This window comes from Coffea arabica, chromosome 6c (genome assembly GCF_036785885.1).
Source record: "Coffea arabica cultivar ET-39 chromosome 6c, Coffea Arabica ET-39 HiFi, whole genome shotgun sequence".
Taxonomy (NCBI): Eukaryota; Viridiplantae; Streptophyta; class Magnoliopsida; order Gentianales; family Rubiaceae; genus Coffea; species Coffea arabica.
In genome coordinates, this window is record NC_092320.1 from 12987958 (window position 1) to 13059240 (window position 71283).

General features: G+C 34.8%; 5 protein-coding genes, 3 long non-coding RNA genes and 3 other non-coding genes across 13 annotated transcripts in view; 3 read left to right on the top strand and 8 right to left on the bottom strand.

Moving 5' to 3' along the window:
* Window positions 1–473: 473 nt before the first annotated feature.
* On the bottom strand, window positions 474–7238 carry LOC140008486 (uncharacterized). 2 transcript variants are annotated; one of them, XR_011815853.1, is made up of 3 exons: window positions 5688–6069; window positions 4181–5478; window positions 474–678 (listed from the first exon to the last, which is right to left on the bottom strand). It is a non-coding gene; the product is annotated as an uncharacterized lncRNA (long non-coding RNA). The 2 variants fall into 2 exon arrangements; XR_011815852.1 differs by lacking the exon at window positions 474–678 and having other exon boundaries at window positions 4056–5478; window positions 5688–7238.
* On the bottom strand, window positions 979–1111 carry LOC113694390 (small nucleolar RNA snoR74). The gene has a single exon (XR_003449346.1). It is a non-coding gene; the product is annotated as a small nucleolar RNA snoR74 (small nucleolar RNA).
* Window positions 4561–4693, bottom strand: LOC113694391 (small nucleolar RNA snoR74). The gene has a single exon (XR_003449347.1). It is a non-coding gene; the product is annotated as a small nucleolar RNA snoR74 (small nucleolar RNA).
* A 1019-nt stretch (window positions 7239–8257) lies between the features above and the next one.
* On the top strand, window positions 8258–12203 carry LOC113691990 (GCN5-related N-acetyltransferase 7, chloroplastic-like). The gene is made up of 5 exons (XM_027210323.2): window positions 8258–8696; window positions 9153–9308; window positions 10822–10917; window positions 11038–11158; window positions 11768–12203. Exons 1-5 carry the CDS (start codon window positions 8358–8360, stop codon window positions 11938–11940), a joined length of 885 nt encoding a protein of 294 aa, XP_027066124.2. The 5' UTR covers window positions 8258–8357; the 3' UTR covers window positions 11941–12203.
* A 1620-nt stretch (window positions 12204–13823) lies between these two features.
* On the top strand, window positions 13824–19700 carry LOC113691662 (mannosyltransferase APTG1). 2 transcript variants are annotated; one of them, XM_027209910.2, is made up of 9 exons: window positions 13824–14241; window positions 14370–14487; window positions 16202–16306; window positions 16506–16792; window positions 18056–18337; window positions 18421–18622; window positions 18800–18951; window positions 19064–19226; window positions 19334–19700. In XM_027209910.2, exons 1-9 carry the CDS (start codon window positions 13994–13996, stop codon window positions 19415–19417), a joined length of 1641 nt encoding a protein of 546 aa, XP_027065711.2. In that variant the 5' UTR covers window positions 13824–13993; the 3' UTR covers window positions 19418–19700. The 2 variants fall into 2 exon arrangements, with proteins under 2 accessions (XP_027065711.2, XP_027065712.2); XM_027209911.2 differs by having other exon boundaries at window positions 14050–14241; window positions 14342–14487.
* Window positions 19701–20764: 1064 nt separating this feature from the next.
* LOC113692214 (VAN3-binding protein-like) lies at window positions 20765–24316 on the bottom strand. Its single transcript, XM_027210583.2, has 8 exons — window positions 24054–24316; window positions 23869–23940; window positions 23687–23755; window positions 23219–23588; window positions 22321–22491; window positions 22034–22083; window positions 21388–21445; window positions 20765–21228 (listed from the first exon to the last, which is right to left on the bottom strand). The coding sequence occupies exons 1-8, from the start codon at window positions 24234–24236 to the stop codon at window positions 21008–21010; spliced, it is 1194 nt and encodes a 397-aa protein (XP_027066384.2). The 5' UTR covers window positions 24237–24316; the 3' UTR covers window positions 20765–21007.
* Window positions 24317–44559: 20243 nt separating this feature from the next.
* Window positions 44560–44666, bottom strand: LOC113694364 (small nucleolar RNA R71). The gene has a single exon (XR_003449321.1). It is a non-coding gene; the product is annotated as a small nucleolar RNA R71 (small nucleolar RNA).
* Window positions 44667–48813: 4147 nt separating this feature from the next.
* On the bottom strand, window positions 48814–52717 carry LOC140007984 (uncharacterized). The gene is made up of 4 exons (XR_011815404.1): window positions 52413–52717; window positions 49312–49538; window positions 49001–49207; window positions 48814–48896 (listed from the first exon to the last, which is right to left on the bottom strand). It is a non-coding gene; the product is annotated as an uncharacterized lncRNA (long non-coding RNA).
* Window positions 52718–54389: 1672 nt separating this feature from the next.
* On the top strand, window positions 54390–63354 carry LOC113691902 (amino acid permease 6-like). Its single transcript, XM_072051629.1, has 9 exons — window positions 54390–54586; window positions 56701–56784; window positions 59511–59608; window positions 59703–59936; window positions 60644–60737; window positions 60852–61066; window positions 61745–61887; window positions 62008–62235; window positions 62788–63354. Exons 3-9 carry the CDS (start codon window positions 59536–59538, stop codon window positions 63211–63213), a joined length of 1413 nt encoding a protein of 470 aa, XP_071907730.1. The 5' UTR covers window positions 54390–54586; window positions 56701–56784; window positions 59511–59535; the 3' UTR covers window positions 63214–63354.
* Window positions 63355–64195: 841 nt separating this feature from the next.
* LOC140007985 (uncharacterized) lies at window positions 64196–65928 on the bottom strand. The gene is made up of 2 exons (XR_011815405.1): window positions 65852–65928; window positions 64196–64741 (listed from the first exon to the last, which is right to left on the bottom strand). It is a non-coding gene; the product is annotated as an uncharacterized lncRNA (long non-coding RNA).
* Window positions 65929–70194: 4266 nt separating this feature from the next.
* The window catches only part of LOC113691306 (amino acid permease 6-like), a 10742-nt gene continuing 9653 nt past the window's right edge, over window positions 70195–71283 (bottom strand). Inside the window, exon 7 of the mRNA XM_072051630.1 lies at window positions 70195–70740. Within this exon, the coding sequence (XP_071907731.1) occupies window positions 70315–70740 (426 nt within the window). The 3' untranslated portion in view covers window positions 70195–70314. The remainder of the gene's footprint in view (window positions 70741–71283) is intronic.

A 71283-nucleotide genomic window follows, 5' to 3' on the forward strand; every position in this document is an offset into this window, starting at 1 on the left:
CAAAGGGGTTTTACGGGCGTTCGAGATAGGGCTGCAAACGAGGCGAGTCGAGTCGAGTTTTGGACTTATCGAGCCAAGCTCGACTTAAAAATAGGTGGGCTCGAGTTCGACCCAGAGAAATTGAGGCTCGAGTTCGACCCAGAGAAACATAGGCTCGACTGAAAAAAGCTAGGATCGAACTCGACTCGATAAGGCTCGCGAGTTGAAGCTCGATTTTTGGCTCGCGAGCAGCTCGAATCGTGAACTGGAAATTTTGACTCGTGAGCAGCTTGCTAGCTCGTATTTTTTGGAAATTTATCTAACAAAAACATCATTTTATCAACTTATTCCTAACCAAATTATGAGCATAATAATAGCCTACAATTCATGGCTACAATTGACCATAATTTTTCACATGATCATAATCGAAAAAGACCTACAAAATTTTCACTAAATACAATCATAAATTTAGAAATACGTGTCACATAAAAATCTAGAATTTAAATGCCCAGCACTTCATACAAGTTCAACATTCTCGGTCACATTGTTCAACATCAGAAATAAGTAAATAGCAACCAAAAGCAGGCCAAGAACTTCTTACTACAGAAACATATTGAACTACAAAGTACAAACTAAGCACAATCATTGAAGTCACGAACTTCTTCTCTTCCTCTGATCAGCAACAGAAACATATTGAACCTGGACAAGCCATGATTAGACAGCCATCTCTTACTCTCAAAAATTCAATAAGTGCAAAATATCAACCCAAACATTCAATTCAAAACATTCTATCAAATTTTCCATATTAAATCATCCCAAGCAGCCAAAAATCAGCCAAGAAAAAAAAGTGCAAAAACAGCCCCAAAAAAATAGCACTTAACTGCAAAAATACAACACTTAACTACAGCACTTAACATTGATCGACAATGCTCTCTTGGAAATAGATACTAGTACAATTTTTTTGGAAACCAATTGCCATTTGCCTTGACTTTATAATGAAAATGCACTTAACTACAGAAACCAATAGAGAAATCCATATGAATTAGGTTGCAATAATGAAAAAGCACTTTTATTTCCCTGAAGTTTACAAGAGACCCATTCACAGTAAATAGCAATAGGCCCCTGCTTTTTCATCAGGTTATACTACCAACAAGTCCAATCAAAAACCCCAGAAGAACCTGCAGGACCAATAAATAACCCAAAAAAATACATATACAGCAAGAAAAGAACTAAATGGCCTTCAAATAAGTAGATTAAGTTTGCAAATATATATTCACGGACATATGTTAGTTCTCGAGTTTGCAAACAGATTTTGAACAAATGCAACTGGAAATGACTGTGATTCTTTTTAAGCAGTTTACACAAAATTGACTAGAAAACAAACTGAAAAAAAATGATTAAAAGAATTCACAGGAAAAAAAAAACTATGCTAGCAGAATATATAAACTGATTAAGCAAAACCGAGGGAAATAAGCAGCAACCAGGGGTAATACTGCTCCAGAATATATAAACTATGCTAGCAGAATACATAATCCTGCTCCAGAACCCCCACAAAAACTAAAACCCATGCAACCGGAAAATCGTTTCCTGAGCAGGTAATCCAATCGAATTCAGTTATAATGCAATTTCTTAACTCAACCGGAGCATCCATTAGTTCAAATGATTCCAGAGAGAGAGAGAGAGAGCAATAAAGTGAGGAATTTTAAAAAAAAAAGACTTCAATAAAGCGAGGCTCGAAGTCGAATTGCAGAAAATTAACTTTACAATGTAAAAGCTAAGACAAAGAAAGTGATTAACCTTGTCTGAGAATAAGTCGCATTGCAGGCGGGAAAGATGGAAGAGAAACGACTAGCTAGCTTCAGAGGAATTTGGTGGTAAACATTCTGGTGAGTTCCCCGAATATTTTAAGGAGTCATTCCTGCAAAAGCCAAAATAGCCAGAATTAGCATTCTGTCCCCAGTCCCCCACCCAATTTAAAAGGGAAAAAACAAAGAAAAAAAATCAAAGAATGAAAACGATCAACCAATGACACCATACCCGGCATTTAGGTATTCTTTACATCAAGAATAATAAAGGAACTACGCCACCCTACTTACAAAACCTAGATATATAGTAGTAGTACTTACAAGTTGATAAGGGAGGCGTGGATCGATTGATGACTGCGAATATTAATTGAGAAAGGCAGTTTTAGTCAGCGAGAGATGGGCCAGAGACCAGAGTAAGACCTGAGAAGTATCTTTGTTCTTGTGGCCTCTTCATACCAACACGTGCTCTTCTGATCTGAAGTGTTAGTAATTGATTGAGGCCTGAAGGGTGGCGGTGGCGGTGGCGGTGGCAACTGTGGTGCACTCGTGGCGGCGGTGGCTAGGGTTTGTGTGAGAAATTGTGAAGGGAAGACTGAGAGAGAGATGCGGGAGAAGCAATTAGAAATGGAATTCAATTTGTGGAAAATAACTTTTGCTCTAAGCCTCTGATTTTTGAATTGGAAAAATGGTCAATTCTGTCCCTATACTTTCATACTTGTGTCGATTTAGTCCATTTATTTTATTTTTGACTAATTAGATACCTTAACTTAAAATGCAAGTTCAATTGAGGCCCTTTACAGTGGCGCCAGTAGAAAATATCGAGTGGGCGTGAAATTGACCACATAATAAGGGCTATTTTCGAACATTACTTATGGGGCTCTAAAAAAGCCAACTAAAATCATACGATAACAGAATTAAAATCATCCCTTTTTTTTTTCTTCTTATACTTCGTAATTATCGTTAGGCACAAATCATAGCGTCATCAACCATGTTTTTTCTAAATCCAATTTTACTCTTGTTGATAATCGTATTCCCTTTTTTAATCTTTAGATTCTTGCCCAAAACATCCACTCTGCATATCACGAACAATTGGTGGCAGACTTTAGCTGACAAATTTTACAGATACCAGTTGTACACAGTTCCCCAATTCAACGACCACATGCAGGAAAATCAACTCCACCGAAAAGTTCACACCTACCTCAGTTCCCTACTGCCCGTCGAGGACTCCGACTTCACCAAGCTCTTCTTCGGTGCCAAACCCAACGAGATCAACCTCGTCCTCGACCCCAACCAGATCGTCCTCGACAATTTCCTCGACGCTCGATTGTTCTAGATTAGCCAGAAATGTGACAGATCTGGGTTGAAATTGCTGGTTCTCAAGATCAGGAAGTCTGACAAGCGCAGAATTCTATGCCCCTACCTCTAGCATATCCATATGGTCTTCGAGGAACTCGAACAGCGAAAGGATGTCAAACTTTACATCAATATCGAGGACGAGCCGCAGAGAAACGGACGGTGGAGGTCGGTTCCCTTCACGCATCCGGCGATGATTGACTCTGTCGTGATGGACTTGGACTCAAAGAACAAAGCCAAGTCGGATTTAGAATCCTTCCTCAAGTGCAAACAGTATTATCACCGATTAGGCCGGGTTTGGAAGTAGATTTATCTCCTCTACTGGCCCTCCGGTACCGAGAAGTCCACATTCATTGCTGCGATGGCCAATTGCCCAAATATCTCTTGGATTATAACCCTAATTATTTTCTACATAAGTCACTTTCAGTTTGGTATGATTTTAGAGTTTAATTCTGTTACCGTATGATTTTAGTTGGCTTTTTTAGAACCCCATAAGCGATGTTCCAAAATAGTCCTTATTATGTGGTTAATTTCCCGGCCACTTGATATTTTTTGGTGGCGCCGCCGCAAAGGGCTTGAATTGGACTTGTATTTTAAGTTAAGGTATCTAATTGGCCAAGAATAAAATAAAAGGATTAAATTGGCACAAGTATAAAAGTATAGGGATGAAATTGGTCATTTTTCCTTTTGAATTCCAACTTAGTAATTAGTTATACAAATAGAGGTATTTTTTGGAAATTTATCTAACAAAAACATCATTTTATCAACTTATTCCTAACCAAATTATGAGCATAATAATAGCCTACAATTCATGGCTACAATTGACCATAATTTTTCACATGATCATAATCGAAAAAGACCTACAAAATTTTCACTAAATACAATCATAAATTTAGAAATACGTGTCACATAAAAATCTAGAATTTAAATGCCCAGCACTTCATACAAGTTCAACATTCTCGGTCACATTGTTCAACATCAGAAATAAGTAAATAGCAACCAAAAGCAGGCCAAGAACTTCTTACTACAGAAACATATTGAACTACAAAGTACAAACTAAGCACAATCATTGAAGTCACGAACTTCTTCTCTTCCTCTGATCAGCAACAGAAACATATTGAACCTGGACAAGCCATGATTAGACAGCCATCTCTTACTCTCAAAAATTCAATAAGTGCAAAATATCAACCCAAACATTCAATTCAAAACATTCTATCAAATTTTCCATATTAAATCATCCCAAGCAGCCAAAAATCAGCCAAGAAAAAAAAGTGCAAAAACAGCCCCAAAAAAATAGCACTTAACTGCAAAAATACAACACTTAACTACAGCACTTAACATTGATCGACAATGCTCTCTTGGAAATAGATACTAGTACAATTTTTTTGGAAACCAATTGCCATTTGCCTTGACTTTATAATGAAAATGCACTTAACTACAGAAACCAATAGGGAAATCCATATGAATTAGGTTGCAATAATGAAAAGACACTTTTATTTCCCTGAAGTTTACAAGAGACCCATTCACAGTAAATGGCAACATGCCCCTGCTTTTTCATCAGGTTATACTACCGACAAGTCCAATCAAAAACCCTAGAAGAACCTATAGGACCAATAAATAATCCAAAAAAATACATATACAGCAGGAAAAGAACTAAATGACCTTCAAATAAGTAGATTAAGTTTGCAAATATATGTTCATGGACATATGTTAGTTCTCGAGTTTGCAAACAGATTTTGAACAAATGCAACTGGAAATAACTGTGATTCTTTTTAAGCAGTTTACACAAAATTGACTAGAAAACAAACTGAAAAAAATGATTAAAAGAATTCACAGGAAAAAAAAACTATGCTAGCAGAATATATAAACTGATTAAGCAAAACCGAGGGAAATAAGTAGCAACCGGGGGTAATCCTGCTCTAGAAAATATAAACTATGCTAGCAGAATACACAATCCTGCTCCAGAACCCCCACAAAAACTAAAACCCATGCAACTGGAAAATCGTTTCCTGAGCAGGTAATCCAACCGAATTCAGTCATAATGCAATTTCTTAACTCAACCGAAGCATCCATTAGTTCAAATGATTCCAGAGAGAGAGAGAGAGAGAATAATAAAGTGAGGAATTAAAAAAAAAAAGACTTCAATAAAGCGAGGCTCAAAGTCGAATTGCAGAAAATTAACTTTACAACGTAAAAGCTAAGACAAAGAAAGTGATTAGCCTTGTCTGAGAATAAGTCGCATTGCAGGGGGGAAAGATGGAAGAGAAACGACTAGCTAGCTTCAGAGGAATTTGGTGGTAAACATTCTGGTGAGTTCCCCGAATATTTTAAGGAGTCATTCCTGCAAAAGCCAAAATAGCTAGAATTAGCATTCTGTCCCCAGTCCCCCACCCAATTTAAAAGGGAAAAAACAAAGAAAAAAAAATCAAAGAATGAAAACGATCAGCCAATGACACCACACCCGACATTTGGGTATTCTTTACATCAAGAATAATAAAGGAACTACGCCACCCCACTTACAAAACCTAGATATATAGTAGTAGTACTTACAAGTTGATAAGGGAGGCGTGGATCAATTGATGACTGCGAATATTAATTGAGAAAGGCAGTTTTAGTCAGCGAGAGATGGGCCAGAGACCAGAGTAAGACTTGAGAAGTATCTTTGTTCTTGTGGCCTCTTCATACCAACACGTGCTCTTCTGATCTGAAGTGTTAGTAATTGATTGAGGCCTTAAGGGTGGCGGTGGTGGTGGCAACTGTGGTGCACTCGTGGCGGCGGTGGCTAGGGTTTGTGTGAGAAATTGTGAAGGGAAGACCGAGAGAGAAATGCGGGAGAAGCAATTAGAAATGGAATTCAATTTGTGAAAAATAACTTTTGCTCTAAGCCTCTGATTTTTGAATTGGGAAAATGGTTAATTCCGTCCCTATACTTTCATACTTGTGTCGATTTAGTCCATTTATTTTATTCTTGACTAATTAGATACCTTAACTTAAAATGCAAGTTCAATTGAGGTCCTTTACAGCGGCGCCAGTAGAAAATATCGAGCGGGCGTGAAATTGACCACATAATAAGGGCAATTTTCGAACATCACTTATGAGGCTCTAAAAAAGCCAACTAAAATCATACGATAACAGAATTAAAATCATCCCTTTTTTTTTCTTCTTATACTTCGTAATTATCGTTAGGCACAAATCATAGCGTCATCAACCATGTTTTTTCTAAATCCAATTTTACTCTTGTTGATAATCGTATTCCCTTTTTTAATCTTTAGATTCTTGCCCAAAACATCCACTCTGCATATCACGAACAATTGGTGGCAGACTTTAGCTGACAAATTTTACAGATACCAGTTGTACAGAGTTCCCTAATTCAACGACCACATGCAGGAAAATCAACTCCACCGAAAAGTTCACACCTACCTCAGTTCCCTACTGCCCGTCGAGGACTCCGACTTCACCAAGCTCTTTTCCGGTGCCAAACCCAACGAGATCAACCTCGTCCTCGACAATTTCCTCGACGCTCGATTGTTCTAGATTAGCCAGAAATGTGATAGATCTGGGTTGAAATTGCTGGTTCTCAAGATCAGGTAGTCCGACAAGCGCAGAATTATGCGCCCCTATCTCTAGCATATCCATACGGTCTTCGAGGAACTCGAACAGCAAAAGGATGTCAAACTTTACATCAATATCGAGGAAGAGCCGCAGAGAAACGGACAGTGGAGGTCGGTTCCCTTCACGCATCCGGCGATGATTGACTCTGTCGTGATGGACTCGGACTCAAAGAACAAAGCCAAGTCGGATTTAGAATCCTTCCTCAAGTGCAAACAGTATTATCACCGATTAGGACGGGTTTGGAAGTAGAGTTATCTCCTCTACTGGCCCTCCGGTACCGGGAAGTCCACATTCATTGCTGCAATGGCCAATTGCCCAAATATCTCTTGAATTATAACCCTAATTATTTTCTACATAAGTCACTTTCAGTTTGGTATGATTTTAGAGTTTAATTCTGTTACCGTATGATTTTAGTTGGTTTTTTTAGAACCCCATAAGCGATGTTCCAAAATAGCCCTTATTATGTGGTTAATTTCCCGGCCACTTGATATTTTTTGGTGGCGCCGCCGCAAAGGGCTTGAATTGGACTTGTATTTTAAGTTAAGGTATCTAATTGGTCAAGAATAAAATAAAAGGATTAAATTGGCACAAGTATAAAAGTATAGGGATGAAATTGGTCATTTTTCCTTTTGAATTCCAACCTAGTAATTAGTTATACAAATAGAGGTATTTTTATAATTTCATAAATCTTGTCGAGTTAACGAGCCTAAGCTGCTTCATAAACGAGTCGCTCGAGTTCGGGTTTGACCGAACTCGAATCGAACTTTGACTCAAGCGGCTCGTGAGCGGCTCGATTCGTTTGCAGTCCTAATTCGAGGAATGGGTGAAGGGAATTGCTAAAATAGTCCTTTAAGTATTTACTAAGTCTCAATTTAGTTCTCAATATTTTATAGTACTTTTTAATCTTTTTTTTTTTTTTTGTAGTTTGGACTCGAGAATTTGTACAACATTCAACTTTAAAATTTTATTGAGGTTTAATTATATTTATATAGTTGAAAATGGAGGTTAAGCTATGTTTTAGGCTTCATTCTTTGTTTGGATACCTTTTCTCTTTTCTTTTCTATATTTTTTGTCTCTTACGTACTTCTTATTTTTATACTTTCGTTTGAAAAAATTATTTGCAAATGCATTCTTTGGAAAAAAAATATTGCACTTAATTATCATATTTCTAACGATCTCAAGTACATTGCGTTAGAAAAATTCTACACTAATATATTAAACAAATGATTAAAATAAATTTTAATCCAAACAAGATATTCTATAAAAACTATCATAGCACAATTTAGTAATCTATGTTTTTCTTTCTACTTTTTTAAAATATTTTCTCTGTAAAATTTGACAACTTAATTAATTATTTTATTTTTCTTTGGTAATTAACTAGATCGAAAATTTCATGAAAAAAAATTCTAGATTGAAATATATCACTTTTGAAACATCTAGGTTCCTTTGTTCGATGTACTAAGAATCAAGAAAAGATATCAAATGAGGCTGAAAAGCACCAATATTTTGAGTTTGATACTAAATTTGCAAATTTTCTTTTTCCATCGTGGATCCTTTGCTTTTGCCTCCAACCAAAAGAATGGTATTTTAAGAAATTCCGGAAGTTGGATGAAAGACGGAGGAAAACTGGAAATGGCTATCCTAAGATCACCTTGTCCGCTCAACTCAAAAGTCCACCCTGTCGTCACCACCACCACCGCCCTGATCGCCACCCATTGCCACCGCCAACTACCTCCACCATTTTTGTCACTGTCCATCTCTTCTAAACTTTATAACCACCAGCAAACACCACAACCAACCACAAAGGAATCAGCACCACAAAAAATAAGAATTGACAAGTCATTCCTAGATGTCTCTGAAGCCACTTCGGACACTGAGCTCTGGGCTGCAGCCTGTCTCCGCGTCCGAACTTTCTATGACTTCCAAGACCAGGACTTTGGCATTCAAGTGAGTCTGAGGATTCCAAACTCAAATCCCTTCATGTTGCCTTGATAAAAAAAAAAAAAGTTTTTTTTTTTAACTCTCTTGTTCTTTGTTTATCTTAGTTTTTAGTGTGTGATTTAGTTGTTCTTGCTTAATTTCTTGTTAAGAGTGATAAGAAACTTATGGGATTTTTTTAAAAATAGAAACTTGGCAACAGGGGAAGCGTATTGGTAATCAAGATGATTTATTGGCTGTATATGAACCTCATTCTGATAGAGTAAGTTGGATTTGATTCAGATGAAAAGAAGCCATAGTTGAACTGTTTGATTCCAGTGCTTTGCCATGTATGTAATGCTTCTATTAAAATACATAATCTACAACTGATGTGAAATGATTTTGATGACATTCAGGCAGTACTATGTATGTGCAAAATGATCAATGTAATGCTGATAGTATGTTCTACTTGTCAAGTATTATTAGGATCATAAAAGGTACTTGGCCGAACATGAATACAAGGCGCTTAAGGAACGCATAGCAGGGACACGGTTGGGCTTTAAAAAGGTCTCTTGTATTAATGCTACATTACCATGGTCACAAGTAGCAACCATCTCAGATGATTTATGCAAGTCTTGCAAGGTAATTCTTGTTCTGTCTTGTTCCTAATACTCAATTTAAATACTGTCATCTCTAAATGGTATATTAGCAGGGCCAGTTTTATCCATGTGTATAAACATTTAATGGATTTGGAATGTTTTGTAATTGCCAATTTTTTGCTTGTACCTTTTTTTCTTTCTCCCATTCTCTTCTTTGTTTCATTAGTGGGGCTTTGTCCCTCAGTTGTGATTAACTTGTAAACTTATGAGCTTTCGTTATTGTTGATTTCGTGGTTTGAATCTTGGAAGATCAGGGTTCAGTAGATATTACTTGCAAAATGAGTCGGCATCCTACTCTGTTAGTTTTAGACTGCAGGCTTATCTTGTATGGTCTGCTTTGTCTGTTAGAGTTCAGTAGATAGTTTCAAGTTCTGGTTCAAATGGTCTGTCACCATTGCTGTGTCACAATCTACTGGTTGTGTGAAGATTGGTATGACTGGTTTGCTGGCTGTGCACAAGATATTTTGAGTATGAGTTGATGCTTTTGATTGACGATGATAATTCTAAATTGTGGTCATAGTCCTTGCTAACACTAGACTGTTCCCAAGTAGAAGAACATTGGGGAAGGCAGTATATGGTTGACCAAGTGTTTATTCTTCAATTTGTTATTTCATTTTTTCTGTTCCCTTCTATTGCACTGAAAGATTGACAGTGTCTCACTCAATCTGCACATTCAAGTGCTGAGACATTATTGAGCACAGGATACCCCATCTAGTTTTAAATTTTAGCTCATACATTTTAAGAGAAGGAAGAAAAGGAAAGAAAAAAGGCAACAAGGCTTTCCTGTATATTATCTGATGATCATAAGTTCAGAAGGCTGTGCAAAATCTGCTCAAAAAGTTGTTATACATAATGTCATATGGTCATGTAAGCATTCAGAATGGGGTAAAGGTGTCAGAATGTGAGCTGGACTTGGCTTACCAACAGTCCAATGGGCTAGTGTGCCTATGAATTTTTTATACATCCTTCAACTGGATTTGTGAGAAATTTGTTTGTAATTTGAGTTTTCAAGCAACTATCTTTGCTAAACAGATTTCATAACGTCAAATCTTAAATTAGTTATCATTGAAGGCGGAATCATGTTTTGTTACATTCTGGATTCCATGTTTATAGCTAAATTTGTGGTTAAGATCTTCTTTAATTTTGTATATTTTGCCACCTTTACGCTATAACTTAACGTGGTAGATGGAAGGGCAGTATTTTAATAAGAGAAATGTCAATGATCTGTTCTGTATTAAAGGGCACAAGTACTTTTACCTGTTTATAAAATTATGTTGCTGCTGTTTTCTGTTTTGGGATGAATGAATGGATTAGTGAGGAACCTTCAGATTCATGATGTTTGCTGCTCATTTTGGAATTAACTTGAATCTTTTTGAGAACATGCTGATGATGTTTAGTTCATTGCTTCATCACAAGGTTATGACCTATTTTTGTCTCCCTTTGTTTGCATAATTTTGCAGCGCATTTAGATGTTTTATGCTGTTGTGGTTTCGCAGTTTTCAAAAGGTCAAGAGGAACGAGTGGTTGTTGGTACCTTAGACCTTAACCAGTGTATCAGGCTTCCAGATGAAATAACAGGGATGAAGCCAAAGGTAATTATTACACTAGTTTCGTGTTTGGGCAATGGTAAAGTCCACCAGCCAAGTCTCTTTGGAGATATGGCTGAAATGTAAAGGCAAAGCAGTTAAGAATTTGACTCTATATCTTGACAGGGAATTGGAGCTGATTTTGCTAGGGCATACCTGACCAATGTATGTGTTGCCAAGGAACTCCAAAGAAATGGCTTGGGTTATGATGTCATTGCAAAAGCAAAGATAGTTGCTAGAAATTGGGGTAACCTCTGTTTGTCTCCTATTGATTTATATTCCCTTGTCCTCAATTTTGCATATAATGATTTGTTTCTTTCCCTGGTCACCTTATCATTAAAGAGCTGAATACATACATACATACATACATACATATGTGAGATTGACTTACAGTTGTAATTTAAACCAGTAGATACAACCTATTCCAATATGTACATAAACTTCTATTCAAATGCAAGGAAGTAATTGATTATCAGAAAGCACTCTTGATTACAAGTGAGGATTTGACTGCGAAAAATATTGTTTACATCTGAATGAGTGCATCTTTCTCTTTTCTGGTACTTCTCGTATTAACATGATAAAGTAGTGCCCAAATGTAAGTATTGCTGTTTGTAAAGCTGTGCTCTGTGTGAATCTGCATGTGCATGGTTATTTCTATTAAAACAATAAAGTAACAAGTGTAAGTATTGCTGTTGGTAAAGCTGTTCTGTGTTTGAATATACGTGCATGGATGTTTGTATTTTGTCCACATTAGGTTCTTAAGAAACCACTTCCTGTCTAATTTCGTGATGTTACGTTTTATAGATTTAAGCTGATGTACTTCATTTGACTTCAAATAAACTGTCATACTTTTCAGGTATAAGTGATTTGTATGTCCATGTTGCCGTTGATAATGAGCCAGCAAGGAATCTATACCTCAAAAGCGGTTTTGTTCGGGAGAATGAGGAACCTGCATGGCAAGCAAGATTTCTTGATCGACCTAGAAGGCTTCTTCTGTGGATAGGTCTTCCAATCACGTATGAGTTGTAATGCTATCATTGTTCCTATACCTTTCCCTCTTCTTCTCCAACTCCGTGTACCATAATAGTCGGTATACTAGCGGAGCTCTGTGACCCATAATTTGCTACGTAGCGATTCTTTCCCCCTTATTTCGGGGTACAACAGGAGGGCAACGGAATGTGATTGGTTTAATTTGTACATGTACTATGCTCAATTTGAATGTAACTCAAGACGTCAATTCTTTCTGTCGCTTGTTGAATGGTCAAAAAGAAAAGAAGATAACAGTTCCTGCACTGATTCTCAACTTGCCTTCTCACATTACATTCCTAGCTGGAAATGCCTGCAGGTTATTCAATCGCTAGGCATCAGTCTGTGAAAGTATGCCGTTGACATTACTGGAACCTTGTCTATGCATTTGGAAGGCAAGAAAACCACAATAGCAAACTGATCCAGTTCTTTACTGAAGAAAAAGACGAGATTGTGATTGCATTCCGGGACTATGAGATGATGCATTTTGGATTGCATATCACTTCGCTAGTATTGAATATCCAGCGTGCAAAGCCAACTTCTCAATGGTAGTTGGGACCATAACTGTGAATGTTCATGAAAATACTTCTTTCTGCAATGCGCCACAATGCAACATGTAACCCAACACAAGTAATCCCTAGTCATTTTCGTCTAGTCGACTCCCACTTCAAAAGCTGCCGTTTCCCGATGACATGAACATTGGCGATAAAACAGAACAGAACAGAAAAGCTCTTATTAAATGACCCCATTTCTAAAGGATTTTTTGAACAAACTAGCCTGTTCAACTCGTATGCCTTTTAATCTGATAATATGTAAAAGTTCATATATGTCTTTCTAGTGACGGAGTCAGGATTTTTTTTCTTAGGGGGTCAAAATTTTTTCTAACCAAATTATCTTAATATGTTATATTCAAAATAATTTCCATCCATTTAAATATATGACATCTTAAAATATCAAATATTAACTTTTATTATAAAGGAATGTCTATTTCCTAAATATGCAGAATAGTCATAACGAAAATTAAGACAAGAAATAACCTCTGATTAAATATCTTATAACATTACAAATCAATTGCACATTATGAGAAGATACTCCAATATGTCACTTGTGCAAAAACAAAATATAACTGTTTTCATTTTAAAAAAGGATAAAAGTTATGTTAACATACCTTGAAATTCCAATCTCTTTTCTTAAAAATAAATTGAGCTTTATGCTTTTTTATAAAATTATCTATGATTGAATTAGTGCTAAATTTTCGAGCAACTTTCTTTTTTATGTACACATTTAGGCAATCAATCAAAAAATTATCTTCTATCTTGTTTTAGAGTTTCGTTTTGATTATCTTCATAATTGAAAAAATAATATATCATATTGGGTCAATTTACTATGGATCATCAAATTATATGATTAATTTTTTGAAAGTTAAATAATTAGCACAATAAAAATAAATAACTTGGTTTGAAGAAAAAATTAATTCAAAGGTTGCTAATTCACATATATATATATATATATATATATATAAACTCTCATAATATAAACTAAAATTGTCAAAAATTAGGGAGGCCAACTTTATCTTATTCATATATTTACACACTATGAATTAAAATTTTTCAAACTTAGGGCACCATGGCCCCCTTGGCCCTTCAATTACTTTTTTGCCACATATATTATTTCCCACAAGGTGTTGGAAAATTTTTCTAAACTCTCTCCAAAGTGATTTGACGAAACAACGCAATCATGCAAATTCATGACAGGTAAAATTTTGAGCCCAATAGGCTTTGGTTTATATATTAGGACCCATATGAGATTTTACGAAAATCTGACGGTCAATTTTATCAATTTGCCATTGTGGAATATTGAATTAACTCCAGACCCCAAAGTTTAGCATATTCCAACTCTTCATCCACCCTGCCCATGGTACTAACTGAAACAACAAACCCCTCAAAATCTCACATTCAATTCCCCCTTTTCGAATTCTCCTGCTAAAACCATCGCATGTCCACCATTGGGTAATATCAACATATTTTAGAAGTCCAAATTCAACAAATTATTAGTGATGAAACTAAGAAAGAACACGCCTATTACTACTAATTCACCAACAAACAACAGTACCCAAAATCTGAGTCTTTCTCAAGATGGCAATGAGAAGAAGAAAACCCACATCCCAAAATCGAGATTTTTACTCAATAAGGTATTTTTAGCATGTCTGGTTACAAGAGTAGTCAATGCTTTATTGATACAGACATATTTCAACCCGGATGAACATTGGCAAGCTCTTGAAGTTGCTCATAAGCTCACTTTTGGGTAATGCTTCAAGTTTTAGCTTTTGACCATCGAAATTGTATTCGTTTTTGTTTTTCTTACTTATGTTACTTTTTATTTTGTTTCATATCATTGTGTGAAGGTTTTCTCATTGATTTGAATGACTCCAGATATGGGCATTTGACATGGGAGTGGAATAGGGGTATCAGAAGTTATCTGCATCCTTCAATATTTGCTCTTCTTTATAAAGTTCTCGCTTTTTTGCATCTTGACACCCCCTGGTTCATGGTAACTACTTTTTTTTTTTTCTTTTCTATGATTTATAATGCATGATTTATTATAGCTTTTTTTTCGTGCTTTAGCTTTTTTTTAAATCATTTTTTTTATAATTGGAAAATGGAATCTAATACGTACCTTGGAGGATTAAAGTGTGTACACCATTTAGGTCGATTAATGACGTTATTCTTCCCACTTTTGGTTGAAATGTGAGCTAGTCCATTTCAATTTTGTGGTTAAATTGCTTGATGAGGGGAGTTCCTAGATATGCCGTTTCCTTGTTGAAAATCCCTTTTCCGATGAACTAGTGGGATTCAGCCTCAAGAAGGGCTGATAATAATTGATCAACTATTCTAGAATGCAACCTACTTCTCTGAAGAGTTAGATAAATTCATTTACGAGTTATCGAATACACAGTAGAAACTTTCAGATTTTGAATTGGAAATTTAGGTTGCTTTTCAGCTGTGCAAATGATTGGGGTGCATTTTAAGTGCAATCCCTATGGGATATGAAGGTTAGGCATGCACATACTTGATTGTCAAAATTGTAATGTGCATTTCCAGTGTGTGAAGTTTAGAATTTAGACCTATGATTTTCCAGAAAACAATGGAACTTACAACATATTAAGTTGCTTTTTGTGTATATTTCTGTTTCTGAGTATTTCTAAAACAGCATGACAAGTTTGAATAAAGTTTGCTGTCCCTGAAAGGCTGAAACTATCTTCCTTTCTCTGTTCCAATTACTTGGGATAAGTTTGACTGTTAATGGAGGTTATGCTTCATATAGAGTTAGATTACATTAGAATGTATAAAATTTCTAGTAAAGAAGTTATATTGCACGTTATATGAAGATATTGCATTATTTCATAATTTGCTTTGCTGTCAGTTTGTGACTTATATATGATCATCATGCTCAATAGGAATCTCTCTGAGGTGGAACATTAAGATTAGCTTTGGACATGAAGTGGATTTCCTGTTGTTATACGTATCTGTTTTCTCAACCCGAGGCTATCCATGCTTTTGTGTTGAGACAATATGGATCAAGTAACTTTTTGTAAGAGTAGAAAGCATGCCTATTTATGCCAAGGCCAAAAATAGTGGAATACTTGGACACAGGACTATATATCTTGTTTACATGTAGTTTCTGTTATAAACTTAGAGTTGTTAGAAGTTTTATGACATGAGCTCTTTGACATTAAGTTCACTTTGCATGGTTTCTTGAAAGTAATTAATTTAATTAGAATAGCAATGAATTTGGGTTGTAAATATTCCCATAGTCGCGATACTCTTGGCATCGAAGTTCAAGATCAGTCTCAAAATGACCTTGCCTGTCCAATAATGTTTGATTCTCTCTTGGTGGATTTGGTTTCTGCAATGATCAACCTGTTAGTGATTGCTTGCAGTTTGGCTGTTAGGCTTTTTGGTTGATTGATTCCTGTCTCACATCCTACCTCTAGTCGCCTTAACTATCCTCATATCTTCAGCCATCCCTTGCCCCTCTCAAAAGAAATGTTGTACTTATAGAAACCGTTTTGCTGCTATGGTCCCAAACTTGTGTTGGCTCATGTTAATTTGGCTACAGAATCAATAATTGAGCTGACTCTGATAAAAATCTTGGCACTTGATGTCAACTGTATGTGCTTATAATTTGTTGATGACTGAAAAATTAGAAGAATAGTTGTGTTCCTTCCCTTTCTGTTGTCACTAATGAAGTCCACATTCAACAGATGAAAGCTCCTCGATTATTACAGTCTATATTTTCTGCTGTTGGTGACCTTTACTTGTACAAGCTCTCCAAGATTTTGTTTGGTGAACATGTTGCAAGATGGGCTGTATCCTTCTGTATGGACTTCAGAATTCTTTCTGTATTTGTTTTTTGTTCTCTGCTTTGTGAGCATTTTAAAAAGAAAAAAATTGATTTCTTAAGCTGCTATGCACTGTTGCCCACCTACCGACCCCTAATTGTAGAGAGCACCCAAAGGATCATAATCAGTTCAAATGTTGGCTATGTGGTACTTAATTCTACAGCAGCTCTTTGCACAGTTGGCAAATTGGTTCATATTTTTCTGCATCACACGCACGCTATCTAATACTTTGGAGACCGTTCTTACACTGGTGAGCCTTTATTACTGGCCCTGCATACGCGCTTCTTCCGGCGAAGATCCCTTGGCACCAAGAAGATGGGGGCTGGCTCTAGCAGCATTAGCATGTGCTATTCGCCCTACAAGTGCTATTATATGGATTTATGTTGGCCTTCTAGAGCTGTTCTCGACACTCCATAGAGTAAAATTCATTTTTATGGAGGTGATTCCTATTGGGTACGTATTTTGCAACCTTTCTTTGATGGAATTTTTCCAATACTATCCATGCTGCTTGTTTTGGTAATCGTTATTAAATCTATAGACAAATTAAATTAAGTAGACAGGATAATGTGTACATGGAATTTTTTTTCCTTTTCGTGCTAGGTGTAGAACCTATTGTGTCCTAAAGTTGCCAACCTAGTGATTAGGTAGAAAGTCTCCTGGGAAGATCACTTCTATTGTCGCTGGTCAGATGGACTAATTGTTGCTTAAGAGTAGAACCAAGCTGGTTAGAGCATAGCTAAATCCTGGACCAAATTCTACCAGAGCTTGCCAAACTATGAGGGTTGGTTTAGAAATTGCAAAAGTGCTTTATCTTTGACAGAAAATACTGCAAGTAGATTTTTCTTTTGATCCTTGCAAATTATGACATGTTTTGTAATGTTCCACCAACGTATGGTTATTTCATAAATATGTTGTTATAGTCAGGAATTTTAGAGGCTGTGTGCGATCTTGCATGTTAATATTTCTTCTCATTGGCATTCTTTGGGAAATATTGCCTTGGCATCACTGAGACACTTGAAGAAAATTTTCCTCTGTTTATTTGTAAAAGACCTATGTGCCATTACTTGGAAGGCATTACACATGTTAACAAATGCATTGATAATTTCTATAATAGGTTTTGGCTGTAAAATTTCTACACAAGCTCGTGTAGCTCTGTGTGTATGTATACTCTCTGTGACTGGTTGGAGTCTGTGCATAGTTCATCTCTTCCGAATGGTAACCAGGAGTTCAACTATTAGAGATACGGTTGATATTTCAACTCACTATTTTCCACATTCAGGAGCAAATTGAGGCCCCGTAATTGACTAATTGTGAGCTGGTGACTATGTTCACTTGATGAATACATTTTGAGGGAAAGAGAGTCTAATAAATGGTATAGTTGTGGTTCATATCAAAGTGTGCACCGTTTGCTCTAGTGTTAGAAGTAGAAAGCGTATAAAATGACATTATATAAGCATGCATGATGATGACTACGAGGGACATGCTTGACATCCTACTGTATTAGCTGACATCCTACTGTATTAGCTGGACTTTTCAGAGTTCTACATATTTCTGTAGCTAAATGAGGAAAGTCCATGCAGCTGCCTTTTGGAAATATCCAGTATATGTTGTTTGTTCATTTCTATTATTTTAGTTTCTAACATATATGTTTCCCAAAAGTATGCAAGAATACTTCTTTTGTTTCATCTGTGCTTACTTAATAATACCTGGGATCAGGGGGTTGGTGCTTGGACTCACCTTTCTGTTGGATCGTATGATGTACGGCTCGTGGGTTTTTGTGCCTCTTAATTTTCTTAAGTTCAATATTCTTTCTTCCGGTGGAGACTATTATGGAACTCATCCATGGCACTGGTACTTCACTCAGGGTTTCACAGTCATGGTTTTCACGTTCCTACCATTTGTGGTAGCTGGCATTGTCATCTCTAAGGAATGGAAGCTGTCTGGGCTTATTGCCTGGGTAGTAGGGATTTACAGTATACTAGGTCACAAAGAATTCAGGTAAACGAATTCATATTTTGGTTACTATGTTTTTGTTGCTCAGTCAAAAAGCATTTTCATTTTTTAACCTGTTTGAATCATAGGTTTGTACTCCCTGTGCTTCCAATAGCTTTGATGTTCTCTGCTGTGGCATTGGCCAAATTGGGCAAGACTAATGTGTCATATGGCCAAAATAAAGCTTCCCAAAGTGCTGCTACAAGATCTTCTATAAAGACAAAACTAGCTGTACTTTTCCTTCTTGGTACCAATCTTCCAATGGCACTTTATATGAGCATGGTTCATCAGGTACATTCATTACTTACTCAGTACTTGCTCAGTTCAGCACTTATTATATGAGGAAAGAAAAAGGGTTATACTCCTTTTTTTGACTGTTGCTATTTTTCAAATAAGAATATATTCATAGTATATTGTGCAGGAAGAGTACTTTCTTGCTATTATCTTACTTTCAATCATGTATCATAGCGAGGATCTGAGGATGTGATGTACTATCTTTCGAGAGAGGCTGTCAATGGAGAAATCACAAGTGTCCTTTTCCTGACACCCTGCCATGCGACACCATACTACTCAACCCTACACCATGACATTCCCATGCGTTTCTTGGATTGCACGCCAAGGTACTATGTGATGCATGGCTAATACTACTGAAAACTCCTTGATTTTCTTTGTATAGGCTTAATTTACTCTGAACATAAGTCCATTATCTTACTTCTGAATTCTTTTTAACAGTGAGGAAAAAGGATATCTTGACGAGTCTGACAAATTCATGATGGATCCAGTTGGTTTCACTTCAGAATTTGCAAAGAATTGGTCCATACCAAGTCACATCATCCTATTCGATTCACAGGAAAAGCTATTAAAGGAGTTTCTAGCTTCACATCAATTTCATGAGGTCAGGATTTTTGCCTTTTCATATCCTCGTGCGACGAGTTTAAGCTTGTGATTTTTCTTTTATGATGCATTTAGCTTTCTTGGCTCACCTTAATATTTTGTTTGCAGATAAAAAGGTTCTTCCACGCTCACTTCAAGGTCGATAGGGATCTTCAGGCATCCGTTGTTTTATATGCTTTTAGAGGCCACTGATTTTGTAGATTTTGTACCCCACTAAATTTGTAGGATGTTGCACCTCAACCTTATTGCGTGACGCCAACATTGTATTTACTTTTATTTTGTGCTTGTATTCTTCTTTTTGGGACGAAGAACTCCTAGTGTTCAGCTGTTGGAGAATTTAGGAGATTTTTTTTTAACAATTTTCATTTCTTCAAGTAGGGTATCAGAGGAAAAACATGATATTTATGTCTTTTGTTTTGATTATGTACTACAGATCTTCATGCATTTAGATATCAGCTTATTGTGTTCTGAACCCTGAGTTTTGCCTCTTACCAAGTTCCAAACTGAAAACTCTGGGAGAGTCGGATACCGCCCGTGAAAATTTGGTCTGGACCACTGGTTATGGTCTTTCCAGCCTATTTTTAGTACTGATCTGTTTCTAGAAAGATAAAAGAAGTAAAACAGGGTACAGTAAGAGTGAAGCATAACCTAGAAAATTTGATTACACATATTTGTGTAGTTTCCGGTTGCTCATTCATAACTGTTTAACTGACCAAAGTTGTATTCTTTAGCAGTTTTGCAAGTTCAGGATGATGGGATTGGGTTTTCATCCCTCAAGTAGCATGTAATGTTATTGGGATGGGCTTCGGGTTAATCATGGTTTTCTTTACATGGTATAGCTTCTAGGATGCTTAAACTAATAATGATACAAGCTGGAGCTTTTGGCTGTAAGTTTCTTTGTTGCAGGTTTTTCCTTAACTTAATAATAGAAACTTGAATTCTTGACAAGATATATTATAGGAGTAGTTAAGTTGCTTAGCAAAACTTTGCCGTCCAACTACTATGTGAGGTGTGACATCTTTTACCAACCTTCTTGATGTGCAAAGTTGGCTGACTGCAGAAGAAAATCCTTTTGTTGGGGGTATATGGAGTTAAGAAAGGCGAAGATGATTAGAAGAGGCGAAGACATGTAGCTAAATCTCATGATGGCAGTTTAAAGATGAAGTGAGTTTAGCACTTCGTGTAGCTGTTTTTTAGATAATAATCCTTCAGGGATGTTCCTATAGAAGTCTTATAGTAATTGTTAAGCAGAGACATTGCAGCAGTTCAATTTGGATGTCATCTTGTTTCATGAATACATAGATGCAGAGACGTAAATATGTGCTGGCTTATCTTTCCTATACTCAATTTTCTTTTGGTTAATGCATTAATGTATGCTACCAGGTGCTTCATCTGAGCGAGGCTGGCTCACTGGTCTGCGTCTTTTTCTGAAGCATGCTCTGAAGTAGTTAATACTTGCTGCTACCAGCATCCTCTCTTATTAGCTTAAGAAGATTAGAGAATGATTGGAAAAAAGGATTTTGCCAAAGTTGATCAGGATTCAAGAAGAAAAAGAGCATTGGCATACTTACCAGAAGGTAAGGAATACAGTTCAATGGATCACAAATAGTACATTATTCAAAGACAAGAATAAAAACTTTGGATGATCCAAATCACTCCCAAGTTTCCTATTGCCAGTAATTACAAAACATGACAAGGTACGATATATATTGTCTGAGGTAATTACATAACATGTTTCAGGTAGATATATGCTGATATAAGAAACCAAAACTTATGCCAACTTCAGTGTTTGTAAAATTGCAGCTCATATTTTGTGAATGAGGTGGATAGCATCAGCATCTGATTAATAGTAATTGACCATGTCTTGAATCCCTTATAGTCATCCATCATGTCTAGCTTGATCATTCCTTTGTTTGTCGTTAATACGAGGAGATAGCAAGTATTATCATTTTCTCCAGCTTCTGAATCCTTGTACAATTCGACATGCAGATCTAGCACAACACCTAGGAGGACCATGTAAAAGCAGATATTGAGTTGTGAGTCCTTGACAGTGATCTTATTCACAACTGTTGATCATGTTTATGTAAACATTAATTTCTGCAAAAACTTATGCCATATAGGTCGTTAAGATGATTGGTTTTTTTTGATGTTCAGGAACTTACTTTCATGTGTTCTTGCAAAGGCATTCAGTAGATTAAGCTTCCTTATTCTGAGAATAACCTATATATTGAAGACAAGAAAACAACAGGAGTCGAGTTTCAGTTGTAAAGTAGCTATATATTATCCAAAGAAGATGAAAGACAAGCTAAAATATAGACAAATCCACCTATAATTCTTCTAATTTATAGTGAACAAGTGCATGCTTAAGTGTAAAGTGAAAAAAAAAGGCTAAAAGCAAAAAGTTGCACTTTCGTACTTATCCCAATCCCCTTTTTTCCCATTTTATAACCAAACAAAATGATGCACTGTTAGAATTGCCTTTCTTTCTTATTTCATACTAGCAATTTGTACTTTATATTGATAACGTTTGAGAATAAGTATGAGAACATGAATGTATGATTAGGGCCACTAGGATGGACTACGGTTGCTAATCTTTGATGGCTTTGTTTAACTATAACACTTCTATTATCTCTTATCATATTGTCCTTCTAGATCCACTTTTCACAGAAATGCTTTATGTTAACCAAAACTTGATGGTCTAGAGATATTTATTCTAAGAAACAAATACTATCTATTTTTAAATGAATGAAAATTCTGACAGTTTGATAAGATAAGAGTTTCTGAGTAACCCAAATTTTCTTTCCCTACCTTGGATTCACCGTTGAGGATGACTGAGACTGACCTCAAGACATTCCTTCCTGCTCCAATTAGATGCACTTCGAAGATTAATATAAATTGGCAATAACTTGAAAATTAAGAAAACGAGTGTAACTCCAGTTCAACAAGCAATAAGGCCAAAAAAAATAAAATAAAATAAAGTAACCGTGTAATATTTCTTTGTTGTTCTTTTATGAATCCCATATAATCCCATATTGTTTAGTTCAAAATCAAGGAAAAGAATAATTGTTAGAAATAGAGGACTTTTTTTTTTTTACCATCTGGGGTCTCGACATTAAGCTCGGCACCTTTGGCTATAATTGATCTGCAATTTTCAAAGTCAAAATTGAGATCATTGTGATCCTCAATTGGTAGCACTGGTGCACCTCCGTTAATCAGCTTGTTCTTGTACCCTGCCCTGACTTTAAGCGTTGCAGCTCCTCTAAGTGCTACAACAAACATCCAAGAAAATAGCAATAATAACAATAAAAGATGAATAGTGAATAACATAGCACTTCTCACTTACTAAAAAAAAAGGTATGAGATAAAATTTTCACTGATAAATGTGAAGTATGCATCCTTTGATTACATGCCCAAAATGATACAATCTCGTGGGATTGTTCTATATTAGATACAAGAACTGATATGTCTGCAAAGGATCTTCGACATGATCAGTTGGTAATCAATGTAATCTTTACATAATTAATCTAGAGCTGAATCTGGGTAAATTACATCGACTTCTCCTAAGGTTAATCCCAATTATAAAGAACTCAAGTTTAGTTTTCATGGTAACACCAACTTTCAATGTGGTGTTTTTTATGCATGTCTTTCTTATTTATTTTCCCTTATATTTGATTTACAAAATTTTTCCTCTTAGTATCTATTATATTGAGTAATACTAGATGCTCAACTAAACTTTTCACTAGCATGATTAGGCGGGGACTATTTGTCTATCATGGTTATTAGTTCCAAAAGATTGGAGTTTCTTGTACTTGTAAAAAACCTCAAAGGGAGTTCAATTTGATTTAACCCACATTTTTTTTGGGGGGGGGGGGATGTGGGGTTGTGGTGGGTGTACTACAATTTAAGAATTCTTGAAAATGTTTCAACTCAAAAGAAAAAAGGAAGAACAGAATTTTCAAATGCTACTATTAAATAGAGAGGATAGGTGTTTACAAGTTGTAGCAGCAGCGGTAAGCGTTAGGATGTCACTGGTACTTGTGCCAGTCATGGCGGAGCCTATCACACTTCTGAGTTGCTCTTTCTTTGCTCCCATTGCTTCTGCCATTTTGGCACACTGAGCAGCAACCAGCGCAGCCGCCGATGCCACGGCGGTGTCCTTGGTGGCGTTGATTGGATTATCATCAAGTTTTGATGAATTTTCAGCAGCTATGGCAGCTAAAGCTGCAGCTAGACCTGCCACTGATACTGCTGCATGTACTTCAGCTCTCTGCAGCCTCTTATCATCTTTGCTCCGCTGCTTAATTTCTTTGAGCCATTTCTTTATAGACACATTCTTAAATTGTTGCCCAATTTTCCATGGCATCTGCATGGAAAATGTCACGTTTTGATTGATCCAAAGTTAACAAAATCAACACGCTCATGAATGCAAAAAAATTAAAAAACAAATTGAGATGTGCATACCCATTTCTTCTTGAAATAGCTGTTATAGTTCAATTCTGGATGCATTGCTTGTTGCATCCATATCCATGACTATGCAACCATTAAAAAAAAAAAGACCATGAAAAAATGCACTCCAATCATGGTAAGCATGATGAATAATAGTACTTGCTTCTTTCAGGATAAAGGGTAAAAGTATGTCGTACTTTTACATCATTGGATTTCCATGGGGGTACAAAATTGTCGGTATCATCCATCTTCATGCCCTTGTCCAATTTCTGCTAAAACAAAGTGCCTTGATCAAATATGCCTCTCTAATTCTCTCTCTATCAAATGAAATTAGGCTGGAGAAAAGCACGAGAAATAGTAATGGTAGACCAAAATAACTTACCAGAAAAGGTGGTTTTGTATCATTATCGAGTTTCTTGATCGAGCTATCGTGGAGAATGAGTGATTGGTCTTGTAGCTCAGGCTGGAAAGCTTGAACAGCAAAGTTGCACCAAGCACTAGAAAGGAAGTCCATAGTCTCGGGATGTGCTTGAGATATTGTTGGCTTAAGCTCACAAGGATCCATTGGTTTAAGAGATAATTCACACAGTCTTGTCCTCAGCTTTGTTGCTTAACAGTATGAAAAGGCTAGCCCTCAAAATGCGGGTATATATACATACATTCAGACAAGCAATGAATTTATAGCAAATTGGAGAAATGCATCTTTGGTCTAGTTTCAGTTTAGTCCTTGAAGTTTTAGCTTTGAAACATTTGTCCCTTTATTTCCTATACATTGTTCCCATTTAGTTTATAATATTTAGCTTGGACACATTTTCTTCCTTTTGTCTGAATAATTTATAATAATAGCATGCCATTAGCTGTTTCAATAATCTTTTTTAGATAATTAGTGAACTTTTATTAAAATGCATCAAGTAAACGTATACTACCACCTAGCAAAACCAGATCCAATGAAGATCGGAAATGCACAACTGAAAAAATATTGGAACGTAAGGTAAAACATAGGATGAAATCCAAAGATCAAGGATCAAATGTGCTGTGATTGAAACACAAGGGACTAACTTAGCTAGAAGTAAACACAGTAATTATCTACAGAAATATGTTTATATACAACCGAAAAACACACATTCCTAGCAAATTCTGGATTTGTGAAGAGTTACCAATGTGTGGTCCATGAACACTGTAGAAAGTGGCTAGTATGGTGCTTTTATGCTGTTGAATCAATATGAAATTAGGGGATAATTAAACTGGTGCATCATTATGGTAGGTTGTATCACCCCCCACTAAACAATTTCTTGAATTTTATTTGTGCCTGATGTAAACCCCTAGCAAACGAGTGTAGCTTCTTTATGTCCTCTCATCCAGAGGTCCACCAAATTTGCAAAAGTTGTAATGCACAAAAGTGACGAGATATTACAGTTGGATAGGCTCATAGAAACTCCTAGTCTTTTTGGTCTATTATGCTGTCTTTTATATACTTGGAGATGGAAGCAAGAGGACCCATTGGGAGTTATAACTGCTTATGTTGGCAGATATTGTCATTTTGATTGGAAAGAGCCCCCAAGATTGTTGAAAAATGGCCAAAACATGCTAACCACTACGGAGGCATCAAAACTCAGAGGATAAAATGTAGAAGAGAAGCATGAGGACCCTTCTTTTTGTTCCTTTAATTTGAAACCAGAAATTCGCGTTTTGTAGGATAATAAAATGGATAATTGTTGGGATCAACTGCCAGCTAGAGTTGTCTAGTGCCTTCAAAACTTCCCAATTTCAAACCATAAGTTAACCAAACCAAACACTCAGAGACATACATTTATCAAACAAAAACTCACGCAGTGTGGGGGTAATCACCAAGCATGCGCTTACGGGCCAACAATGGGACACAAGAAAAAAGTAGGAATTTATCATGGAAGCTGAGCTCTTCATATTATATTGGGATTTGCATGATTAACAAGTAAAAGTAGACTAGACTTTTTAATGTATGAAAGATGACATACAACCGAATGAATAGCTTTATGATTAATAAAGTAATGAAGTCCCAGAAGTTTTGCAATAATTTTGTCTTTCAACTTTTAATCTTCTCTTCTATTTAATGTTTAAGAGTTGTGAATTGAGCTTTAATTGGCTTTTGGATAAACGTTTTGAAGAAAGTTTATGTTGTTGCATAAACAAGCACATTATACACGTTAGGTGCACTAAAAGCTGTGTAAACGAACTCAAAAAAAGTTTAGGGACTCAAAGCAATGTAACTGAACTAATCCTGATTAAGTGCACAAGCATTTCGCAACCAAATAAATCAAGTATGATTGAATCCTGTAATAGGTCCCAATCAGGTACCCAAGGTCCCAAAGACTAGATTGATCAACGGAAAAACCCCGGGATCAAATTGTGCTTTTTGAAAAAATTTTAGAGACTTCTGGTGAAATTAACCATCAATGCTGGATTAGCTACTAATAATCTCATAATAATAATAATATATATAAGCTAAAGCTTCACATTAGTTATGCCTTTCTGAACAACGATTTGGTGGCCTTGCACTTGATTAATGGTTGGCGTTCATTAGGCTCATGTGACAAGAGGCTTTTAAGTTAATTTAGATAGATTCTTACTATAATTTTTATGATCTTCTTTGATAATCTTTATAAAGAAGAGGACCACAACACTCATTAAAGCAGAGAATTTAATCAGCAACATAAAGCAACATGTATCTAGTTGAATGCATATATTCCTTTGTCCCCAATCAGTTGATTGAGTCATTGAGCCTTGAAACACATTCAAGATATATTCGGAGATGAAAAAAAAGGGATTGTTTTATTATGTACTAATACAAGTCCAATGAACTAAGACGAATAAACCAAAACTAATGAGGTTCTAATCTCTCGATATTTGTTTAATTAGAAATTGATCATCAAAACCACTGATTGAGGAACAAGTGGTTTAACCAGCAAAGGAGGAATAAAGCATGGGATTAAGAATATTAATATGGTCACTAATATGGTGGGAGATTGTAGCTGGCCTGCTTTTCTTGCAGGTTGGGATTTGGGACAAGTTTTGCCAAATTAATTTCAAGATTGAAGTCCAAACTCCAAAAGGATGATGGGTGGTTTATACTTGAAAGGCTATGGGGCTTAGTTATCTATCTGGTGATCCTTATGCCAGAAATGCTCCCCTGAACCTCAGGCCAGCTTACAAGCTCCTAGACAAAGAATGAATGAATTGGGACAAGATATGTTTAGGCGACAACTTTAGAAGTTGTCTTTACATTGTCACCCGGGCATCTTTCTTTGTCGGGACAAGCAGCCTATTCAATTTCACTTAAACAGTGGTATTACTTGAATAGGTTCTTCTTTTTTTTTTTTTTTTTTTTTTTTTTATCACAAGTTTATCCTTTAGGTTGTTTGGCTGATGTAACTAAATAAATTTGACTTCCTTTTCATCTCGAATTATATAGGATCATACCACTTCAGAATATCGTGTAGTTTTACGTAACTCGCTAGCTTTTGTATTCTGCCGGCAGAAATTTTAATGTATTTCTAGAAAATCAAGAATTGAAAATTTTGATGATTTTCTAGAAAAGCAAGAATTGATACATAGTTCTGTAACTTATTTTTCATCATACAATTATGCATGCCACATTTCTACAATTTAGTAAGGACATAAACAATTATGCCACATACCACATAAAGAAAAATGCATGTCACATAATATTTGCAATTTAATAAGGACATGATTCACAGTATAAAGATGTTTACTAGGGAAAGAAAAATATTGATAAGTCGGTGACGTATTAAGGTTTTCCTAAGTTCATTCATAGCAAGTTCTCTAACCTATATTTATGATGCACTGAAATAGATACTGCACTGAGAAAGTGGAGAGTACAAAACTTGCCAAAAACCCAACCAAAAAATAAATAAATAAAGGAACTATTGCTTGTAAAGGTTTTTTTTTTTTTTTTTGCTTTGAGTAAGCAATACCAGGCAAGAATTTTATTTATTTATTTATTTTGTCAATAAGAATACGAGGTAAGAACTATATCACAGATATTGCTGTTAATGTTATGTTTCATGAGATATCTATGGCTTTTGAGAGGTAGTTTGTATTATGTAGTTCGCGGGATAACTTCTAGACTTGACTTTGCTTTGCTGTTTTTTCAATACCCAATTTTTGACGCATTTATTTCATTTGAGACCTTATTACTCCTTTTTCTCCCTCTCTACTCTAATTTGGGAATATTTCTTCATTTTCTACTCAATTTATTGACCTACATATTTCTGAAAAAAAAAATGGATGAAAAAAATAAGAACAGCTTTTATTGAACAAACCACCATCACAAATGTTTGGTGTAGTTATAAGAGAAACAGGAACTTAGTCGAGTTACAACTATATGATCTTTGCTGATTTACTTCCAAATTGACGATTATAGAGGAGTTTATTCATGTCCCTCATTGAGTTACTTTTTTTGTGTGGAAGACTTTTACACCACAACGGAACTCATGTTCCACTCCCTCTCACTCCCTAAATTTAAAAAAAATAAAAAAAAACTAAAATATGATATTTATGAAAGAGAAATAATAATATAATAAAAAAAAGGATAGAGAGTAGTACAGAAAATGAAATAAAAAATTCGTTGCGTTTTTTTACAATTCTAGTTCTTATGATTGATATACGACAACCTAGGGTTTCGAGCACATCCCAAAGGAAAAAAAAAAAGAAAAAGATAGGAGCATCTGGGCCGAGCTAAGCTGAGCTCAACCTCTTGTACCTAAGAATGTTGTGGTGAGCCTCATTTTAAAGTGAGCCACGGCTTGGGCCTAAATTGTAGGCCAATATCAATGTGAGTTGAGCTTTAAATTATCGGCCTGATTTGAATATCAACTGAGCTTGAATTGGGCTAAGCTTAGCTATACATATTCATACACAATTGCACCCACACGTTCAGCATGGACGACATGAATCAGAGGTTAATAATGTATACATTATTGGGTCTGTTTGGATTCTTGTTTTTGGGTTTGATTTTGAAAAACTATTTTTCACAATCCAAATGCTACAGTAAATGTGTATTTCAAAAACAACTCCAAAAACACCATATCCAAACAATATATCAAAAACAACTCCAAATACATATTTAATATGTTTATTTCAATTATGTATAGGATATATATATTATATTAATTTAAATATATTTATTTATACATATTATAAATATTTTATTTTATATAAAATATATTTTTTATATATTTATATAAATATTATATATTATAAATGTGTTATTATACATTTATGTAAATGTTATATATTATATATATTTAATATATACATAATATATATTATATATATTGAACATTTATAAAAATGTACATTTAAACATAATATATATATTTATGTATATTTATAATATACACTTATATTATGTATTATATATAATATAATACATTTATACATTTATATTAATATACATAATATTAATTATAAATTTATACATAATATTAATAAATTAATAAATTTATATTTATTACATTAATACATTTATGCATAGTATTAATAAATATTTATAATATATTAATTTCTACATTTATATAATATTCATTTATAATTTATACACATTTATAATAATATACATTTATACATTTATAAATATATTTATATTATGTATTATATATAATATAATACACTTATAATACATTTATATATTTATTTATAAATATAATATATGATAAATAAATATAATACACTTATTTATTTATATATAATATATAAACAAATTTATAAATATAATACACTTATTTATTTATACATAATTATAAATATATTTATTTATAAATATTTATAATTGTATTATAAATGCATAAATGTATATAAATATAAAAACATAAAAATTATAAATTATAAATTATAATATACATTTATATAATATTCATTTATAATTTATACACATTTATAATAATATACATTTATACATTTATAAATATATTTATGTTATGTATTATATATAATATAATACACTTATAATACATTTATATATTTATTTATAAATATAATATATAATAAATAAATAAATATAATACACTTATTTATTTATATATAATATATAAATTTATTTATATATAATACACTTACTTATTTATAATAATATCTAAATATATTTATTCATAAATATCTAAATATATTTATTTATAAATATTTATAATTGTATTATAAATTCATAAACGTATATAAATATAAAAACATAAAAATTATGAATTATAATATACATTTATATAATATTCATTTATAATTTATATATTTATAGTAATATACATTTAAACATTTATATATAAATATATGAATATATTTATTTATAAAAGTATAAATATATTTATTTATAAAAGTTTAATATATTTACTTATAAATATTTATAAATGTATTATAAATGCATAAATGTATATAAATATAAATATTATAAATTATAATTTATACATTTATATAATATTCATTTATAATTTATACATTTATATATTTATAAATATATTTATATTATGTATTATATATAATATAATACATTTATATATTTTTATATAAATATATTTATTTATAAATATTTATAAATGTATAATTGTATATTGTTATAAAATTTTAAAAATTATACATTATAAAAATACTCGAAAATATGTTTTAAAAATACATCTAAAAATAATCCATAAAACATCTACAGTAAAAGTTTTTTATATAATTTTTGAAAAACAACCCCAAAAATAACTAATCCAAACGGACTTTTATTTGAAAAACGAAATGCTACAGTCCTGTTTTTGAAAAACAACCTCAAAAACAGCTAATCCAAACGGACCCATTAGTGTATAGAAAATTTAAACATATATAATGTGCATATCAAAGGTTAATGATAAATATATTATTTGTATATAAAAAATTAATCGATAAACACACATGACATGTATAGTAGAGTTTCGTTACATGCTTTCTCTCTCCTGTGTTTGTGTGGCACCTCTAATTGACTACTGATATTAATGGCTTAATTTTTCATTAAAATTCGAGCTCGGTAGTTTGTTTATTTACTCTTTGCAGAGCAGAAGAAAACATCTTATCCTTTGGGTACTTTATTTTTTTTACTGTAGTCGAATTTCAGTCATCTCTAATCTTTTCAAGTATATAATTGTTTATCTTAACATTCTTTTGAAATTAAAAAAAAAATCAAATTAGCTTAGTTCCTTACCATGCTCATCGACTTAGTTCCTTATCGGTTCCATCTTCACGAGACTAGAGTACTTCATTAATCAACTACAAAAAGTATCAATTTCATCAAAGGGAGGGGAACATATGTATACAACATTTCCAGGTACTTTCGCAAGTATATAATTTTTTTTAATTTCAGTATTTAATCACATGAATGATTGCTTTGTGTGAGGTTACTGTGATATATATATATATATATATATATATTTTCAATTTAATGTTTATTTCATGAAAATTTTAATGCCTGTTCGATGTATTGTTTCAATTGAAAAAGAGCGTGAAGATTCTTTCTTTTTCTAAAAAAAAAAAAAAATTTTCTTGGGTGTGTTGTACAATAGAGTATAAAGATGATAATTTAAGCCATTGATGCCATTGATAAAGAAACGGAAGCAGATAGTGAGTTAGATGAAGTTCATGAAAAGCCCAAACTCAATAAAAACTATTGATTTGAGATGTGCATTTCTTGGCAAAATGACGTGCGCGGGTATATATATCAATTTAATTCATCCCAATCAAATTTTATATTTATAATTCCTAAATACCCCACACGTGATTTATCGCAAGTATACAAATCGTGAGCGAGTATAGGATATTAAGGATCGATTTCACAGGGAAGATTGCAATTACCGGTGTTTTTCGAACTCTTTTATTATCTAGACTACCATAAATATGAAAGTAATGAAAATTAGCACTAGAAAGCTTCTAGAGATATGGAATTCCTTACTACTCTTGCAAATGAAGTTATCGGTTAAGTGAATGCTATAATCTTGGCTAGTTATGGCGTAATTTCCTAATGTATGTGAAACCTACTATCGTAGTGAATCAACTATACTTGTAATTAAGCCATACCTACTCTCGTGGTTATGAAATTAACTACAAGTTCATTTCTTCTATGAAATTACATGAAACAAGTCACTTAAACCACATAGGTGCACCTCTACTTTCGTGAGTGAACTCCTTATGTTTACCACTTCCTTGAACTAGTGATAAATTCCAATTCTCATTGCAAATTTAACACCTTTAGATAATCACAACTAATGGCCGGTTAATCATGATGAGAAAAGCAAAAGTGATAAATAACTTGCTCAAAATAATATCACCAAATAACCAAATAAACATCACTAACAAAATATAGAAAGTTCATCCATACTCTAGGCATTAACTTTAAAAATACATAATAAACCTAAAATCCAAAACTTGTATATTAATCATACTTAAGAATCCATTACAAAAGATAAAAAGTTGGAGAAGAGATAACCTATGTCACTTGAGTTTCAACTCCTCCTTCTTCATCTCCATCTTCATCCTAATCTAGCTAATATACAAGAAGGATGAACTAACTAGCTAAACTATCCTCTACTAAGGAAATGGAAGAACTACATTTTTGTGGTAATTCTTGCACTCTCCAAGTTCCTACAAAAATTGCCAGCTCCAGAGAATATGACCAGCCTCAGTGTTTATCCTAAAATTCTGATATCCTCCATTTACCTACCGTATTTTTCTTCTCCCCTTTGATTCTCTAAATCTGGTGTTAACCAAGTTAACAAAACAAAGTTCCAACCTCTTGATTCTACTGTATATTTTTGACTTGACAATAAGCTATTTTTCTTCCTTTGTGCATCAGAAACATGTGCAGCCTACGTTTTCTCTCCAACTCTAGCTGGAAAGTAGTGTGAAGATGAGAAAAATGCCTGAGCAAATTACAGCAATTCAGCTGCCATACGCATTTTCACTTTTGATCTCATTTAAATTGAAATTTTCTCTATGATAACCACCGAACTAGCTGTTACACAAAAGTTGTAGCCCTTTGAATTAGCGTTCCAATGCTTCAAGAATCATCTAATTTGGAGATCGGTGGATGGAGATATGGTCGAAATACCATAGACTAGTCAATTCTGGGTTTCAGCTTTCGACCATCCAGATAAGTTTCTGTGTTTCGACTTTTTGACCAGGAAAACGGCTGAATTGGACTTTGATGTTTTCATATCAAATGTAGATATATATCTTAGCTTCAAAATGGTACCAAGATCACCTTGATCCGATTATTGTAGCTCGAGATATAGCCAAAATACCAAGATATTTCGAAACTGTCTTTACTTGAATTCCCTCAATTAAATGTTTTGTACTTCATGCCTTCTTTAAACCACTTCAATTCATCAATTATCATCCAATTCTTCTCAATTCACTCCAACTGATGATTGAATCCTTAAACCTACAAAAACATGAAGTTCTTTCCATTAAAATCTATATAAATGCTATTTTTGCCAATTAAACCGCAACATAGATATCTTGACCAAAACCCTAATTAATTAACTATAAAACTAGATAAAACACACCAAAACTAACTAATAAAACATACTAAAAATACGTAAAATATCCACTTATCACAAAGAACCAGCTGTTCAATCTTTTTTTGTTTTATTTTGCTTTCATCTTTTACGCTTTCCCCATTCTCACACCCTTCGCACCGCTCTTTTCAATCAACTATATTGCTGATATCCACCAAAAAAAATCATGCAAAGAAGCCAACTACACCTTGTCAAGATTCATCTCCGAAACATCTAAGAATGAAGTTAAATAGACTTTAAAAAAATAAATCAGAAGGACACAAATGTGCTTTCTGTCTCGTGTAAGCCCTAACAAGTTACAATTTGTCTTTGGCTTCCAAATTTCTAGAATACACACAAGTTGTACCATCTCAATTATGTACACTTCTTTGGGTTTGCATAACATTTCTACTCATCCTCACTGACAGGTTTGATGGATAGTATTCTGCAATTTGGGTCAGAAACTACTCTGCAATTTGGGTCAGATACATTTTAGCTATCCATTTACCGCTACGAATAAGGTACCAATTGAACTGCTATTTACATCTCTCAAATGTGGTATAATAGAATATGTTTAGCAATTTTTTGATACTTTGATTCATCTTTAGTAATTTCATCATTTTATGGGCATATATACTGTATAATTACCTTAGCTTTTTACTGTAATTTATTTGTTTTTGAGTTCTCGCTATTACAAGCTGGAATTTACAATTTTTCCAATAAATTGTACTTCAGTTGGTAAATCATCTTTGGATATATCATTATACTGTTTGTTTGAATCTTTACTTGCATTCCGTAATGCAATATAAGATCACCAATTTTAGATTACTTTCTAGACATGAGAGTGTATCCTGTTTTGACAATGACTTTAAAGGCGCCCCAACAATGTTTCCTACTCTCATGGTTCTTTGATCTATACGATGTAAATATTGAACATTAATCCACTTTCTTGGACTGTGAGGAAATATTAGTGATGAGCAAAGTTAACAATCAAAGGCTTAATTGTATGAGTCTTTTTTCGGCCACCTATATTGTCAACGCCAGCCAAGTCATGATTTTCCCAATAAATTGTACTTTAGTAGGTAAATCATCTTTGAACTTATCATTCTAGTGTTTGTTTGAATCTTATCTTGCTTATTCAATAAATACAATATATAAATGAGGATTATAAGCATTTTAGTGTTGATTTTATTATTCATTTTCTACCCTTTCGATTAACTTAACCAATAACTAAGTTTTTTTTTGGGAAAAATGCCAATTCAGTCCTCAAACTATTTCACTAAAGCCGATTTAGTCCTTTAACATTTTATCGCATGAATTAAGTCCCTTAACTAAAATTCTTGTGCCAATTTAGGACCTATACGGTGTCGTCATCCAAAACACATGTTTCTGTACACATACCAACGGCAAGGCAGGGACTTTTTTGGAAGTAAAAAAATACAATTTCTATGGGAAGCAAGACACCAGCCATTTTGTTCTTGCCTGTTCCATGCAAAAGACCCAATACAGTATCTGTCACAGTTTCATTCCCTCCCTTTCTATCTTCCTTGTTGAAATTCTTGAAATCATTTTCATTATTCCTAAAACCCAGAAGAGAAAAAGGAAAATCTTTCAGTCAAAATTAAGAAAATTCAACACCAGCATGATTAGTCCTTAAGTTCACAAAACCCAGATGTTTAATTGCTACCACAATAACAAAGCAAACTTCACTGAGGCATTTCATCGAACACCTTTGCCGCATTTAATCATTACTAGCAATTTTCGAGCAACTGGATAGCCAAGCTCAATTTGCAATTCCAGGTCTGATTTGAATGTTTTGTTTTTGTTCTTGCCTATTTCCAATTCCTGTTTTTGAAGGTTAACCCTTGAGTAAGCCTGCGCTGTCGGAGGTCTTAAGACCAAGAAATTGAGGGGATCGCGTGGTATGAAGCTGCTTGACTTGCTCGGGAATAACAACGAGAATGCCGGGGAAGGAGTGAAGGGCATGAGCTTGGGAAACAGTGAGCTGAGCAGAGAAGCCGTGGAAGACGGTGTTGTAGGTATGGACAAGAAGAGGAGGGGGAGTGGTAGCAGCAACGGTGGAATCATGAGATGAGCGGAGAGAGGTGAGGGAGGACTCATACCAGTGTTGGTGAGTGGGAAAGATGGAAGGCTTAGCATCGGGGTGAACTCGAACGATGAATGGCTTGCGTTCTCTTTCAATGGCTAAGACAGGGGATGTTGAGAGGTGTAGGAGAAGTAAGAGAAACAGTGTAGCAGGGAAGAGGGGAAGATTGGAAGAGATGGCCATTTAATTTAACTGCTACTAGCATTTAGGGAGGAGGAAGAGAATGGTGGGAAGGGGTGGGTTTTTTGTTATGCAGTACACTGAAACTCCTCACTACACTGAGTTTTGAGCTGGGAAGAGCGGGAATAAATGGTGTCTTGCTTCCCGTAGAAATCGTATCTTTTTACTTCCAAAAAAGCTCATGTCTCGCCGTTGGTTGGTGTACAGAAACATGTGTTTTGGGTGGCGACACCGTATAGGTCCTCAATTGGCATAAGAATTTTAGTTAAGGGACTTAATTCATGCAATAAAATGTTGAGGGACCAAATCGGCTTTAGTGAAATAGTTTGAGGACTAAATTGGTATTTTTCCTTGTTTTTTTAATAACTCAAACACAATTGCTGATCATGTCATACAACTTCTTCTCTTTCTCTACAACAAACTACTTCTTCTCTAGAAACTAATTCTTCAAGTTTATGCACTGAACTGAAACAGCAGATCTAAATCCAAAGGAACTTTTTGCAATATCCAACACAAAATAGAAGCTCTCCTCCTCCTCTCCCTCCCCCTCCCTTTCAACTATAAACTAGTTGTGAACCGGTGCATGCACTATTTATTGTGTTCAGCTCTTACTGATTTTTGATAATTAATCTTATTGGTATGTTAAAAGTAAATATGTTAAATTGTACGACTATCTTATTCTGTTTAGTTCTTCCTAATTTTTGCATTATCATTATTTCTTATCAAAAAACATCCCAAAAAAATAAAAATAAAAAAAGAGAAAGAAGAATTTCAAGCAAGTCATAAATGGGGAATTGATATATCTATATATTCATTTATTAAATGGATATAAATCGGTTAACTCATTTGATTCGCTTATTAAATGGGTGCAAGTGAATTGAGTTAATTATACCCATTACCTATTTATAATTCATCCAAATACAATGTATGAAGTATATAGTATAATGAATCACATATTTTGGACACCTCTAGCTTTGATATTAAACACCCAATGAATACATACAATACATAATAATTCCCTCATCCTTCTTCAACTTTTCTCTTCTTTTCGGTCTCTCTCTCTATCACTCTATTGATTTGGTTAAGTTTGCCCGCACGTACCACTAGGTGAAAGTAGTCGTAGCTACCCAAGATGATTTCAATTTGATGTCTGTAAGAGAGGGAGGTAACTTCATATAAACAACAAACAAACTCTAGCCTAGCCTAGACGATTTTCTATGGGCGGAATTTTCTTCTAGTTATAAGGAACAAATTCCTTCGCGGGCATGCACAAGTTACCTGCTACATTTGAATTGCACTCTGCCCACATTACTCCATGCTGGATAACACCGGGACAAGGGCAGGAAATCTACAGTCCTCTCCCAGTCTTCAGCAATCAATTGCACAAAAATTCACTTTCTCTCTTACTTACTCTCCACCAAGTAGTGGCGGTTCGCTTTCTTTCAGGCGATCACACACGAAAATCCACATTCCTCTCTTATTAATATTTACTCTCTAGCAATCGCTGGTTGGTTTGGTTTCTTTTCAGCGATCACCACTTAAGTTTTGTAGCCATGGATGAACTAAGAAGAGCACCCGCTGACAGTACCAATGGAACGGACGACGATGGGCGCCCAAAATGAACAGGTTTGGTGGATATTTGAATTGAATTTTATATCCCAAAGGGTAGCAACTTAATTTCACCTCCGAAGTTAATTAACCCTTGTTTTTTTTCATGGTGAAGGAACATTTTATACCACGAGTGCTCATATTATCACTATTGTAGTTGGTTCAGGGGTTTTGTCATTGCCGTGGGCGATCTCTCAATTAGGTTGGATTGCAGGACCTATGGCATTGATTAGCTTTTCTCTAATCACATTGTTCGCATCAACTATTCTAGCAGATTTTTATCGATCCCCAGATCCTGTATCGGGCAGAAGAAACTATACCTACAAGGATGTCGTCAAAGTAAATCTTGGTAAGTTCTTCTCATATAACCTTTCTAGTAACTGACTTGTCATTATGAAAAAAAAAACCTCATATAGCCTCTTGTCATTAGGAAAAAATAATTTTCAAGTTATAATATGTTATGACAGTTGACAAAAAATCATGAATGGTTGAAAGAATTATTAGTTCCATCCTACTGCACTATAGGAATGATATGAAAATTAGTGTTATCCTTAGAGTGCCGTGAGCTAAATACATAATCAGTTGAACTTAATTATTTTTTAATACAAAATGTAAAATCTAAACATAATTATTACCGTATATGATGCGGCCATCCAAGCTACCACCAAGGACGTAGTGATACCAACCGAACCAATCACTAGAGCTCGTGTCAAGCGAATGAAGGAGCAATTGAATATCTTGGTACGTATGGTCCAAGAAGCTAAGGAAGGTGGTTCGATCTTTGAAGACGGTTTGGAATACGTGACTCTACTCCAACTAGAGGATCAAGACCTTTGACACAAGGCATTTCGAGTCACAAGATCTATCAAGTTTCAAGTTAATCAGTTTTTCGTTTTCAATTACTAGAATAAAGCAAGTGACTTAAGTGTGTAGTCCTTGCCATTTTTAGTCATTAGTTGCCTTATTTTAGTTACTATTGCCGGCCATATTTCGTTAGTAGATTCGGCCATGATGGGCCATAGTTGGGCCGATTTCTAGTTTCCAAGCTTCACTAGGATTTGAGTTGTAAGAAACTATAAATAAGCTTCAAACCTATAACACCAAGCAGATTTTGATTCATTAGTAAAATTGAGAGAATTCTCTTGGCTTCTTGCAAGCACCCCTTGAGCATCTTAGATAGTTTTCTAAAAAGTTCAACTTGGCTTATCAAACAAGAAGCGCACTTGTTTGTGGTGCTGTTCTACTAAAATTCCTTGGTTCGCTAATTCATTAAGTCGCGGGTTGAGATCGTATCAAGAGTGTTCGCAACTTAGAGGATTAGATTGGGTCAAAAGGGATTCCGCCAACCAAACCTGGAAAATTCTCCATCAAGATCGTGGGTTTCGTGAGGATGAATTTCACCGTCACGGAGGCATTTGCATCAGTTGGCATCAGAGCAGGTTGATGGTTTTCCAGGTTATATCTTCTTAATTCCAGCCTTTGTGTCGTGTCTTCAATTCGTAGTTGTGCCTTGTCTTGTTTCTTATTCAGTTAATCCAGCCAAAAAAAAAAATAAAACAAAACCCGCTAGTGTTCTTAGTGTCGCGTCCTTATTGCTGTTTCTATTGAATCTTGTGCTATCCATCCGTGTCTTATTATTGCTAAATTCTATTGAGTCTTGTGCCAATCTGCTCGTGTCTTGCTGATTTTGTTTTCACCGTTTGTATCCCGCAAATTAAAGTGTCATTTAGCGTTGATAGTAGTGTCCCCAAGTCGCACATAAAATATTGAGTCGGTAGGAAATCTCTGTCTTTGCCGCACTTGCATTGATAAATCTGTCCTTATTGACTCCTCATTGTTTGTGCATGATACTTGTTCAGCAATTTGCTATCTTGATATTCTCTTAATTTAAGTCCAAACCTGAGGAAAAAAAAAACACAAAGCCAAAACAGAACCTGCTTGTGCCGCTAGGAGAAGGTTAGCCGCCACTTGATTCTTTTTGTTGCATTGAACAAAAAAAAAGGGGACGAAGACAGCGACTGACTTTATTAAAATCCTTGGATACCAATATCAAGACTTGAGTTTCTGGGAATTCTTGGTTATACAACAACAATCTTGAAGGTTGAGAACCAAATATCGAACCAATCAGCTGCCCAAAGAACAAAAAAAAAAATTTCAGCCGCACTCTAGTTGTTTCCAAGTTCTTGGCCGATATATAAAAAAAGGGGGGAACCATCAGCCACGAAATTCTTTTGAAAACCTCTAGAAATTGAAAGTTGGGTGTGACCAAAACAATCCCAAACCGCTAGCACTCCATCAGCCCTGAAAACACCGTTAAACCCTACTCCAAGTCCAAGTGGGATTAGGTTTGCTTAAGTAATGCAAGTTGCCCAAGTTGTTCTACTTTCGTTTGACAACCAACCAAAACCTTGTGGGGATAGGAAAGGGGGAATATTTCCAGAATTAATCCAAGAACTTTCGCGTGTCAATATTTCCTAAATCTAGTGCAACAATAACAAGCGGCAACAATATCCTTCGGCTAGTGTTTTCAAGTCCGATTGTTGTAGTCCGTGAGTCGGTTGTCTAGCTTCTTATTTCTGTCTTTCCCAGTCATTAACAATTGTTTTAAGGTCCCGGTTCAGCATCTTAAATTCCAGTTTTAAGTGTCGGCCCTCCTGTCATTATTGTGTCCGACAACATTCTCTACATCCATCAAACAACTAGTGTTCATTCCGTCAATTCCAGTTTTATTCGTTCCATTGTACAGCCTCTAATCTGACCGAGCCTCGTTCAAGTCGATTCTTGGTTGAAGTTAGTTGACTTTTGAGGAAAATCTTCTAATTTCTTCAAGGGAAGCAAGCGGAGGCCTTGAGAACAATTTTGCAATGAATATTTGAGGAAAAGTTTGAGTGAATACACGAGCGAGAGTGCAAACACGTGAGGGAGCGAGTGAGGACAACATTTTGTTTTCTTTTCTTGTTTTGCAGGTTAATCCACTATGTCGCAAGGAGGAGAAAGGAGTAATCCTCAACCAGGTGCCCTTCCATTTGACGTTAAGTCATTGGCGGAGGCATTGGAGGTGAAATTCAAAAGGATGTTGGACGATACTTTGGAACCTATTCAAAGCAAATTATCCCGCAACAGAGGTTCCCCGAGTACACCTCATAGTTCTAGCGGAAAATCCAAGGTTGTGGAGTCCGACAGTTCCAATGATGAAGAGGAGTTTATTAGGCGTCCCAAGCCTATACCACGGATCCGAGAAGAAACCTCCGACCCTTTCAAAGGCATTAAGATGAAAATTCCAGAATTTAAGAGAAGGTCGGATCCGAAAGCCTATTTCGAGTGGGAATCGAAGGTCGAGATGATTTTTGCTTGCCAAAACTATACGGATGAACAAAAGGTGAAGTTAGCCGTGATCGAGTTTAGTGAATATGCGGTCGTATGGTGGGATCAACTTACCGTATCTCGATGAAGAAGTAGGCTACCGGAGATCATGTCTTGGACTGAATTAAAGGGCATGATGATGACCCGATTTGTGCCAAGCCACTACTATAGAGATTTGTACCAACGGTTACAAACTCTTACGCAAGACACTAGGAGTGTAGATGAATATCACAAGGAGATGGAGATTCTCATGCTAAGGGCCGATGTTCAAGAAGACAAGGAAGCAACTATGGCGAGATTCTTAAATGGCCTTCGACCTAAAATTGTCGAGAAGGTTGAGTTGGAATATTACCTAGAGCTTCACGAGTTGGTGGCCAAAACGGAAAAGGTGGAGCACCGCCTTAAGAGGAGGGGTAACACACGGACCGGATATTCTTACTCTACCCTAAATTCAAGGCAATTCGCTCCATGAAATGAGCGAAGGAGCAAGGACCGAGGGGGCTTCAATCGTACCAAACTCGACTTTCCTAGCAAAGCAAAAGTCGAACCACCTAAGGGGGATAAAAAGGGAAAATTGGTGACCAACCAAACCAAAGTAGGAGGAAAAAATGATCGATGCTTCAAGTGCCAAGGGCGGGGACACATTGCCAAGCATTGTCCTAACCAACGATCATGCTGGTCCTACCTAGTGGAGAAATCGTCACAGATGATGAAGCCGAATATGCCGAAATGCCACCACTAGCTGAAGATGAAGATAACTCGGATAAAAGAGAGGAACGTGCACTTGAGGGAGAAGTCGGATTTGGATTTGTTGTGTGACGAGCCTTAACTGCACGGCCTCTTGAGAATGATGAGCAACGTGATAATATCTTCTATACACGCTGCTTAGTCAAGGACAAGTTATGAAGTCTTATTATTGACGGTGACAGTTGTACGAATGTTGCTAGTGCTACTATGGTGGAGAAGTTGGATTTACCGACTACGGAGCACCCCGACCCTACAAACTTCAATGGCTTAATAATAGTGGGGAGGTTCGAGTAGCCAAACAAGTATTGGTTTCTTTCAAGATAGGTCGCTATAAAGACGAGATTCTCTGTGACGTTGTATCCATGCATGCAAGTCACATAATTCTTGGGCGGCCCTGGCAATATGATAGACGAGTGAATTTCGAGGGCATGAGTAACAACTACTCCTTTATGTATAGGGACCGCAAGATTACTCTTGCACCCCTAACGCTTAAACAAGTTCGTGTCGACCAGGAGAATTTTCAAAAGGAATTCGAGTTAGAAAGTGAGCTGAAAATGAAGGAACTTAGAGCCGAACAAAATGAAAAGAAAAAGGCACATGTACATTCGGCCAGTGAGGAAAAGAAAAGAAAAGAGGTGAAAAATGAGGGAAAGCATTGAATGCTTATAAAAGCCAAACAAGTACAGCGAGCTATAAGTGCACAACAATCACTTCTTGTACTTGTGTGCAAAGAAGTAGGGTTGCCCGATGATGACCCATTTACTAACTTCTCAACTATTGTTGTTCCCCTTTTGCAGGATTACAACGATGTCTTTCCCGAGAATATTCCAAGTGGTTTACCACCTATTCGCGGGATTGAGTACCAAATAGACTTTGTACCAGGAGCGACCATACCTAATCGTCCAACCTACAAAAGCAATCCCGAGGAAACAAAAGAGCTACAACGTCAAGTGGACGAGTTGCTAGACAAGGGATGGGCAAGAGAGAGTTTGAGCCCTTGTGCGGTGCCGGTGATTCTAGTACCAAAGAAGGATGGCGCCTGGTGCATGGGCACCGATTGCCGAGCTGTAAACGCAATTACGGTAAAGTATCATTACCCCATACCTAGGTTAGACGATATGCTTGATGAGTTATATGGTGCAATCATTTTTACCAAAATTGACTTAAAGAGTGGATATCATCAAATTCGAATTAAGGAAGGAGATAATAGGGTATTAATTGTTAGTAATTTTATCGTTAATTCTCCTCTTTATCCTTACCAAATATTGCTTTAATTGTGACATATACTTATATTTGGTATTTGAATCCAATTTCAGAAAGTGGAGCAGAAACCTTCTTGAGAAGATTATTGTGAAACTTTACACAATTGGCCCATATGCATAAACCAACGTCCATTCCTTTCTATGATGAAAAGGAATTGAATTGCATTTGGCTGGCCAACATCTCAATTAGGTGGGGACCGCAAAGATTTGACCATTGTGTAAAGACCATTTCCTTTCTTGATTCACGGTGCCTTTGGTGGAAAGTAGCTTTTGCTTTTGTTTTCGGTAGGATTGATTAGGTAGAAGAAGAATGGTTCTTTTGTGAACGAAAAAAGTAGAGTTTTTCATTCGGCTTGTTTTTATGTGGGGAGAGCCGAACATTTCCGGAGTTCAGCTTTTCTTCTTCTCTTCCGTCTGGGAAAAGAAGTTTTTAGTTTTGGGGTGAAGATTTCTTGCGTGTCTTGTTTTCTTCCGTCTCTTCCATGAGACTATTTTTATTGTATTAGACTACAGAGAATATAATTCTTATTTTTAATTATTAGTAAGAGATAAATGTCTTTGAGTTCAATTAAATTGCGTGGGAATTTTCTTATAAGGCGTGGCTAATTTTCTCCTCTAGTCAAGGATCAACGCGAAGACGCAGTCTCAAATATCTGTGAGATCTAATTAATTTTACGTGTTCCTTAATTTGTTAATATTTGCATGTTTTCTATTTTAATTTCCATGGGATTATTTTGTTAATTGGATATCAATGGCCCGATGTGCAATTTGACTTATTAATCTCTTGTCAAATTAATCAATTAAATCCGTAATTGTTTAGTTGGTTAATATTAGTGACAATTAGTATTTTCAAATACTAGGGGAACATGCAATCTGATTTAAATGACTCTCGTAGCGTGTTATTAATTTGGGTTAGGCTTTTCTAGTTTTAAATGCAATTAGAAAATTAATTCCTACGGTCGTACCTAGGAGTATTTCCTGGTTAGGGGTAATCAACGGTCGTACCTTGGTTATCAATAAATTAAGGAAAATCTGGTCATTAGAGCTTATCGGCGACTATAACTAATCTGTTAATAAAATTAAGTGAACCTTCTTTGCATCAATGATCGGATGAATGGACTGTGTCTGCGTAGTTGTATCATTGGTTAGAATTTATTTATCATTTATTTAATTGCTATTTACAATTGTATTAATTAATTATTTATTTTTGGTTCAATTGTTTTATTATTTTTAGTTAAATTGTTAAATTATTTATTTTTAATTTCATTTTGATAAAAATCCCCCGTGTCTCGAATTTAAAAAGAACCGAATTTTTTTCCAATCCCTGTGAATTCGACCCTGCTTACTACTATATACAGAAAATTTATTTATCTTAAGCAGGTATTTATTATTGTACAGGCACGACACCTGTCAATTTTTGGCGCCGTTGCCGGGGACTGGCATTAATTATTTGTTTCTTTTTAAATTCATTTTTGTTCTAATTTTCTGATATTTTTCTAATTTATGCCTCGTTCTTCTCGTACAGACGAATTAATTTTCGACCCTGAAGTAGAGAAGACCGCGCGTAGAACGAGGAAAGAAACCAGGCGGCTCAGAGAAGAGCAATATGATATTGCACCTCAGGGACTTGATCTGGAAATTGAGCCGACAAATTTGTCTGGTGACAATTCGAGTGATTCAGACCAAGAGGAAGTCACTATGGCAAATGCACGAACATTAAGGGAGTTGGCTGCTCCTGATTTAAATCAGCAGCTCTTGTGCATTACTTTTCCAAATTTAAATGATGACACTCCCTTTGAACTAAAATATGGTCTAATTCATCTCTTGCCATCTTTCCATGGTCTACCAGGTGAGGAGTCCTACAAGCACTTGCAAGAGTTCGACGTCGTTTGCACCAGCATGAAACCCCCGGGAATTACAGAAGAGCAAATAAAGATGAGGGCTTTCCCCTTCTCTTTGAAGGACTCCGCAAAAGACTGGCTCTACTACCTACCGCCTGGTAGTATCACCACGTGAGACCAACTGAAGAAAAAATTCTTGGACAAGTACTTTCCGGCATCTCGAGCAGCAAACCTAAGGAAGGAGATATGTGGCATCAAACAACACCCAAGCGAGTCTCTCTATGAGTACTGGGAGAGGTTTAAGAAACTGTGCACCAAATGCCCTCAACATCAGATAAGTGAGCAACTGCTCATCCAATATTTCTATGAGGGACTACTTTTGAGGGACAGAAGCATAATCGATGCTGCAAGTGGAGGGGCGTTGGTGAACAAAACCCCTCGAGGAGCATGGGAGTTGATTGAAGGGATGGCTGAGAACTCACAGCAGTTTGGTTTAAGAGAGGACATCCCTACGCGTAGGGTGAATGAGATAGAAACGTCCTCTATCCAACAGCAGATCTCCGAATTAACATCTTTCGTAAGACAATTAGCTGTGGGGAGTGCTTCACAAGCCAAAGTGTGTGGGGTGTGCACTGCCGTGGGTCATCCTACGGAAATGTGTCCACTGGTTCAAGAAGAAACCGCAGAACAGGTGAACATGACTGGCCATGCGCCCGCGCCAAGAAAGCAGTACGATCCGTACTCAAGCACCTACAATCCTGGTTGGAGAGATCACTCCAATCTTATCTATGGAGGGAATAGATAGTCTAATTTTGTTCCAAATAGACCACAAGGGCACCAACAGCAGTATCATCCTCGCCCGCTGCCACCACCACCCTCTTCAAACTCAAGTCCGTCCATGGAAGAGATGATGAATCAATTACTTGCTAACCAACAAAAGACGGATTTAGACTTGCAAAGCATGAGGAATCAACTGGGACAGGTGCAATCATTGCAAAATCAAATGAATCAAATGGTCATAACGATCAACCGTTTGGAGTCCCAAGTTCAAGGAAAGTTGCCATCTCAACTTGAGTTGAATCTAAAGAATGTAAGTGCAATGACCTTGAGGAGTGGCAAGGAAGTTCAAGGACCCGAATCCGTGATGTCTAAAGATAAGGACGAGGAACGGATCGAGAAAGAATTAGAAGAGGAGGGCAGAGACAACAAAAATGCAAAGGTACCCTCGAACCCAATTCCTACAGCTAAAACTAATCCACCTCCCTTTCCTAGCAGGTTGGAGAAACCAAAGAAGCAAGACAAGGAAAAAGAAGTCCTTGAGATCTTTCGCAAGGTGGAGATCAATATACCCCTGCTGGATGCGATTAAACAAGTACCAAAATATGTAAAGTTTTTGAGGGACTTGTGTGCCAACCGCAAGCTATTGAAGGGGGATGAATGAGTTATAGTTGGGGAGAATGTTTCAGCAATTCTACAAAGGAAACTTCCACCAAAATGCGGAGATCCAGGTATGTTTACTATTTCTTGTAGGATAGGTAATATTTTGATTGGAAAGGCCATGTTAGACCTGGAAGATTCAATTAATGTCATGCCAAAGTCCATTTATGCTTCCTTGAATTTAGGCCCTTTGAAAGAGAATGGGATAATAATCCAATTAGCTGACAGGACCAATGCATACCCTGACGGGTTGATTGAAGATATTTTTGTAAAAATTAATGAATTGATTTTTCCAACTGATTTTTATGTGCTCGACATAGAGGATGAACACTCCCGTGATCCGTCACCTTTGTTGTTAGGTAGACGTTTTTTGAGCACAGCCCGAACCAAAATTGATGTTAATAAGGGTACTTTGTCTATGAAATTTGATGGTGAGATTGTTCACTTTAACATCTTTGAGACCATGAAATATCCATCCGATTCAAATATTGGCTCTATTTTCTCGGTAAATGTTATTGACCCTGCTATACAGGAGGTTTTTGAAATTGAAGGCAGGGATGAGCTAGAGGTTGTCCTGACCAGGCACTTCGAGTCCGAAACGACCTCTAGGGTAGAATTGAGTGAAGAGCTTAAATGCGTGATTGGATCGTTGCAAATGTTACCAACCACGAAGACAAGATATGATCTTGCACCGACTTTCATACCCGAACCTCACCAAAGGTTACTTCTATATGTGGTGCAGGCATCTGTCTTGGAACTAAAACCACTGCCGAAACACCTGAAGTATGTATACTTAGGTGAAGGGGAGACACTTCCAGTGATCATCTCCGCGGGTTTATCAAAGGTTCAAGAAGAGAAATTACTTCGAGTTCTTAGGGAACATAAGCAGACGATGGGATGGACCATCGCCGACATCAAGGGAATTAGCCCCAAAGTGTGTATGCACCGAATTCGACTCGAGGAGAATGCTAAACCCGTACGGCAAGCTCAACGGAGATTAAATCCTCTCATGATGGAGGTCGTAAAGAAAGAGATTTTAAAACTGCTGGACGTTGGAATTATATTTGCAATATCAGATAGCCCGTGGGTAAGTCCAGTACAGGTGATCCCGAAGAAGGCAGGGGTGACAGTGGAATCAAACCAAGAGGGTGAGCTCGTACCAATTCGAAAGCCCACCGGATGGCGACAGTGTATCGATTACCGAAAGCTAAATGCCGTCACGAAAAAGGACTGATAAGTGACTAATTTACGTAATAATTGTATGACATTTTATATTATTTTTAGTCACTTTGGTTATATTATTGGAAGAATATGAATCATTTTGGCTATAATTGGTGAAAAATGCTTTTAAGTGATTAAATGAGGTTTTTATCACTTTTTAGTGGGATTTTGTGTATTTTGACAGTTTTGACACATTTTCATATTTCGGCTATAACTTGAGCTATAATGATCGGATTGGGATGATTCTTGAACCCATTTGAAGATAAGAGATAGATCTACAACTTTGGTGAAGACATCTGAATCCAGTTTGAAGGTTTTCTAGGTCAAAAGGCCGAAATACAGAGTCAATTGCTATTGGTCGAAACTGGAACAAGGCATGGAGCAGGCAAGGGTATTTCAGTCATATCTCAGTCTACACAGATCCAAATGAGGTGATTCTTGATGAATTAGAAAGATAACTCAAAAGGCTACAACTTTCGTGTTTTAAACATGAACTGGTTCAGTCTCTAATATCAAGAAAAGTTCAGTTGAAGTTGGGCAAAAAACAGAGCAAGTGATCCACACTCGGATCCACTATTCATCCGAACCCTCGGCTGTTTCTGGGTTAGTGGAACCGAACTCGGATCCATACGGATCCGAGGTACTGTAGCAGCCCAAATTTACTGTAGCAATCCGGCCTGAATTTGGCCGGATTTGTGGCCGGATTGTGGTCAGAAAAGGCTGCTCTGTACGCGTAAAACTCAATTTCACCTCCACCAACTCATATGTGATGCTAGACATGTGAGAAACATTACCAGCTGTAAGGAGAAAGTGTAAAGCTTCATTTTTTGACCACCTTTCATCATTAAATAGCCAAATTCATTGTAAGAGAGAAGAAGGGAGACATACGGGAGAAGCTTGAAGAGTGCAGAAATGTAGTTCTTCCATTTCTTTAGTGTAGGATAGTTTAGCTAGTGCAGTTCATCCACTCTTGTATATTTCTAGACTAGGATTAAGATGGAAATGAAGAAGGCAAGGTGATGAGCTCAAGTGACATGGGTTACATTCCTTTCCAAATCTTTATCTTTTGTACTTGATTCCAAGTTTAGTTGATATACAAGTTCTGGATTTTGTGTTTAATATGTGTATCTAAAGTTTAAGCCTTGGGTTTGGTTGAACTTTCTATAATTGTTAGTGTTTATTATTTGGTTATTTGACTGCTATGATTTGAGCAAGTTATTTAGCACTTTGGCTTCTTAAATCATGATTAATCTGGTACCATTGATTGTGATTATCTAAGGTGTTGTTTCTGCAATGAAAATTGAGATTTAACACTAGTTCAAGAAGTGCTAAACATAGGGAGTACACTCACGAAAGTAGAGGTGCACTTATGTGGTTTTTAGTGATTCATTTCATGTAATTTCATTGAAGAAATGAACTTGTAACTAATTTCATAACCATGAAAATAGGTATGGATTAGTTATGAGTATAGTTGATTCCCTACGAAAGTAGGTTTCACATGTTTAAGGAAATTACACTATAACTAGCCTAGATGTAGTACTAAATGATCCAAATATAGCACTTGCATGAGTAGTTAGTGATACCACAACCTAAGGAGCTTTTATTTGTTATTTTGTATAATTTCAGTAGGTTAAATTTGTTATAATTCATTGATAGTCTAAATAATAGAGAAGCTTTAGTAATACCGGTAATTGTTCACTCTTCCCTGTGGGATCGACCCGATATATACCCTAAACTACTAGTTGATCTGTATACTTGCAGTGAACGGGTGTAATTCGGTATTTTTTAGCTTGCACGTATGTAAAATACCCGTCATACCTCTTCCCTGAGGTTCACATGATCTTTTCGGCCTGTTCGATGTGGCATCTTTTGTTTTTTTCGATTCTTGCTATTAATCTTGCTTTGCTTCTAATTATGTACAAAACAGAAAAAGGTAGTTAACAACACATCAAAATCATAATAGCACTAGAATTTAATTCAAAAGCAAAAGAGATGTGACAATAAATACATGCCTTGACATCTTCTGAGCTCCAATAATCAACCAAAATAGGCCATTGATCCTCCTCAACTCTTGCAGGACAGTGTGCTAATAGCCATGACCTGTGCCTCCTATAAGAAGTGAAATACATGCTCTTGACTTTTAATTTCCAATTTCTGCACAATTTGCTGACCCTTATCATTTGTACTTTCTTGCATGTATCATCAATATTTGTATTTCTCTATAAAAAATTACAAAACAAAAGTTTAAACATTCACAAGCTACAAGATTGTATGAAATAAAAAGAAAAAAAATGTTGCTAACTTTGATAGTGAGTCAAAATACCTTAATATCTTCCCAAAATCTCTCCTTAGATCCTTCAGGCATGGCCCTCCAATCTGTGTACGTGAGTGGTAATTTATTACCATCCTTTACTAAGATTCCTACTTGACTTATATACTGTGTAGCACTAGGACCAATTACTTGGCCTCGTGCATTCCAAACTAACTCCAATTTCTTTCCACCACCCCAACCAGCACTTCGTCTGGCTAGTCCTCTACCACTATTGTCTCCTGTGTACAAAAAACACATACACATACAAAAGAAGAAATTGTGATTCATATAATTTTTTTTATGAATATTATACAAAGCTTATAATAAGGAATGCTAGACTCAAAACTATTTGTGGTAAATTATATGGCACTAAAATCACTGGCCAGGTGCTGTATTTATTGTTCATTGCTTTGAATGGGTTAAATCCATCCGCTACAAGTCCAACACGAACATTGCGAGGATCACTAGCAAAGCTTGGGTGCCGGTCATTAAAATGCTTCCAAGCTAAAGAGTCTGCCGGATGCCTCAATTTTCCATCCTTGATGCGCTCCTCTTCATGCCATCTCATTAATGAAGCAGTCTTTGATGACATGAACAGCCTTTGGAGACGTGGTTTCAAAGGAAAATAGCGAACAAGCTTTGCTGGAACTTTGTTAGCTTGTTCACTTGAATCATCGGATTGTTTTACAATTTGCTTATACCTAGGAGTTCCACACTTTCTGCAAAAGGTTTCATGTTCTGTCTCCTTCCAATAAATCAAGCAATCATTGGGGCATGCATGAATTTTATGGTAGCTAAGACCCAAGTCTTTAACAATCTTCCAAGCATCACGATAAGAGCTTGGAAATAATTCATTCTCAGGAAAAACTTCCTTGAGAAGCTCCAGTAATATTGTCATTGAGTTGTTGCTCCATTGACAAAGAGACTTGACATGCAACAACTTGATGACAAATGATAGAAGAGTAAAATTTTTACATCCAGGGTATAACTCTGTTTCGGCATGCTTCAGCAACTTTAAAAACTTATTAGTCTCTTCATCACAGGCTCCTCTAAGTTCTTCTAAATTTATGTTAGAATTCTCTTCAAGTGTTCTTCCAAGTGTTTCGTGTATCAATTCATTCATGTCATCATTTTCAATGTGCCTAAACACTCCATTGTTCATATTTTCTTGATTGAAGTCCCATGGATCTTCACCATGATAAATCCAATTTGTATAAGTGGTCAAAAACCCCTTCATTGTTACATGTGCATGCACAGTTTCTTCCTTTCTTCGTTCTGAGTTTTTACATCGCCTACATGGGCAATATATTCTACTCCCAACCTCCTTCTTTTTGTAGGCAAATTTAAGGAAGTCACTCAGACACTTTTCAAAGTATGGATTATTGACTCGGTCTTCAATAAAGATCCAAGACCTATCATCCATTCTACAAGAAACAAGATTGAGAAGGCAAGAAAAGAGACCTTATAAACAGAATTGAAAAATAGCAAATTTATTAACATGCAAAAAAAATAAAAAATAAAGTGCAGCATGTGCATCCCAGTTTGCTATGCTCATAGTGGAATGCGATGTTAACAGTTAACCCAACTTCTCAATGCCAAAAGAATGTGGTGAATTTATGTCAATATGCAAACCAGTGTTCTGTTTGCAAGAAAAAGAAACATAGATAAATCAAGTGAGTTAGATTGTCTTACAAATTCCTAATTGCAACTTGGTAGAACATTTAATTGCTAGCAAGCTATAATTTCTAGGCAGATAAAAATGATGGTTATGGGCAATTCAGATAGTTAGATTGTTGATCAACTATGTACAAGAACTTGTCTACTGTATTGAAAAAGACATAATCCGGATAAAAGTGGCCAAAAAAAGGAGAAGTAACAAATGCATGACAACATAACAATTTACACAGAAGTCCAAATTTTCAAACTGAAACTCTAGAATTCCACCTTAAATCACATTAAGTCTCAAATAATTGAAAAAACCCATTAAAATCCACATTTAAAAATCATATAGTCGTTCTCCATCTTAACCCAAAAAAAAGCATAAATAACTCAAGTTGACCATTACTAATCACTAAATTCCTCTTACTGTGCCCTTAAAATATATAGAAATAGAAAAAGAAGAGAAATCAACTTGAAAAAGCGATTCGTGAAATAATTGAAATAAAAGACTTGCAAAAATGATTGAAGAACTGAAAGGGGTTCAACTATTGGATTTTGCACTTAGTCAAATACTTCTTTTTAGATTTTAAAAAATCGCCGAACACATTTTCTACTCATCTTTTTATTACGCATACATCAATTATATACTACATATTATAATAATATTTTTTCAAAGTCTGCCCCCAAAAAAACACAATTTTGACTGAGCTAAAACCTCAAGAAAAGCTTCTTATATTTTGGTATGTTTTAATTTGCAAAAAAAAAAAAATATTTGATTGCATTATAACGCATTTTTTAATCATCTTTCTATTTTACATATATCGCACTATAAAAAGTGTTATGATATTATTTTTAAAAAATTGTTCTATATAATCTCCCATCCAAACACACGTTTTTAATAGGAAAAGGGACGTACACATACTAGGCCAAATTTCTAATTCCTCTATTAATGTTTATCTTATGACCCGAAGAAAAGAGCTCGAGCTCGAACTCTTAACTCAATGGATTTAATTCCTAATCTTTCTCTTAGCTTACTAGTCTTTACAGAGGACAAAAACATCTGCCTTTTTTTTTTTTTTTTTGAGTGAATGAGAAAATATCACTCTAATACTCTATTTACCTCTTCCATTGATAGACAAAACAAAGTGTTCGCTGTTCAATTTGGCCTCTGAAGAAATGCAGACTCGTTGACACAAGTGACAAGACAAGACTAGAGACAGCCACTAAAGCCACTAAAGAAACGGCATATGCATACGATGCGGCATATCCAAAGCAAGTAAGAGTAGAGGATAAAAAAGCAAGCAAATTAAGTATGATACCAGATAGCCCCAGAAATTTAGAAGGAGACAAACAAAGGAATGTCAAAGAGCAATTTAATCAGCAATATCGATAGCAAATACCACAAGTTGAAATGAGTAAAGTGAAAATATCACAAAGAAATTGAGCTTAATTACCTTGCCTTTGAACCAGAAGAGCTCGTAGAATTGTTGATTAAGTTGTCTCAAAGCTACAATTGGTTTATCGATAGAGAACCAAATCCAACCGAGGATATCCAATTTATTCACCTTTCGAAAAATGACCTAAAACTGAAAGAAAATTTGGTTTGATATTTCTACTGCAGATATAAAACTAAGAAACAAACACAAAAATTAATTGACCAGGAATTAGGAACCGAAGGTATTTCTACTGCATCATTAGAAATCAAAGGGAATTGAGAGATGGAAGAGAGAGAGAGAGAGAGAGAGAGAGAGAGAGAGAGAGAGAGAGGTGGAATTAGGTTGTTTGCTTTCAGACTTTGGAAAGGATCAGATTTTTGGGTATTTAGGTATTTAGGTGTTTAGTTATCTTTAGAAAGGATCGTTTGTTCTCCCCCTTTTTTTGGGCTTTATTTTCTTTTCTTTTCTTTTATGGGTATTATTAAAACTATGTCGTTTTTATGTAAAAATTAGGAACCGTTGTGAAATTTGCAGCACAAATTGAAATTTGCTGCTTATTTACCGAACTTTCTCCTTGTGCCACAGCAAAAGTGTTGCAAAAAGCCCGTTTTCTTGTAGTGAGTTTTAGTTGCAAATATGCGGTACTACCATCCATGAAAGTTTCTACATGTTAGAATGGTACTTCAAAATCGATGTTAATGAGAGAATCAATGATGCTTTATTGTGGTGACCAAAAAGGTTTGTTGTTTGGCGTAGCAAGTTCTACAGAACTAAGTATTAAGATGAATTATATGCTTTTAAGTGATTTTTGAAGCGAAATTAAGGTTCGGTGAAGTTTAAGAATTAGTTATTGTAGAACCCCAATTTTAGGGTTCTAAAAATAATAAATGCGTGCTTGGTTACAAAATTGAAGGGATAAAACAAACACTCAAAATATATGTGGGAGAGAAGAAAATAATTAATTGACAATATTATTGAAATCTCAAACAATGAAGAAAGTTACACCACAATAGAAAACCTAACAAATTCTTCTAAACTCTCTTTAGAAAATAGTCTAAACTAATGCCCTATTTATAACCTATCAGACTTGTTGGAAAAGAAACCACTTGCATAAAAAATTACCAAATAAAACACAAACTCCTAAATCATACAACTACTAAAAACCTAACTCCAGTAAAACTAATAAATAAATACTTCTAGCCTTGGTTTTGTTTGCCAACAGTTATGCTTAAGTAATTAAATAGTGGCTTTGTGTAATGGAGAATTGCTAATTAGAACATACTTCACTGTAATTTGTTGAGAATAGTAAAATTAAATTAGAAAGATAGTTAAATGTAAGAGGCAATGATTCTAAGTTGGTTTATATGATAAGGTTGGGTCTAATGAATTTCTTTTTATGTAGTACCAAGTACCATAATAGAAATTGATCTTTCATACAATTGAAAATGCTGATTTTAATGATTGTTTTGTAGTTTTTATCTTTGAATTGAAGCATTCCTAAAATGTTCTTAATTAAATTTTTATATGACGGAGTAGTAGTAAGTTTAATAATTTTTTTTGTACATAAACAGTAAATTATAGTGCTAAATCAGTATTTCAATTATAGGTCTGAAATATTGCTAAATATTACAATTATAACAAATAACTAAATCCGTATTTCAATTATAAGCCTGAAATATTGCTAAATATTGTACCAAACCACGATAATACAGAAGAGCCTCGCCCAACCGGTTAACTATTTCTTAATCTCACGTTGTGCAAAACCTTGTCAGTTAAGTCATGCAAATCGAATTTGCTTAGACTACGGTCTTAACCTCACGTTGTGCAAAACCTTGTCAGTTAAGTCATGCAAATCTAATTTGATTAGACTACGGTCTCTGAGTAAACGTATTAGCCGGAAAAAAGTTATTGATAGGTGAAAGTATAGCAAAATAAATCACTTTTTTCTTTGAGTGAACAATATAGGTGCTACTTTCTGTTGGGTAATAAATACATCCCTAGTTAAAACTACCCTAAAATTTTCTTGGACTGGAAGTGGGAGGTTGTGGGGGTGGGAGGATGATCGATTAGTGAATAATTTTGTAGGCTAGAAGAAGGCAAAGGCCAAAGAAGCAGCATATTGCAGGCAAGAGAGAGCACAAGAAGAAAGGACTATTTGGTCTCCTTTTCCACACTGGAGAAATAAACACCAGGTAAGAATTTCATTTATTTATTTTATCAATACGAGGTAAGAACTATAACCAGAGACATTGCTGTTGATGTTGTGTTTCATGAGATCTTATGGCTTTTGAGAGGTAGTTTGTGTTATGTAGTTCGCGGATAACTTCTAGACTTGACTTTGCTTTGCTTTTTTTTTTTTTTGACGCATTTCTTTGCATTTCATTTGAGACATTATCACTCCATTTCCCCCCTCTCTACTCTAATTTGGGAATATTTCTTCATTTTCTACTTAATTTTTTGTCCTCGATTCTCAATTTCTTTCACCTACATATTTCCGAAAAAAAAAGGATAAACATAGACAATGGAAAAAAAAAAAGAACAGCTTTTATTGAACAAACTACCATCACAAATGATTGGTATAGTTATAAGAGAAACAGGAACTCAGTCGAGTTACAACTATATGATCTTTCAAATTGACGATTATAGAGGAGTTTATTCATGTCCCTCTTTGAGTTACCTTTTTGTGTGGAAGACTTTGACACTCCTAATTCTTATGATTCATAGAGGAGTAACTGGGCTTCGAACACCACCCAAAAAAAAAAAAAAAAAAAAAAAAAAGATAGGGGTAACTGAGCTCACCTCCTGTACCTGAGAATGTTGTGCTGAGCCTCATTTAACTTGAGCGGAGCTTTAAATCATTGGCCTGATTTCAATGTGACTTGAGCTTGAATTGGGCTCAGCACAGCTATATATATACACACAAAAGTGCACGCGCTCATGTTCGGCGTATGTGGTAGGCATCAAAGGTTAATAATGCATACATTGTTAGTGCATAAAAAATTTGAACGTGCATGATATGCATTTAAGATTAACAATACATATATATATATTGTTAGTATATAGAACATTAATCGATAAACACACATGTATAGTAGAGTTTCGTTACATACTCTCTCTCTCTCTCTCTCGTGTGTGGCACCTCTAATTGATTACTAATATTAATCGGTTAATTTTCACTAAAATTCGAGCAGTGTAGTTTATTTATTTACTCTTTGCAGAGCAGCAGAAGAAAACTTCTTATCCAAATCCTTTGGATACTTTTTTTTTTTTTTTTTACTGTAGTCAAATTTCTGTCATCTCTAATCTTTTCAAATATATAATCGTTTTATCTTAACGTCCTTTTGAAATTCAAAACAAAAGAAATCAACTTAGCTTAGTTCCTTACTATGCTTATCAACTTAACTTAGTTCCTTGCCGGTTCCATCTTCACGAGACTAGAGTACTTCATTAATCAACTAAAAAATGTATCCATTCCATCAAAGGGAGGGGGACATATGTATACAACATTTACAGGTACTTTCGCAAAGTCTATAATTTTTATTTCAGTATTTAATCACACGAATGATTGCTTTGTGCGACCTTACTATGATTTATAGATTTTCAATTTAATATTTATTTCATGAAAATTTTAATGCTTGTTCGATGTATTGTTCCAGTTGAAAACAATACATCGAACAAAAAAAGTTCGATGGATTAAGACGAGAACGGATTAAAGTGTCAAAAAAAAAAAGCGTGAAGATTCTTTCTTTTGATTTTTTTAAAAAATTTCCTTGGGCGTGCTGTACAAAAGAGTATAAAGATCATAATTTAAGCCATTGATGCCATTGATAAAGAAACGGAAACGGATATGAGTTAGATGTTCATAAAAAGTCCAAACTCAACAAAACTATTGATATGAGATGGGCAGGGAAACTTTATATTGCATTTCTTGGCAAAGACCCAATTGTTCAATCCTTTTTTGTTTTTACCTTCCCACCTCGTCACACCCTTCGCACCCCACTCTTCAATCAGCTATATTGCTGATATCTGAAAAAAAAAAAAAAGAAATAATAATAATCATGCAAAGAAGCCAACAACACCCTGTCAAGATTCATCTCCGAAACATCAGACTGAAGTTAAATAGACTGTAAAAAACAAATCAGAAGACACATATGTGCTTTCTATCTCATGTAGGCCCTTACAAGTTACAATTTGTCTCTGGCCTCCAAATTTTCAGAATACAAACAAGTTGTACTATCTCAATCATGTATACTTCTTTGGAGTTGCTATGGGGTTGCATAAAATTTCTTCTCATCTTCATTGACAGGTTTAATGGGTAGTATTGCAAAGGAAACTACTGTGCAATCTGGGTCAGATACATTTCAACTATCCATTTACCTCTAGGAATAAGGTACCAGCTGAACTGCTATTTACATCTGTCAAATGACAATATATGAAAATGTGGCATGATAGAATATGGGCATATATACTGTATAATTATGTTAGCTTTTTACTGTAATTTATTTGTTTTTGGGTTAAGAAAGATTTTTCTTGCTATTACAAGCTGGAATTTACAATTTTTCCAATAAATTGTACTTTAGTTGGTAAATCATCTTTGGATCTATCATTGTAGCGTTTGTTTGAATCTTTACTTGCATTTCGTAATGCATTATAAGATCACCAATTTCAGATTACTTTCTAGACATGATAGTGTATCCTGATTTGACAATTACTCTAAAGCACCAGCAACGTTTCCTGCCCTTATGGTTCTTTGATCTATATGATGTAAATATTGAACATTAATCCACTTTCTTGGACTGTGAGGAAATATTAGTGATGAGCAAAGTTAACAATCAAAGGCTTATATGAGTCTTTTTTGGTCTTCTATATTGTAGACTCCAACCAAGTCATGATTTAACTTAAGGATCACTCCTATTGCTCAATATGAATTTTAGGGAAAAGAAAATTAAATCCATGTGATCGATCTAATTTCTTCATCTCTGAATGCTTATATGGAAAATTATCAATTAATAATGCACTTCTTTTGTACTTTAATACATTTTTTTCATTTATTAGTTACAATATTCACATTTTCCATGCAAGAGATAATGAAAACATGAAATTTTGCAGAAGCATGTGCAAATGAGGATAAAAATTTCAGATAATCATACAATTTTTTTTTTTAAAAAAAAGATTCTCTGAAAATTATAGAAAATCTTAGTTTTTAAATTTATTTGTGATCTCTCCATTGTTTTAGGACAATATGTCTTACAATTCACTTTTTAAAGGTTCACATTATTTCATCATTAAGTATCTATTGTTAACTTAAAACTACTGGTGGACTAATATTGATGTTTATTTATTTTGGAAATTCCACAAATAAAAGATTTAATAATATTCAGGTGATATATTGTTCAATAAAATAATACTACAACAATAGACCTTAAGAACAATTACTTAGATAATTTACAACACCAATATATGTATCTACATTGATCTAAAAACAATAAAAAGTTCCCGTGCCTTGCATGGGTTAGCAACAATTTCAGTATGATGTGATGTCAAATTAGAGCCTCTTATAATGATTTCAAACACTCATATGGAAACAAAGACTGATCGAATTTGAAGTCAAGAAGATGAATATATCAATTTTGGGATGTATATACTCAAATACTGCACCAAGTTTTGGCAGATTCATATAGCTACCTTATTTTTCTTATTCAATAAATATAACATATAACATTTTAGTGTTAATTTTATTATTCATTTTCTACCCTTTCAATTAACTTTAACAATAACTAAGTTCTTTTTCTAATAACTCAAATGCAGGTGCTGATCATGTCATACAACTTCTTCTCTTTCTCTATAGCAAACTACTTCACTAGAAAATAATTCTTCAAGTTTATGCACTCAACTGAAACAGTAGATCTAAATCCAAAGGAACCTTTTGCATTATCCAACACAAAATAGAAGCTCCTCTCGTCCTAGATCTCCCTCCCCCTCCCTTTCAACTATAAACTTAGTTGTGAACCGGTGCATGCACTATTTATTGTGTTTAGCTCTTACTGATTTTTGATAATTAATTTTAGAGTAAATCTTATATACACTGACAGCGTATACACTATCATCGTTGGATCTATAACACATGCAAAAATTGAATTTCAAATTTAAATTTTACATAGTTGTCACTCATCCAATGCTCACAGTGTATATACTGTCAGTGTAAGAAAGATTAATCCTTAATCTTATTGGCATGTTTAAAGCAAATATGTTAAATCCTACGACTATCTTATTGTGTTTAGTTCTTACTAATTTTTGCATTATCATTATTTCTTATCAAACAACATCCCAAAAAAATAAAAATAAAAAAGAGAAAGAAGAATTTCAAGCAAGTCATAAATGAGGAATTGATATATCTATATATTCATTTATTAAATGGATATAAATCGGTTAACTCATTTGATTGGCTTATTAAATGGGTGCAAGTGAATTGAGCTAATTTATACCCATTACCTATTTATAATTCATCCAAATACAATGCATGCAGTACATAGTATAATGAATCACATATTTTGGACATCTCTAGCTTTGATATTAAACACCCAATGAATACATACAATACATAATAATTCCCTCATCCTCCTTCAACTTTTCTCTTCTTTTCAGTCTCTCTCTCTATCACTCTATTGATTTGGTTAAGTTTGCCCACACGTACCACTAGGTGAAAGTAGTCGAAGCTACCCAAGATGATTTCAATTTGACGTCTGTAAGAAAGGGAGGTAACTTCATATAAACAACAAACAAACTCTAGCCTAGCCTAGACGATTTTCTATGGGTGGAATTTTCTCCTAGTTATAAGGAACAAATTCCTTCGCGGGCATGCACATGTTACGTGCTGCACTTGAATTGCACTCTGCCCACATTACTCCATGCTGGAGAACACCAGGACAAGGGCAGGAAATCTACAGTCCTCTCCCAGTCTTTAGCAATCAATCGCACAAAAATCCACTTTCTCTCTTACTTACTCTCCACCAAGTAGTGGCGGTTCGCTTTCTTTCAGGCAATCACACACGAAAATCCACATTCCTCTCTTATTAATATTTACTCTCTAGCAATCGCTGGTTGGTTTCTTTTCAGCGATCACTACTTAAGTTTTGTAGCCATGGATGAACTGAGAAGAGCACCCACTGACAGTACCAATGGAATGGATGATGATGGGCACCCAAAACGAACAGGTTTGGTGGATATTTGAATCGAATTTTATACCCCAACAGGGAGCAACTTAATTTCACCTCCTAAGTTAATTAACCCCCTTTTTTTATGGTGAAGGAACATTTTACACCGCGAGCGCTCATATTATCACAACTGTAGTTGGTTCAGGGGTTTTGTCATTGCCATGGGCGATCTCTCAATTAGGTTGGATTGCAGGACCTATGGCTCTGATTAGCTTTTCTGTAATCACATTGTTCGCATCAACTATTCTGGCGGATTTTTATCGATTCCCAGATCCCGTATCAGGGAGAAGAAACTATACTTACGTGGATGTTGTCAAAGTAAATCTTGGTAAGTTCTTCTCATATAACTTTTCTAGTAACTAACTGTCATTATGAAAAAAAAAAAACTCATATAGCCTCTTGTCATTAGGAAAAAATAATTTTCAAGTTATGATATGTTATGACACTTGACAAAAACATTGAATGGTTGAAAGAATTAGTTCCATCCTTACTACACGATAGGAATGTTTTGAAAATTAGTGTTATCCTTAGAGTACCGTGAGCTAAATACATAATTAATCAGTTGAAATTAATTATCATAAAACTACCTTTTTAATACAAAGTGCAAAATCTAAACATAATTATTAGCGAATAATATTATCATACATGTATATTACTTTTAAATGAACCTACATTAGCTCCCGACTCCCACTGCTAATAATATTTCTCCTTGGTTTGATTATTGCACCGCATACCATGGATTTGATACTCACAACTTTGATGCTGTTATTTATATCACTTTAGTTTCCTACTATTAAAATTCAAAACACTTGATTGAAGCACCTGAAAATATTGTTATCCCAGTATTTAATTGTTTTAAAACCATAAGCATTACTTATAAATAATAAATAAGACAAAAGTATTTGGATTCCGAATGAATATTATATGATTTGCTTAAATCATTATCATTCCTAAAGCTACAGCTTAAGGTTTGGCTTACAAAAGTTGATATTTTAATGCGCAAGATTGGTCAATACCACTTTCGTTCATGCACAGGTGGAAGATATAACAAACTCAGTGGAATTGCTCAGTATGGCAATCTTGTTGGATTTACTATTGGTTACATCATCACATCGGCCAACAGTATGGTGTAAGTACACCAAGAATGCTTTTTGCTATAAATTATACTACAAGTTATACTTTTCTCCTTCAAGCATCTTCCTAGCTGTATATGCAGATTAACATACTTTGTTTTTTCCCTCAGGGCTATCAAAAGATCATACTGCTTTCACAAGCATGGTCATTCTTTTGGTTGTCATACGCCAATTAATCCCTTCATCATCATTTTCGGGGTTATACAAGTATGTTTAAGTCAAATTCCAAATATTCAAGAGTTGTCGATGCTGTCCCTACTTACAACAGTGATGTGTTGTTGCCATGCTTCCATTGGCCTTGGACTCTCAATAGCTAAAGTTGCAGGTCAGTAATTTCTTAAATTAAACCAAAGTATCTGAATTTGTCTGTGATTGTATATAATATCTACTTGGCAGGCTTGAGCCAACAGATAATTGAATCCATACAAAGATTTTTAGGATTATCTACGTTGTAACTATAGATGTTACGATCGCATTGAGGGTAAATAAGATTGGAATAAAGAAATATGTGCTAGGATTAAAAGTATAATCTTACCCAAAGATGTATCACGTCTAAATGAAAAGCATTAAAACTTGTTCTCCAAAATTGGCTGAAAGGTTTAGTTGGATGTTCGATTTTCAGGTTTAGGAGGTGTTTGATTTTCAGGTAATGGAGTCTGAGATGGGTTTCAACTTTATTCAAGTGCATATTCACTATTTGGTAACTACTATTATGATTTGAAGGAATGAAAAATTAAAATTTTTGTCCATCATACTTCTCTTGAAATCTAGTTCTACGTTAATCAACTCATTAATAAATGAAACTGACCCCAAATCACCAAAACCTGGAGTAGACGAATCATATAAATCCATACTGGTAGGAGATGCATACGGCCACAATTTGACTTTGATTCTTGAATGCAATAAAAAATACTCGTTAAAAGTTTGCAATGTAACATATATTATATCAATTTCTATCATCTCAAACCGTCTACTTTTATAATTTTCGGCTTCCATTTCGAAGGACGACCACATGTTAAGACTAGCTTGACTGGAGCGTTCATTGATGGAGATAAGTCAAATACCAACAACTTATGGACTACATTTACAGCCCTTGGGAACTTAGCATTTGCTTATGGTTTTTCAGATGTGCTTATTGAAATTCAGGTACTGTTTTGACTGAACATTTGCATCAATAACCATATCCATGTAGTATGTTGCAATATGCATCACAGAAAAGTAATTGATTTTTGTTTTGTTAAATTTTGTACTTTGATTAATTTGCAGGACACTCTAGGGTCATCCAAACCTGAGAATAGAGTAATGAAACAAGCTTCCCTGGCTGGAATTTCTATATCCACCTTATTTTATATGTCATGTGGGTTGCTGGGATATGCAGCATTTGGTGATAAAGCACCAGGCAATATATTAGCTGGATTTGGTTTCTTTGAGCCATTTTGGCTCATCGACCTCGCTAATATTTTTGTTGTGATTCATCTCACAGGAGCTTACCAGGTAAACAATGAATGCGATTTGTTTGTTTAATTTCTTAACCATGGACATCAGTATTAGTAGGCCTTATTTCTCTAACTATCAGTAGTGGTAAAAGTTCTTGTTATATGCATACATGATGGATTATAGGTTTGAAACTAGAGGTCTCTTTATTGGCTGTTTTTATTGAAAGGTTCAAACTAAAGATGGGGCTTTATTTCATATATTTATTTAACTCCAAAGCTATGGATAGCAGTTATAGCTGGCTTTATCTCTTTTGATTATGGACATAGCTAAATGTCTCTGTTATATGCATAACTTGATGGACTATGGGATTCAAACTATAGCTTTTTTTTTTTTAACCATTGTTTTGCTGTAATTTTATTAATATAGCACATGGTTGTAAAAAAAAAAAAAAACTTTAGTAATGTAAAGTTTTTTCTTATAAGACAGAAATTAGAAGTCCTATGAAGAGAGCTAGTCTCTGCTTTTTTTTTTTGTATGCATGAAATCACATGCTGTGTATGACAATTTTGCTTCCTAAATAATTCGTTCTCATGCATTAATCTTCTACAGATATGTGGTCAACCACTCTTTGGTTTTATGGAAAGTTCTACGAGGCATAGGTGGCCGAATACCGGATTGGTTAACCATGAATATGCCATTAACGTACCTGGTTATGGTGTTTATAGATTCACCCTCTTCCGGATGATATGGAGAACGACGTACGTCATGATAACCACGGTCATAGCTATGATGTTTCCATTTTTCAATGATATCGTGGGACTAATTGGAGCTCTCTCATTCTGGCCCCTGACGGTATATTTTCCTATCAAGATGCGCATTGAAAAGGAAAAAATACCCATTTTCTCATTCAAGTGGGTGTGGATGCAGACTCTTAGTATGTGTTGTTTGCTAACCTCAATAGCAGCAACGGTCGGATCTGTTGGAGGTATTGTCAAGTTCTTGCAAACTTTCAAGCTTTTCAAATCAATGGACTGACGTGATCAAGTTCAAAATCATGATGTATCCGAATTAAAGTATTAATATACTAATCAATTATGAAATGTCACTACTGTTGAATTAGTTTCTTGTGCTTGTATCTCTTCATGATTTTGGTATAGTTGTATCTTTAGTGCACTATTAATGTATAAGTACATGAATTAATCCACCCAGCCTTCCCAATTCAAGTTACAATTAGATGATGTTTGCTGATTTACGTCCAATCTGAGAGGAGTTTCTAGGCTTCGAACCAAAGGAAAAAAAAAAAAAAAACAAAACAAAAATGTTCAGCAGTCTATGGGAGTATTTGAGCCGAGCTCAACCATCTGTACCTAAGAAAATTACGCTGCGCCTCATTTTGATGTGAGCCAAGCTCGGTCTTGGACCTAAATTGTTGGCCGATATCGATGTGAATTGAGCTTGAAATGTGCCAACATCAGCAAATATAGATATACTGTGAGACCACTTGAGATTCAATCGAAATCATTGGCCTGATTTCAATGTGAACTCAGTTGGAATTGAGGTAAACTCAGCCGCATACATGCACAAGTATATGCACGCGCATATATGTCCAGCACACCTGACATGCATCCAAATTTAATTATATATATATATATATATATACACACACAAATTGATGTGCGCGCGTGCATGCCCACACACACACATATATGATGCAAATCCGAATCTCCAATAAAAAATTGATTCACACAGATAGCAAAAGAATCTATTTTAATCAGATTATAAAACAAATTAGACGAAAAAACTTTAATCCGACAAACCCTCAAAGATGAGGGTCTATTGATACTATCTCAATCCGACACCTTCAAAAGAATGTGAACTTCAGCATATGTGAAAAGACGCCACAACCTACCGTGGTTTTTGATTGATAAGCCAAACTTTTTTGAGTATTTGATAAGCCAAATTTGAAGACAAAGGAGACACGTTCACTTCATATAAGGATGTTCACAAAGGAACAATATAGAGAAACCTTTTAAATTTTTATTCATCAACGACTATCTCCCATTACAAAGTAAAAATAGATGATTTATAGCCGATAACAAAATCAAACGGGCCGAATAACTAAACCTACATAATTAATGGTCCAAATGACTAAGAAACTAGCAACCCTATCAACTAAAAACAGACCAATTTAACCAATTTAACTAGGGAAATTCGTGAATAAAACTAAGTCAAACCAAGACTGGCATCCAATTTACGACCCGTCATATTCTAGTTCGTATTCAGCTTGCAGAGCTACAAAGGTGGGCGGTGATCATCGAACCCGATACAACTAAACATTGCCAGACATCAATCTAGCGAATAACTAAGAAACACAAACAACTAAGAAACAACTAAATTGGACAGCAAACTTGATCCGTCCTTCATTGAACCCGCGAACCATCTTCTCCACGAATTAGGTGGATCCATCCTCAACATCCTTCAATGTAACTTCCACACGATCATCTTCCTCAAATAGTTTCCGGATTCATATCAATATATATCCGGCAACCACATTACTGATTTACTGGTATCCGGCAAAAAAAAGGATGCAAAAAAGCCAACTATACCCTGTCAAAATTCATCTCCGAAACATTTAAGAGTGAAGTTAAACAGGCTCACAAACAAATCAGAATACATATATGCGCTTTCTATCTCATGTAAGCCCTTACAACTTGTATCTGGTCCCCAAGTGTTCAGAATACATCTAAGTTGTACTATATCAACTATGGCTACCATTTCTACTGATCCTCAATGGCAGGTTTGACAGATAGTATTGCAAAGGAAACTACTCCGCATTTTGGGTCAGATCCATTTACCTCTACTACTAAGGTGCCAACTGAACTGGTATTTACGTCTCTCAAATGGTGGTATATGAAAATGTGGCATAAAAGACTATCACTAGCAATTTTTTGATATTTTGATTTACCTTTAGCGACGTCATCATTTTATGGGTATATAAATTTATGTGGCTAAAACTTGGTGCACTATTTGAGTATATACATTCCAGAATGGATATATTCATGTTCTTGACTTGAAATTCGCTCGGTCTTTATTTGCATAAAGGTGTTTGAAATCAGTATGAACGGGGCTAATTTGACTTCATTTCATACTGAACTAGTCGATATGAAAGGTACACGAACCTTCTATTATTTTTTGAAATGAATGTAGATACATATCTTCTTGCTGTAAATTATATAAGCAATTGCTCTTAAAGTCTAATGTCGTAGTATTATTTTATTGAACAGTATATCATCTGAATATTAACAAATCTTTTATTTGTGGAATTTCAGAAATCCACTTACATTGGAAGCATAAATAAACAATATTAGTCCAGCAGTAATTTTAAGCTAACAACAGATACTTATGGTGAAATAATGTGAACCTTTAGAAAGTGAATTGTAAGACATATTGCGCTAAAAACAATGGAGAGACCACAAATCAACTTAAAAACTATGATTTTCTATCATTTTTGGAGAATTTTTTTCCTTTAATTTGTATGATTAACTGCAATTGGTATCCTCGTTTGCACATGCTTCTCCAAAATTTATGATTTCATTCTCTCTTGCATGGAAAATTGTGAATATTATGACTAATAAATTTAAAAAAAGTAAGTATTAAAGGACAAAAGAAGTACCTGGAAATGTTGTATACAAACATCTTCCGTTCTGTGTGTGTGTGTGTGTGTCTTTTTTTTTTTTTTTTTTCTCCTTTGATGAAGTATGTACATTTTTAGTTGATGAATGAAGTGCTGTTGTCCCATGAAGCTGGAACTGGTGAGGAAGCAAGTTAAGTCATACTTTTATTGTGTGTGTAAATTAAGTCATACGTTTATTGTGTGTGTAAGTTAAGTCATACGTTTATTTTGTGTTGTTCACTAATTGTATCCTAGAAAGTAAGTTAAGTCTTTAAGCAGCGTGACTGATTTCTAATTTTCTTTTCCTTTTTTTTGAATTTCAAAAGAATGTTATGATAAAAGATTGTATACTTTCGCTTGAAAAGATTAGAGATGATTGAAATTTCCACCATGGTACCAAAAAAAAAAAAGTAGCCAAAAACCAAGAAGTTTTAAACTGCTTTACACAGAGTAAGTAAACAAACTACACGGGTCCAATATTAATGAAAAATTAATCCATTAATATTAATCAATTAGTGGGCGCCACACAAGAGAGAGAAAGCATGCATGTAACTAAAACTCTGGATGTGTGTGTATATGTGTATATATACACACACACATACATCAATTTATTTATATACTACTAGGAGTGGGCTGTGCATAAGCGCCCATTGGAATTAATTCATTGGTAATAATTGATGAAACAAAGCTTTGTAGTAGTTGTAGTTATATTTTTCATAGGAAATAATAAGTTGTTTTGTTGAATTTATTAGTAATTGCATTGTATAGAAGCAAATTCACACTTGTCTCTTTTTGTTTAACTTGTAAATACAAATGTGTATTGTTGGAAAAATATATTGATTTCTATAAATTTTACAATGTTTTTGGTTTTAATTATGTTGTATTAGTAATAAGTTATTGAAGGAGAAGCTACACACCTTGTGATCTCTATTTTACGAAAATTACTGGGAAGGAAGCTATGAGAACAAATAAAATGAATAAAAGCTTTTGAGCTTTAATCTACTTTGTCAAATGTAGCCTCTTGATTTATTGTTGTCAAAATTTTCATCTAAAAATTAGTCAATGATAAGTAAACCATTCCATTAATTCATGATTCAATCTAATGGTAAATGTATGATGAAAGTACAAAGAACAATTAATCAAGGGGTTGAAATTTATATAAAGAATAGCCCAACTCTTAGGTAAATGGTAAACATCCAATCGTAACAAGTCATTGAAGGAAGTAAAACAGTGGGTTATGATTTGTAAAGATTATTTGTACAAGAAGAAAATGGAAACCAGGAATGATATATATTAAAAAAAACGGTCAACTGTTTTGAATTTTATCAAAATGGATGAGTAAGTTGTCTAACCATTAAACGATTACAAAAGGAAAGTAATCAACCACTACAAATCTAATGGTCCAAAGTTAAGCAAGAAATCAAAATTATTTTCAAAAAAGCAAAAAACCACAATAAATAAAAACCTTAAAATTTTCTTTGTGATTAAATACGGCTTGGCTAAAATAATTCTTAGACTGACTATTTCATTTTAATTATGTAAAATAAATTATATACATCTTCCCTAACACAACGCTTTATAGTCTTTTTGCAAAAAATATCATTTTTTTCCACATTCCTTTTTAAATATTTATTAGAGATATGATTTATACATCTCAATATTTTTCCCACACCATAAAAGTATATGCTTTATCATATTTTTTCCAATAAATCCCAAAAAAATAAAAACCTAAAAGATTCCTTTCTAAATGAATAAAGCTCATGATTAGCATATTTGTTTTTATTTTATGCCATTAGTTGAATAATCTTTTACCCAATTTGTTTGTAATATGAAAAATTTATCAATTTTTGTATCTCTTCTTGCCACTAATCCCAAAGGATAAGGAGAGTGTTTATAAAATTAAATAAAATTATAAATTGAAGCAGGCGATGAACTTATATATGCTTTGTAAATAATTAATCTAGCATTTAAACCCCTTGTCATGATGTGCCTACTCTCATTAGAAAAAAAAAATCAATTTTGGTATTTTATTTTCCCTCAAAATCAAAATAATTTTAAATTTCTATATAAAAAAAATAAGGTTGCATTCTAAATATTAACCTTGCATTTAAACTTAAATTTTTTATGTTTATACATTTATTCAAAGTAATAATTGATAAATTTATTTTTTGAATTATATATATTAATATCAAATATTTCTCAATTAATTATTTATTTTTGACTAAAGAGGTAATAAATAATCAGCTATTATGGACCTAAATGATCCTTGGGGAGGAGAAAAGCTTATATATCAGCTGATAGATTGCAATTTTATCATTTATTTTATTATTAATTTCTCCTATTACCTGACTTGATATGGATTAATTATTAGATTCTACTCACTTTTCGTAATTTGCATTTATTTCAGGGAGTAGAACGAAAATACCACAATCAATGCTAATTTGACAGTCATCAGGAAAGAATTCAAATAGGAAGTTGATATGTAAGGCAGTTGGGAAATTAAATCTTACGTGCGTACCTAGGATTATTCCCCAATTAGAGCATTGATTAACGGGCGTACCTTAATCATCGACACAGTAAGGAGGGGTTGACTGCCATCGTTTGTTTGGTAGTTATAACCTATTTATTGATAAATAATTGGGATTGCCTTTGCTTCGATGATCAATTAGGTGAACCATTGCTGAAGTTATTCCTTGGCTAGATCCTTAATTATCACTCATTAGATTTTAGTAAATTGTTATTTAATTTCTAGTTGGCTATTTTATTTTTATTATTTTACTTTTAGGTTGGATTGCTTAAATTGTCACTCCTGAGATAAAAACATCCCCCTTTGTCACTGTGAATTTAAAAAGAAACAATTACTCCCAGTCCCTGTGAATTCGACCCTGCTTACCACTATCTACAGAAATTAATTTTAGTTGAGCAGATTTTTATTATTGCACAGGTTTCGACAACCTGTCATCAGCATTGACTCAAAAGCATCAAAAGCAAAAGAAGGAAACAAAGAAAGCTCCTTATGCTTCTCATTGTGCCACGTAGCAGCTCTTGGAGTTGCTACAACAAAAATCAACTCGATCTAATATAATAGTTATATATATATATATATATATATATATATATATATATATTCTTAAATTGGATCCATGTCGCATGTGCTGAGCATCGGCGCAGGCATATGTTTGTATGTGTACGGCTGCGCGTAGCTCAATTCCAACTCAGTTTACATTGAAATCAAGCCAATGTGTTAGACTGAAGCTCAATTTGTCTCACATCAAACCTATTTTTGCTGATGTTGGTGCATTTCAAGCTCAACTCAGACTGATATTGGCGTACAATTGTGGTCCAAGACAGAGCTTGGCTCACATTAAAATGAGGCTCAGCACAATATTCTTAGGTACAGGTGGTTTAGCTTAGTTTAGCTTGGCTCAGATACTCCTATATGTTCTTGCCCGGAAACTCCTCTCAGATTGGGGAAGTAAATCAGCACAGATCATCTAATTGTAACTTGACTTGGGGAAGGCTCGGTTGAATGGCAAAGAGGAAAGGGAATTTTTTTTTTTTTAAAAAAAAAAAAAATTGTAACTCATGTACTAAAAACTCATAAAATTTGGAGGACCGAGCTGCTGCCCTTCAGAAAATGTACACTGCTGTATTAGGACTAAAATTAAAAGTATTTCCTCAAAATTTTATATTTCATAAAAATGATTGTGGGTTAGTTTCCTTAAAAATAATTCATATTCAAAAAAGTGTAGACTACTTGTTCACTATATCACTCAAAATTTCCAAAACTAACCTTGTTTGGATTGCCCTTTTACTTCATAAAAATTTTACACTCTTCGTGAATCACCTTTTTACCTCACTAAGTTCCTGTTTCTCTTATATACCTGTACCAATCATTTGTTCAATAAAAGTTGTTCTTCTTTTTTCATTGTCTCTGTTTATCCATTGTCTTTTCAGATAAAAATGTCAACATTTCTCAGGTCCAAGTACAATGAATAGGCAAAACTGATTTTGTGTTGTGCCAGTACGCAAAACTACTTACTACCACCTAGTCTGGAATGTTACGAGAATCGTACTACTTTTCGAGATTAATTACAATTGAACTAGAAATTAAAGAAAGAATGTCAAAATTAATTTTACTGCACCAGCTGTGAGGATAGGCAAAATTAAGATTTTGTGTTCAGAAGGCAAAACTGATTTTGTGTTGTGCTAGCGTTTAGTGTGGACTAACTATCCATCTATTGCGTCAATTATTGAACTAGGAAGAGTACAGCTGAAATTTGTGCATCACCAAATTTTATTATTTCATGTATTTATATAGTAATAGTGCTTACAACACTAAAGATACAAGCATACCAAAATTATGAAGAGACACAAGTACAAGAAACAAATTCAGCAGTGACATATATACTTCTGTTTTTTACACCATAATAGATTAGTATATTCATACTTTAGTGACCACGTCAGGCTATTGATTTGAAAATCTTGAAAGTTTGCAAGGACTTGACAATACCTTGAACAGATCCGATCGCTGCTGCTATTGAGGTTAGCAGACAGCACATACTGAGAGTTTGCATCCACACCCACTTGAACGAGAAAATGGGTATTTTTTTCCTTTTAATACGCATCTTGATAGGAAAATATACTGTCAGCGGCCAGAATGAGAGAGCTCCAGTTAGTCCCACGATATCATTGAAAAATGGAAACATCATAGCTATGACCGTGGTTATTATGACATACGTCGTTCTCCAAATCATCCGGAAGAGGGTGGCTCTATAAACACCGTAACCAGGCATTTTAATGGCATATTCATGGTTAACCAATACGGTATTCGGCCATCTATGCCTTGTAAAACTTTCCACAAAACCAAAGACTGGTTGACCACATATCTGTAGAAGATTAATGCACGAGCATGAATTATTTAGGAGCAAAATTGGATACACTTTCTTAAAATTGTAGTAGGACTTCTAATTTGTAGCTTATAAGAAGAAATTTTACACTACATAAGTTTTTTTTTTTTCTACAACCATGTGCTCTATTAATAAACTTACAGCAATTGTAAAAAGAAAAGGGATAATTTCAGAAACCTTTCCTGAGATTTCTCATAATATCACTTAGCTCCCCTGAGGTTTTTAAAATCTCACTTGTCTCCCTTGGATTGACATTTCTTGTAACATTTTAACCCCTTTGGAGGAAATACAAGACAAATAAAACTTTTGTTCCAATACTACCCTTATGTTATCCTACTTATGAAATTTATAACAACAATAAAAAATAAAATAAGGTTAAATTTTTATAAAGTGTAAATTTCTTGACGTAAACTATTTATTTTAGTTATATTGGAACAAAAGCAAAATTTATGCCTTGAAAATTTCACAAGTATGAAGAGATTATTTTAGTTTTTAATACAACTTAAACTATACCATGGATTG

Coding starts and splice junctions, on each gene's coding strand:
- LOC113691902 (XM_072051629.1), top strand. CDS start 59,536: ATGGATGAACTGAGAAGAGCACCCACTGACAGTACCAATGGAATGGAT. Junction 59,937..60,643: donor TGTTGTCAAAGTAAATCTTG/GTAAGTTCTTCT, acceptor GTTCATGCACAG/GTGGAAGATATAACAAACTC. Junction 61,067..61,744: donor CTCAATAGCTAAAGTTGCAG/GTCAGTAATTTC, acceptor TCCATTTCGAAG/GACGACCACATGTTAAGACT.
- LOC113691662 (XM_027209910.2), top strand. CDS start 13,994: ATGAAACTAAGAAAGAACACGCCTATTACTACTAATTCACCAACAAAC. Junction 14,488..16,201: donor TTGACACCCCCTGGTTCATG/GTAACTACTTTT, acceptor CACATTCAACAG/ATGAAAGCTCCTCGATTATT. Junction 16,307..16,505: donor AACATGTTGCAAGATGGGCT/GTATCCTTCTGT, acceptor ATTCTACAGCAG/CTCTTTGCACAGTTGGCAAA.
- LOC113691990 (XM_027210323.2), top strand. CDS start 8,358: ATGAAAGACGGAGGAAAACTGGAAATGGCTATCCTAAGATCACCTTGT. Junction 8,697..9,152: donor ACCAGGACTTTGGCATTCAA/GTGAGTCTGAGG, acceptor AAGTATTATTAG/GATCATAAAAGGTACTTGGC. Junction 9,309..10,821: donor ATTTATGCAAGTCTTGCAAG/GTAATTCTTGTT, acceptor GTGGTTTCGCAG/TTTTCAAAAGGTCAAGAGGA.
- LOC113692214 (XM_027210583.2), bottom strand. CDS start 24,236: ATGGATCCTTGTGAGCTTAAGCCAACAATATCTCAAGCACATCCCGAG. Junction 22,084..22,320: donor TAATGTCGAGACCCCAGATG/GTAAAAAAAAAA, acceptor TAATTGGAGCAG/GAAGGAATGTCTTGAGGTCA. Junction 21,446..22,033: donor TCCTCAACGGTGAATCCAAG/GTAGGGAAAGAA, acceptor TTCAATATATAG/GTTATTCTCAGAATAAGGAA.